We start from the raw sequence: 52,210 nt of genomic DNA on the forward strand, positions 1-52,210 counted from the left end.
CAGAATCACTAAGGTTGGAAAAGACCTGTAAGATCATCAAGTCCAACCTAAAAAAAAAAAAAACCACCACACAACAACAACAAACCACAACACACCAAAAACCAACCCACCCAACACCACACAGCACCATGCCCATCAAGCTACTTCCCACAATGCCATGTCCACACGTTCCTTGAACACCTCCAGTGATGGTGACTCCACCACCTCCCTGGGCAGCTTATTCCAGTGCCTCACCGCTCTCTCAGTAAAGAAATTTTTCCTAATATCCAGCCTGAACCTCCCCTGGCACAACTTGAGGCCATTTCCTCTTGTCCTATTCCTAGTTACATGGGAGAAGAGACCAACACCCACCTCACCACAACCCCCTTTCAGGTAGTTGAGCGATAAGGTCTCCCCTCAGCCTCCTCTTCTCCAGACTGAACACCCCCAGCTCCCTCAGCCACTCCTCAGCAGACTTGTGCTCCAGACCCCTCACCAGCTCCGTCACCCTTCTCTGGACAAGGGCGTGGATACTGACCTGTGGGAACAGCCCTCCCATCTCACCACCCCGACTGCAATGCCCGCTGTTACTTTAGGAGAGTTTTATGTAGTAGTGCCCAATCCACTGCCAAAAACAGGCCAACTTCCCAGGAATTGTATATGCACTAACCTGGCTTCATGGACAGGGCACAGCAGGTTTATTACTTGCTTCCTTCAGCAGATACATTCAGCCCCCAAAACCAGCACCTGTCCATGCAACAGCTCCATTTCCCCTTAAGGGTAAAGGCAAAAAATACTACAAAAGGACTGAGACAGGCTAAGCCAGCCCAAGCCCCGCAGCCAAACAGCAGAGGCAGAGCTGTAGCACCCTGCAAGCCCTCCACAGTACAGCTGGAAGTGCCCTTGAGACTTGTCTCTAATGAGGGTGAGACCCACATAAATACAGATGAGAAGCACCGAACACAGGGGCAGTGCTACCATCAATGACCACAGGCCTCCCCCAGCAGCAGCCTGGTTCCTTCTCCAACCTCCTCCCAGGGAGCTGCCTCCTTCCCACCCTCCTCCTCTACCCCTGAGCACATGGATGTGGTGCTTCCCCTTTGTTGTACTACTCTAATGAGCAGAAAGACTGAAAAAGAAAGGTATCACTAGAAGAGTTTCAGTCTACAGGTTTATTGCAGTCAGTTGCTTCAGCAGTACAAAGGGGAAAAGAGAAAGAGGCTCCCCCTTAAAAGCACCGTTGCATGGGGTAATTTTACCCTTGGTGCCATAAACTGCAGTGGGGCAGGGGGAAGGGAACCAAATAAATCCTCCCCCCAACAGCGTTTAGCAATGGCTTTTGGGTCATCCTAGTTTAACTGTGTTGCTTCCGCCTCCCTCTTCTGCAGCTTATAATGGACTATGATTGTAACAAAATATTAATTGCAGCAGCATCAGCAAGGAAAGTCACTTACCCTACTAAGCACCGATGCACTAACACATACAAACACGGGGAAAGAGAGCGAAGGGACCAGACAAGCACATCCTGCAGTACGCAGGAAGTCTTTGTGAAGTCACACACAGGGGCTTGTTATCATCCCCTCAATACCTGGACATCTTGTAAAGCAACCACGACCAAAGCTCAGCTGAAAAGCTGGGGCTGGGTGCTCACGCACAGCTGCGGTGCTCCACTCTAACAGTGAGGTATCAACCTGCTGCTGACAAATGAGCAGCCCCAGGAGAACTGTTCCTCACTGCGCTGTAAGACACAGCAGTACAGGCCAGAACAGACTGTAAGGAAGACTTCTCTGGCACTCCAGTTTCCTTACTAGCCTGATAATAGCCATGATCAGCTCCAAAGACAAATCAAACCGGCAAATACCTCGCACTAGTTTATCATATTTACATTGAACCCTCCGGTAACCTATCTGTATACAGGCAGCTGCAGTCCCGTTTCCCAAAGCAACAACCGACCGGGACAGCAGCGAGTCCCTTGGTTACACTCGACTGCCGAAGGAGACAATGGGATCAGGCAGGTCAGATAGGTGTTAAATGATTCCCCAGATGTACTGCTACATAAACATGACCTGCAATCTGTAAGAAAAGCCTTAATTTCCTAAACAGTATCTAAATGTATTCTCTTCTGCACCAGAGCTGCCAATTTATCCTACGCATCACAAAGAAGTAGTGCTATTTGGACAACCAGGACATAAAACGAGATTTCTAAAAAAGATTTACTTCAATAGTTTACATTCCAGAAGTATTCCAAATACCTTCAGGTGAGATGTTCACTGGTCCTTTAATCAACATGACAGACAGACCAGCGCTTAGACATGCCTTGTTCTTCCCATCTGTTAACGCCCCTTGTAGACATTTTTGTAACTCAAATCCTCACACGTACAAGCACCTCCAGGCAGGTTTTCAGCTTCACTGAGCTTTGAGGAGATGCAAATAAAAACACAAGGTACAGATCACCATAACATTCAAGACCGAACAGTAAGAACGACAGCTGCTACGGGAACTCTTCACTCGACTCGGTGCTCTGTAGGAGTGAAGTCCTGCAAGGGGCAGGCGCCTGCGGGACAGCCGGCTGCGGCACCACGCTCCCTCCGCCAGTGCCTGTAACAGCCTGCCTCCTGCTCTGCACCACCGTGGCACCCGACCTGCTTCAGCTACCCAAACGTTCACAGAAACAGCAGGGTTATCACAAACTATTTCTTCGTTAGAAATGCACAGTTTATTTCAATGCGCCAATAAAAAAAGCCCAACATTTCCAGATCACAGAACGTTAACACAACAAAAGAGTTTTGCATTAGTCTGCTAATAAGACTTTTAAAAGGTCCAGATTCATGCCAATTGTTAGTCAATAGAAACAGCCTTCCAGGACTAAGCCCTTACATTTATAAAGACACCACAAAATCCCTTATAATAATGTAAACAAAATAAATTTTCTTCTTAAACTTTAAACTTGAATCCGTTCTTTCAGGACTTGCACTCCTTCAAGGGCTTCCTGATGGCGAGTGACTGAAAGGGAAAGAAAAAGATTAAGAGCAACTCCTACAGCAAACCCAGCAGAAACTGCATGCTACCCCAGGCTTCCTCCGCCCAGGAGCCCTCTCCCTGCCTCAGAACACCCCTCCCCACCCTGTTTTCAATTCCAGCTCATGAAAAACGAGTAAAAAAGTGTTGTATTTTAGACCTTTATAAGTAACAACTGCTTTAAGCTTGTAAAGGGCAGGCAAAGTAAGAGACATCAGCTGTGACAGCTGGGTGAGACATCAAGCCTGCTCAGAAAGCGTCCCAGAGCCTGTGCTCCAGCTGTGGAGGAATTATCACTCTGCCATAACCTACACGGGTCCAGCACCTCGTGGCTAGCCCTAAACTATCTCAGGCTATGTAAATTCCAGCACATATTTCTCTGGTTGCATAGGAAAACTTGCTTCTTACTTCACAGTGACAGCAAAACTTGGCAGCTGTGCAACTGAGCAAGAGCCAGCTGCGAGGAGCCACCAGCAGCAACTTAATCCTACCACGTATTCATGGTTTGCTCCATACCTTACATTACTCACTTCTTCCCCAGATTCTAAATTCCTCAGGAACATCAGGATAGTTGATTCTCATTTGCCTACATTTTCTGTTGTCCTTTAAAATTTCACTGAAGTAGGTTACCTTAGAGTTATTATCATGAAGTTCTGACTACCATCTTTTCATAGCAGGAAGTGCCCATAACAATTCATCTTTTCATAGTTCACAAATTAAGACAAGTAAAAAACTTAAAGCTTTTATCCTTGCACAAGTCAACTTCTATCCTTGTACAAGTCAACTTCTACAGCAACCGCTCCTGACACTAGTTCTATGTAACTGTATGGCACGCTCTAGTTCTAAGATATTCCTACCTTCTCTTTGGAGATGGTGATCTGGACTTTGAGCGACTGTTAAAGAAAAAAAACACAAACCAAACCAATCAATGTGGTAAACCTGTATACACTCAGTAACCACTTTTGACCATTTAAAAACAGTAAGAACAGTTTGATGATGCTAAATACATTAGAAGACACCACCCTTAATGCTGCTGATAGCATGTATACCAAATTACTTTAAGCAAGAAGCTGCAGTTGAGAAGGAAAACTGCTGAAAGCCAGCACCCTCGGGAAAAGAGCAACACTCAGCTTCAAAGCAGCTATAAAATGATCCCAGTAATCCTGCAAAGCAGGAGCGGTGAATCAAGTACAGGAGAGTCAGGGAGACTGAGAACTACAGACAACTGAGAACAAAAGGAGGGAAAGATATGCCCCAAATCCTGTCAAAAATACTTTTTGTCACAATCATGGGTTAAACAAAAACCTGTATCCACAATCCTCTGGATGAATTGCCTACTGTCCCACAAAAATCAGCTATAAAAAAATGCATTAAAATAATGTATGAAAAATATTTAAGAATCAGCTATTAAAAAAACAACCAAACAATAACACAAAAAACCCCAAACCTCTTCCACATGCAACTGAAATACTGGTCCAAGCAGAGATTTTGAATCATGACAAAAAAAAATACTGAGTGCTACTTGTATTCATACGCTCACCTTTTAGCAGGTAAGCCAGATTTAGATCTACCATGGGACCCAGACCTACAACAGGAGAAAAATAAAGCTCAGCAAAGCAGCCAGTGGCATGCACATACAATGAAAGTTAGCTAAACCAGCAACAGCAAATTCATACTACATAGCGTCACAAACCAGAGAGGAGGGCCCTGGTGCTGCAGGCTTTTCCCGTGACATTTCAGGAGAATCCTTTAGCTCTTATTCCAGAGACCCCACTTATCAGAAGACAAGAGTACAAGCACAAGAAGCTCCCCAGCAAAGCTTCAGCTACCACTCTCAGAAAACAGAAGACCTTGTACCAGGCTCCCAGACTTCCTCCCCGCCTGCAAGTATCCCTTCCGTAAAGGGAAGAATAGTTTCAACTGTCATCATAGAAAAATCTTTTAATAGCACATCAAGAGCCTGGAATCAGCCAGAGGTAAGCATGTGCGCTGAAGAGCTGATGCATTCTTCAGATCAAGATCCCAGTGCCACTTTTATTCAAGTATATTATAACTTTTTCATCAGTTATCCCAATGAAATCAGCATTTCAGTTTTCTCTTCAGTACCTGGCTACTCGTGTGTGAACTATTCCCAGTTGATCTTATGAATTTACTCAGTGAGACTTTTCTCCCACATTTATCATGTTACTTTACCAACTCAAGTATTTGCTGTTACTTAGAAAATATTTGTCCTCCTAGAGCGTCACAATTCAGGCATGTGGTATTACTGAACATCAGAAAGCCCAGTGTTCACGATAATCAGTTGTTTAATAGACTTGACCAAAAAAAGAAACTTTTATTCTATTTCTGCTCAGAACTGTTTTTAAAGGGTAATCAAGATTCACCTTTCCCTGGCCTATTAACTTACAGAAATACTACACGGACACTGTTGGCCTAAGTTGAACGAAGAGTTACATGCCACTGCTTTGAAACCTTCCTGGTCACAATGCTGAGCCATCCTCTGTCACAGTTCCTGACACTATAACCAGTAATTTTGTTACTGTATCACAGTTGCACAGGAGGGAGTTGCTCACAACTACCCTGGACTTGCATTCTGTAGCATGGGCGTGACTTCCTTTGGTAAGAAATACAGTAAGGCAGCACACAAGAGCATCATCTTACTACAAGAACTACTGGCAAATCCTCCTTCCGAGAGGCACAGCAACAAAGCAGGACTGCAGATCAAAAGCTCTGGATGCAGCACCGGTTACGTACTAGTGTTTTGCTGCACTAACAGCGGACCAGCACTGGCTGGAGTTTTCACAATGCTTCCGTAACTCCAGTCCTGAACTACCGCTTCTCACCACTGCAATTGCAGACCTACGCAGAGTCATCACTCCTCAGAAATTTCAAGAGGAACATCAAGTCTTTCATGTTGGAACATGACTGTCCCAGAACTAGAAGTCCCCAAACAACAACATCAGCAGTATCCGGACTCTTCCGCAGTAGCAGCATGCAATTTGAGCCTGGCTAGTCATCTCCTGCATTACAGGCCTGTATGAGTAATAGGTCAGGACACCTCTAGCGATGATCATCATCATCCCCTTAAAAACTCAATGTGCAAGTTCTAAAGTAGCAGGCAGACCCCTAAAACACTCTTCTCCCCTGTTCTAATGCAAAACAAAAGACAGCTTCTTCCAACTGATCAGCTCTCGCGTCCATCATGTTTCTATCCTACTCTTTCACCTTTCTTCTTACTGAGACTTACCACAAAAGATAGAGGAAAATAATGCAGGAGCATTTACCCTATACCCCTTTTCCTCAGCTTCCATTTCAGCATGGAAAACATCCAGATCCACAAAACCAGGGCTACACGTCAGAGAAGTCCTTCAAAACACTACCTGGGGCATTAAGACTCATGACCCTGTTCATTCAGCCCTCCAAGCCTCTGAAGTCAAGCGTCCTACCCCATGTAATGTAGTTCTCAGCACTTCAGCAATTTCACTTGATCTAACTCTCAGAACTGAACTGACAAAGTTGAAAAGCTGTAAGCAAGAGTTCAGTCAATAGCGGCAACCTTCTCATCGCTTCCCCCCCCCCCGCCAGCATTTGGGATTTACAAAGAAACATGCCAAGAAAAACCTAAGGGCTCTTTCCTGCAGGACACAGGGTCAAGCATTCTCTACATGCGTAAGTTTTCAAAACTCCTCTCCACAGGCCTTAAATCATATATATGCTCTGTTTATAGCTACATATACATAGACTATATATACTACCCACAGACCAAAAAAACCTCAGGCTTATTACAAGAAATCGACCACTACTTTAGCCTGTGAAAAGGCATAAATCATTAAGTGCAAATATTGCTGTGCTGCACAATTTTCTAGCCCCTTCCACCCAAATTCCCCTGGGGAAGAAAAAACAAGAAAACCACAGAACTATTATCGGTTTGAATTAAAACAAATATCTTACCTGCTTCGAGGCCATACAACAGACCGGGACCTTGAGCGTGATCTGGACCTAGATCTAGGAAAAAAGCAGCGAAAGCTCAACTACTACTACATGATTCATACAGCTGAGATAGTATTCTTTGACTTTTACGATACTGACCTCAGAGAATTTTGTTGGAACTATTGGTTTTGCAGACGTAACTTTTATTATTAGAACGCAGTAGTACATTTGGCCAGTACTACCATCCACATAAGAAATCCCACCACCCTAGTTGACTAAGCATAATTACTCCCTGTACCCCTGAAGTAGGAAACCTTAACCATAGATCAAGGCTGTAACTTTGGTACAGTATAGAAACAGCAGTTCCAAAAATATATGCTTAAATTTTTAACTTCAAAGAAAGCGTTCAGATTAGCTTTCAGGGATGGTAACACCGTGAAGGTTCCTGCAAACACATGAACTGCACAATATAAACTTAATGTTAACTTCAACAGTTATGTTCCCTTCAACAATCTTGTGCGCTTAATAGAAAACACATACCTTGATCTCCTTAAAGAACCAGACCGAGATCTGCGGGGTGAAAATGATCTATACCTACGAGGAGAGATTGACCTGGACCTGCGGTAGGAAGCTGACCTTGATCTACAAAACAAAGGGAAAACCAACCAAACTTACTGCAAGGTACTTTTCACGAGGACTACAGAAAGGGGTGGAGCAGAGGGAGGAGTAAGAAAAAGAATGAAAACACAACAGCCAGAACTCTACCTCCTACCGCGACTCCGACTGCGTGAACGCGAATACCTTCTTCCTCGGGACCTTGAGCGGGATCTAGACCGGGACCTGGTTTTAGGTTAGAGAAAACAGGTATCAGGAAACAGCTGCAGCAATCACTGCACGTGAGGCCCTGCTGAAGTCAAAACTGATTTCAGACAACTAAAAAGAAAAAAAAAAAAACCAAACCAAACCAAACAACAAAAACACACCAATAGCATCTGTCAGTTGGAAAAATCTCTGGGCCTACTTGTCTTGAGCATTTTACTACCTAGAAAAATGTTAAAAGCTGAATTACATTGCAGAATTACATTAGAATAGAAAACACTGTAATGCGTATTTAAAATAAACCTTGCAAGTTTGCAGGTCGACCCTCTTTGGCCCAAGGTCTAGCAGATCTAGACGATCTAGAAGTATCTATAGCCGATCGCTGCATCTAGGTGTTCTCTTCAATCTAACGACGATCAAACTGACAGCCCAATGAGCCAGGGTGAGGCTTGATTGACGCAAGAAGATTTTTCTAGGTGGGAATGTGGTCAATCTGGTGTTCCTCTTTCTAAACCGGAGGGGGGCCCCAATTGAAAGCCAAATTTACTGTTACGGCGATCACCGTCTCAAATTTTCTGCCCTTAAAGAATAAGGTGAAGCTACGTGTAGATGGCTCGAGGGGATCTGGCCTCTTATGCTGATCACCTCAAGGTCTAGGAGGATCTTAAGTGTCGGATTTGCAAGGCGCCTCAGCATGAAATCTTAAGGCTCGTGACATTCTGAATCAAGGCGACTGACTCAAACGAAGAAACCTGAAAGGTTTTGACCAGGTTGATTATTAAGATATTAACATTTTATATGTATTAGCAAAATAAATTGTGATATATACCTGTTGACTTACAACATTAAGAGTTTAACTGGCGTAACATTCTGTTCTTTGCTAACAAGAGCTACACAAAAGTGAACTGGCGAAGCAACCCAGCCACTCTGGCCCCACACGTACCTGCTCCTCCTTCGGCGACTATAGCGGTGACAATCATAAGCATAGTGGCCTTTCTCACCACACTCATAGCATCTGTCGTTAGGGTCAAAGGGGCGCCGTGCAGGAGGCCTGTCGTAACGGGAGCGACGAGGCATCCCCGTTGACACTTCCACTCTAACCCTGGAGCCACATATTATCCTGCAAGATATGGTAAGTATTAATCACAGGAATACTTTTCTGCCCTGTGCTCGTTACACACAGAACGGATACTGATGATGGTGCGGGCAGAGGAGGTCAGAAACTGCAGTCAGAGCAGCCAAGGAGGCTTTAGGCATGCACATACTTCCCATCGAGGCCAAGCACGGCATCTTCAGCATCCCTCGGGTCTTCAAACTCCACGAAGGCGAACCCCGGCGGGTTCCTCGCGATCCACACGGTTCTCAGGGGCCCGTAGTAGCTGAAGGCTCTCTCCAGCTCGCCTTTGCCCGCGCCCGTGCCCAGGTTCCCCACGTACACCTTGGTCTCTGCCGGGAGGGACGCCATGTCAGGGCCGGCGCTCGGCCCCAGGCAGCGGCCGCAGCGCGCAGGCGCGGCGCGGGACACGAGGCCAAGCGCGCGGCGCGACCGCCGCCGTCGCGCCTCCCCCGGCGGGCGCCGCCATCTTTGACACCGCCTCCATTTTGGTGCGCTCCCACCGGCGCCGTGCTCGCCCTCCCCCCACCTTCGTCAGGGCTCGCTCTCTGCCGGGCCCGCAGCCACGGCCCCACGGCGGCCGCCTGGCCCCAGCGTCTCCCTCCTCGGCCTCTCAGCGCCATCTTGTCTCACAACCGGCTAGCCCGAAGCAACGGCCACCTTCTCCCATCCTCAGCGCGGCGCCAACGACACCGCCATCCCAACGGCAGCCCCCCCCTCGCTCCGCGCAGCCCCCGGCTCCCCATCCCTCCCTACCGTAACGCCCGTAGCGCGACATCTTCCCGACTACAGGCCGAGCCCGGCGCGCGACCCTTATACGGAGGGAGCCGCCGCTGCGACTGCGCGCCGCGCCCCGACCGCCGCACGGAGGGGGGGGGCGGGGCTGTGGTCGCTCGGCAACGCGGGGCGGGGCGGGACAATCCCGCTCCTCGCGCGCGAGGAGGTCTCGCGAGAACGGCGGCGGTCGAGTGCGCCTGCGCGGGGCCGAGTGAGGGGAAGAGGCGGGAGGCTCCACGTAGGGCCGCTCCGTTCCCGGGGGGTTTCCACGAGGAAGTCGGTCGCGTCCGCTGTGCCCGCGGGGCCCCCGCTGGGGCTCAGGTCGTCAGCGAGGCGCCCCCCGCCCGCCCCACACGGGAGCTCCCGCCTGGAGCGTGCCTGGCTGTGAGGAAGGCGCGGTGGCGCAGCGGGGAGGGGAGCGGCTCGTTCCGGTCACGGCCCCTCACCCCAGAGCGGTACCTCAGCTTCTGGCCCTGCCGAGGCTGGAGGGGAGGGAGCCTACGAGGCTCCTTACTCCCAGGCGGGAGGCATTGTTGAGCTGTTCTTAAATCTCCTGAGTGGAGCTTGACCTGAGGGGAGCCCTCACGCCAAATACATCCCAACCAGCCTTGGGTGCCCCAGGGTTCAGGCCCTCCCCTCACCCAGACAGCTGAAGCATTCGTGCGTTGGCACCTACCAACCTTTTCAGGGAGACAGGCTGGAGCATAGGTGCAGTAGAGGATTTTTAAGAAAAAAATCAGTGTGAACCTGACCGATACGAAGTAAATTTAAATAAACCACAGCAGGAATGAGGAAGGCCTTTTATTAACGTGGGTTAGACAGGCTTTGAGCGCACTAACGTGTTTTGGTGCTATCTCATAATAAGACAGAACAAATCAATACACTAAGAAATAAACGAGGGCTCTAAAAGGTCCTGACTGGATTAACAACCTCAGGAATAATCATGTAATGATTCTTGCATTGTGTGTTGCCGTAAGCTAGAAACAAAGCATTAAGAAACAGAAACTTAGTGAACCGCAAGAAATTCTAAAGAGCAAAGGTCTTCTAATCGCTGCTGCTCTAAAATAACAAATATAGATAGGAAGTGTTTTTAAAACCTGCAATTTGCCTGCTAACTTTCCCCAATAATTTTACAAACTTGGACGTGCATTACAATTCATGTTCTAAAACAGGAGAACAGTTGGGGGAAAAAGACAAAAAGAGCTTTCTGAACAATTTTTGCATGTAGTTTGGGAAGGCCAAGTTTCACAATTCTCTTTCTGAAAAAAATAAAATCTGGTAAGCAGTTCAAATAAACATGCCTACACCGCTAGATAAGGAATTGAATTAATTTTAAAGGCAGAGGAAAACACAGTTTATCATATATCATCTTTCACAATACTGTTACAAAAAATACTTCTTAAACTGATGTATCAGCTTAATACTGATACAGTAAACTGATATATTAGTTTAATACATCATCATTATCCAATGGCTTGCTTTTCATAAAAAAAATAGAGCACGGAAAATACTTCGTGCTTTTAGTTTATACTGGTTTTATCCCTTTCTTAACATATAAAAATCGGACAACAGTAGCTAAACCCAGCATTTTTGCAAATAGTGAATATTGATTCCCAGGACCGTTCCTAAAGTAGGGCGGGTAGACCCATTCCTAAAGACAACAGCTTTAAGCAGCAGACATCACTGTTGTTTTTCAAGATAGCCCTGTACCAAGCCTTGAACCCGAGACAGAATAATCTCATTGGAGCTGCTGCACTCTTCTGGGCCGTATGGTGGGTCAATAGTTAATACCCCCGCCACGCATAGCGTTCTTCCCGATTCACCTTGCTCTGTTACGGGGATGTGGTTTGTTTCTAGCCAAGTCTTCAAGTCGTTCTTCCTCTTTTCAAGTTCCTCTGGGCTGTAGGCTTTGCTTTCTTCAGGTGCAAATATGCAAGAAAGCCGTTGCTTCATTTCATCATCCCCTTCTTTCAGTATTTCGACCTCCTGGACAGCATGGCCCAAGACAACTGATATGGACACTTTTTCATTCTCCAGGAATGTCGCAAGGACAATACTGCCGAGGAAAGAAGGATGGATGAGTCGCTGTACTTAAGACTGAGAAACACAGGCCAAGATTCTTGGAGATGGGTGCTCATTAGCATCAGCATAACCCAGGTATTTAAGCAGTATCGAGTACCCAGCATTTCTCCTCAAAAAGCATGTTGCTATACCCTTAAAATACTATACCCTTACCTTTGTGGGTAACTTCTGGCCTTGAATTTGAAAATACTGTAGATACTATCAAGCAGAACATTACTTTTAAAAAAACAAAGCGTACATTAAAATCAGGGCTGGGAATCTAAATATTTTTCTGCAGCATTCCCAACCTTGCTGAAGAACCTTAAGTCTTCCAGCATTCAAAAACAATGATACCTTCACACATTCAGCACTTTGAACACTGAAGACAATGGTGGCAGCTAACAACATCAGAACATTTTAATGACAAATTATTAATATTTAATTATTGACTGTTACTAGAAGATTTTTTTTTTAAATGAGTGTTGCTAGTTTTTAACTGAAAACTGTAGCTTGGGTATTACAATGGGAACGCACCACAGCAGGTTCAGGCTCATGTTACAGCAGCCTGGTCTTTTCTCAAGGGCACTTACAGCCCAGAAGTCCCAAAATACAGGTAGGAAGGCAGCTTGTTGTATTTCTAGGATCTCTTCCCCATATATCAACGAAGAAACCATTTTCTTTCTCTTGTGGGAAGAAAAATTCCAGAATTTGATGCCAGCACTTTGCTAATCTACTGTTGCCACCATTAGTGGAAGTAATGACTTTTTGGGAAATGTGCAATGAAATACGTCTTGATTTTAGCCTGGGCCATCCCCGGAATCACTCACAGCTGCGCACACCTTTCCTACCAAAACAATAAGCAACTCCAAGAGAAGATTAGAGTATCGGAGCTACTCCAGAGTTGAAGCAACAACCAATTCTTCTGAAACACATCAGAAGCTGGATGTTTTAGTTTCTAGCCTCCATCTTGTGCTCATGTGGGACAAGCTCACAACCAAAAAGGTATGCAAGGAGCCAAATTTCTGCCTATTCGCTGGTGCATTCTGCCTTTCACACCCTGTTTTCAAGTTACTCACTTGAGACACTAGAGACCTGTGGTACCACTTTCTGTCCAACGCCCTTGTGGATTTTCCCTGCTTCCTCTCCAAAGCAGCCACTACACCCTCATGGGTGTCTGGCTGGAGGGGAAAGCTGGGCATCGATGTGAGAACTCTGGATAGAGGATAAGGATTTCAACACCTAAAGCATTAAAAACATTCCTGCTTTCTTTGTGAAGCAGGGCTTGGTATATTATTAAAAGCATTTGTGAACACGTGGATATCATTTGAAGTATTAACCTTAGGTCCACAATAAGGTCAGTGTGAATCCAGACATCCATTCCCCAAACCTATTAGTCCTTTGAATGAGATTAAAGTGGATTTAGGTGAACTGGCCTCATCAACTACAATATTGCTTTCTCTTAGGCCTTGCCAATTAAAAAACCAGGACACGCAGCCCCAACATAGAGGTTTTGCTCCAGATAAGTTTGCTTCAGTCTTGGGATCTTTTTTCTTCCTGAAAAACTTGTTTTCTCTTAGCTTTACTGAAACAAAAGCTTTGGTACTTACCTGGCAGAAACTGGATCAACTGTTAAGACCCATCCTTCATATTCATGCTTCTCAATTGCAGCAACTTTGACCATTTTGTTCACATATGTTTGCCAGTCTAGAGGGCTTTTCCTCTGCCAGTCACTCATATTTCCTACATCCAGAACCTAGAAAATAGCCAGAGCAATTAGCAAAAGTAATGAATCCTCTTGCTTTGCCCATCACATCAGAACTGAGTTTGCTTCCAGGTAAAGATCTTCCATTCACCTCAAGCACAGGTTGCTTTTTTTTAAAAGCAAACGTCCACACAAGTGGTTTGCATATCGCTGCAGTTCTGTAATTTCCCACCCCGTCCACTTGTTTTTAAAGGCACACAGTGAAGCCTCAAAAGTCACTGCTCTGCTAACCGAATGCTTTCCCGTTGCATTAAACGTTCCATTTATTGCTCTACCCTCTAACAAAACCTTCGGGATCCCTCTAGGGACGAAGTTTACCACCTTTGGTCTGTGTACCGGCACATCCCTTGTGTCCAATCCCTTCCACATGAGCCTCATCCACCCGGATCCCGTCTCCATCCCCATCCCCTACGGTAAGGCGAGCAGCAAGTGCCGTTCCACCCTTTTCCCCGTACCAGTTGCATTACCGGTGATGACAGCAAAGCCACCCGACTCAGCCCGGGGCCACACGAGGGTTTTGTCTCCCCCGCAGCGAAGGGGCCCGAAGAGAGACGGGGGCAGCGCAGTACGGGGGGACAAAGGCCCGGAGGAAGCTCCCTCCTTTGCTTCCCTCCCAGCTCCCTGGCTCTGCCCGCCCCTCCACGCCTGCCTGCTCCCAGCTGGAGCCGCAGGCGACGGGAGAGCAGGGGGGCAGGAGAAGGGAGCACCCCGGGGCCCCCCGCCCTTGCACCCGCATCCCCGCTCACCGACTCGGTGGCCACCAGCCGCTCGGTTCCCCGGTGGGGCCGCCGCTTCCTGCTGCCGCTGAACGCCGCCCCGCCACGGCTCAGCACCTCCTTAAGCAGGGGATGCGGGGCAATGCTCAGAGCGGGAGGGTTTTACAAGCACGGATGTGCATATAAGTTATATACAGTCTTATATACATAAGACCAGATTGCAAAAGAAGGAGGTGAGATACGTAGCACTTCGATCCGCCCGGCGTTCCGCCTCCCGAAATTTAAGTTGGGTTTGCTGCTGGTGCCCTGGGATTGCTGACTTGACCGCGCAAGATCACGGCTCAAGCCTCTTCGAGCAATCTGTGTGCGTATGTACTCCGTTAAAATAAGATATTTTTGCTCCCTGGTTTTGAGTTGTCTTTACAAGCTTTCCTGTGCAGCTGTGAAGGTGAGAAACTTCATTTCCCCCCCCCCCCAAAAGCTGCTCCATTTTAACAGTACTAATGAAAAGCTTCCTATGGATGAAGCAAACAAGCTGCCATCGTTTCAGTGATTTAAGCGAAAGCAAGCATGTGATGATTTTGTGAGCGTAGCAGAAAAAATACCAAGGGTATAAAAAAATGAGATCGTCTTGTTTTGCAGGGTTAAGGAGGTAATTTCCTTTTTTTTTTTGTGGCGTTTCAATTCGACTTCCACAGTGCTACGGGGATTATTTATGAATGTTTTACGCCACTGTATTCAGCTACTGTGTTCTTTCGGTTGATCGGAAAGCAGGGAATAGCAAATCTAATTGTTTTCACTGCAAAAGCAAGCAACGCGGTGGGAAATCTTAGCTTCCGTTCGAAAGACAAGTGGTGGAAAGGAATGTGGTTTGGTTTTATATATTTATATGCCTAACACATTTTAGTCATTTACGGACTAAATAGCTTCCTAACCGGTCCCCTTCTGGATCACAGACTGGAGGGCGGTTTGTTCCAAGTCCCTTTTGAGAAAATACGCTGAACATCCTCCGTTTTAATTCTTGCTAGGCTCAGTCCCTGCTGATTTTTTTTTTTTCTCCACTGTTGCCTGCGTAGTTATTTAATTCTTCTGAACCACGAAGCCCTGAAGTACTTTTTTATCCTGTCACCGTATCTTACAGACACAGGTCACTATTGCGGGCAGTTACTACAGCTCTGCCACCGGTAACCGTAGTCACGCTCACAACGAGGAGCGGCTCTCCCAACTCAAGCCCCGGTACTAGCGGCAGCGCCTGGCGCAGATCACGTCGTAAATAGGCAACTTGTGAGACAAACCCCTCTTCTCTGGTGAGAGCAGCCCTGCTGCTCTTGCTGCACCGCCCTCCCGAGCCCACAGCTCCCTTTCGGGGGGACCGGCGCAGGCCCGAAGCGCTTCCCGCCGCCGCGGCAGGCCCGGGGGAACGGAGCTCCTTAGGCCCTGCTGCCCTCCGCTCCAGAGGCAGCTTCCCTCCGCGCTCCCGCTCGCTCACCACGGGGCCCCGCCGCCGCCGGAAGCTCCCCCCGCCGGCGCGGCGGCAACCGGGCGACCCCCGAGGCCTCCCCGGGCGCAGGAGCCCACCCCGCGCCGCTCCCCGCCTCCGGCGCCATTCCGCCGCACCCCGCCGTTGCCGTGGCAACCGGCGCCCCGTTGCCGGCCCTGCCCCCTGGCGCGCGCCACCGCCCCGCGCGCATGCGCGCCTCCTCACGCCGCAGCCCCGCGCCGCCCGGGGGAGGAGGGAAGGGAGGGCAGGGGGCAGGCGCGTGCGGCGGCGCGTGCGCGCGGAGAGGCGGTTGGCGGAGCCGTTAGGATGTCGCGTTACGGCCGCTATGGAGGCGGTGAGTTCCCGGGGCGCCGTGAGCGGCGGGCGGCTGCGCGGAGGGGAGGGGGAGGGAGGCTCGCGGAAGGGGTGATTACCGCGGGGAGCGGAGCGGCCGGCGGCCCGTGAGGGGGAAGGGAGGCGAGGCGGCTGCTGCTGCTGCCGTTGTCGCCGCCGCCATTTTGCGTCAGCGGCCGTGGGGGAGGGGGTGCGCCCGCGCGTGCCGCTGCTCGTGGTGAAGGCGGGAGCGGGCCGCGCAAACAAGATGGCGGCGCCCGCCGGGGGGGGGCGGGCCGGGGGCGCCGCTTCCGCGCGTCCCGGGACCCCGCTGCCGCTCCAGCGCTGACACCGGCTTCGCTCCCGGCAGAGACCAAGGTGTACGTGGGGAACCTGGGCACGGGCGCGGGCAAAGGCGAGCTGGAGAGAGCCTTCAGCTACTACGGGCCCCTGAGAACCGTGTGGATCGCGAGGAACCCGCCGGGGTTCGCCTTCGTGGAGTTTGAAGACCCGAGGGATGCTGAAGATGCTGTCCGTGGACTCGATGGGAAGTACGTGTGCATTTCACATGTTTGCAGGAGCTATAGCCGGTTGTAAGACCTGAGAGAGAATCAGGGTTTTTTCTCTAGTTCCTCTCCTTTTTGTAGTTCGCCGTAAACAGTAACGATTAACTTAGAGCCGTCGTGGACTTGTTGCAGGGTGATATGTGGCTCCAGGGTTAGAGTGGAAGTGTCAACGGGGATGCCTCGTCGCTCCCGTTACGACAGGCCTCCTGCACGGCGCCCTTTTGACCCTAACGACAGATGCTATGAGTGTGGTGAGAAAGGCCACTATGCTTATGATTGTCACCGCTATAGTCGCCGAAGGAGGAGCAGGTACGTGTGGGGCCAGAGTGGCTGGGTTGCTTCGCCAGTTCACTTTTGTGTAGCTCTTGTTAGCAAAGAACAGAATGTTACGCCAGTTTTCTTTAAAGTTTAACGCTAGAATAAATGTATAGGTGTATATTACAATTTGTTGCTATTTCTATCAATTGTTAATATCTTAATAATCAACCTGGTCAAAACCTTTCAGGTTTCTTCGTTTGAGTCAGTCGCCTTGATTCAGAATGTCACGAGCCTTAAGATTTCATGCTGAGGCGCCTTGCAAATCCGACACTTAAGATCCTCCTAGACCTTGAGGTGATCAGCATAAGAGGCCAGATCCCCTCGAGCCATCTACACGTAGCTTCACCTTATTCTTTAAGGGCAGAAAATTTGAGACGGTGATCGCCGTAACAGTAAATTTGGCTTTCAATTGGGGCCCCCCTCCGGTTTAGAAAGAGGAACACCAGATTGACCACATTCCCACCTAGAAAAATCTTCTTGCGTCAATCAAGCCTCACCCTGGCTCATTGGGCTGTCAGTTTGATCGTCGTTAGATTGAAGAGAACACCTAGATGCAGCGATCGGCTATAGATACTTCTAGATCGTCTAGATCTGCTAGACCTTGGGCCAAAGAGGGTCGACCTGCAAACTTGCAAGGTTTATTTTAAATACGCATTACAGTGTTTTCTATTCTAATGTAATTCTGCAATGTAATTCAGCTTTTAACATTTTTCTAGGTAGTAAAATGCTCAAGACAAGTAGGCCCAGAGATTTTTCCAACTGACAGATGCTAGTTCTTTAGTTGTCTGAAATCAGTTTTGACTTCAGCAGGGCCTCACATGCAGTGATTGCTGCAGCTGTTTCCTGATACCTGTTTTCTCTAACCTAAAACCAGGTCCCGGTCTAGATCCCGCTCAAGGTCCCGAGGAAGAAGGTATTCGCGTTCACGCAGTCGGAGTCGTGGTAGGAGGTGTGCTTAAGTTTGTCTTTTATTCCTATTTGCTGCTTTTGCTTAGAAAAAGCTACACTTGTAAAACTCTTTCATTGACTTCTTTGCAGGTCCAGGTCAGCTTCCTATCGTAGGTCCCGGTCCGTTTCTCCTCGTAGGTCTAGGTCTGTGTCTCCCCGCCGGTCCCGATCGGGTTCCTTGAAGAGATCAAGGTAAGTAGTAGTAATTTTTAATAGGTTGTGTGCTTTGTTTTGTCGTTCTTTTTCGTTTTAGTTAAGGGATTCCAGAAGGTATTGGATAGCACACTTTGAAAGGTGTTGACTTTAGCATACTTTAAAAAGTTTCCAATAATCCTAGTTTAATTTAGAGGCATGGCAACACGGTTAGTTTTGAGACCTTACACAGCTGCGTATCCCATGAGGAATTTTGATGTCTAAAACTTGTAATGATCATGTGGGTTTTAAGTTCAACATGTAGACATTAATCTAACTAGTGCTGTAATTGTTATCACTTCTGGTTGATTTGACTTCTTTGATTTTGTTTAAATTTGTCTTAACTTTTTATTTCAGGTCTAGATCAAGATCCAGGTCTAGATCCAGATCTGTTACGTGGCCCCGAAGCAGGTAAGATCTCTTCCATGACTGCGGATACTTAGTAAAAGTTGCTTAAAAGTCCGTTTAGGCTTTCTAATAGCTGTTAACATTTTCAGAAGAAGCTGCGTTTTCTCTCCACTAACTTAGGGGTGTGTAGTTTTTAAAAGCAGTGCAGAAGATTGTTCTTTCTCTTTTTATTGTTCTACGTATCAGTGATACCCAGGACCCAGTACTGTTTTGATCAGGTTGCATTAACAGCTAACATAGCAAACAAATTTAGAATTAATCTGAAATTTTTTTTCTTTTTCTTTGTGTAGCACACACGAGATTGTGGAGTCTACCCATTATTTGTCAGAGAAATCAGGATGCCCTTCTAGTAGTGTATTAAAGCATTAATGCATATAGCCAGGCAAGCTGTGAAGGGCTTGCTAGTGCCGTGAGTGTTACAGGTGTTTCCAGGTCTGTTGAATAACAAAGTGGCAGCCTGCAGGAGCCGAATTAAATTCGAGATAAACACCTGTCAGAATTATTTTGTACCAACAAATGTGCCATAAGAGTGATCAAATTTTAAAGGAACACACGATGTCATTCGTGCTCTTAAGTTGTAGCTTAATCCTTCCATAGCAAGTGAATGCAGCTTGTGCTTTGTGCAGCCTTGTCCAGGCAGCGTGGCTGACATAGGTTGATTGGATGTCCTCGGTGAGCTGTCGTAGGAGAACAAGAGTAAATTGAAGTTCTGCTCTGAAGGAGATGGTACTGCTCTTGCCCCAGCCCATTCCTGGGCCTACCGTTCTGGTTTGATGGCTGCTCTTCGAAATAAATAATATAATACAGTCAACCGTAAAGAAACACGAAAAAAATAAAGGGAAGCTTTAGCTGGAGGGAGTAAGTGGAAAAGTCTACAGCTGAAGATGGGAGATTCAGTGCTGAAAGGTGGTGGTGGCATTTTCTGAGAGTGGAACAGCAAGCAATGACAGGGTTTTTTAGGGAATGGAGAGATGAAGACCAGAAGATGGCTTAGTTAAGAGCAGAAACTCACACAAACAGTCCAGAAGCTAGTAAAAAGAGAAGGGAAATTCCTTGAGGCAGTGGAGCAATGCCTTTCACTGATCAGGTACACTTTCTCTACCTGTTCCTAAAATATTTTGAATCTTAATACCAGTTGTTCCAACATGATTTAATCATGGCTCATCACTGTCCACTGTCAGTGATGAGCAGAAAATAGCTACAGTCAACAGGCTGTCAAAGAGAAAAACATCTTGATTTTACCACCGTTGTTTTCTTTTTTTAGTACCAGGATGGTTTTCTGCAGTGTAAAGGATGCTTTTAGTGAAATTTCTAGACTTTATTGTGTGACACCTTTCATTGTAAGTAGAGATTAAGTGACTGAGGGAAAGGAAATTACAGACGTGCAAGTACGGAGAAGTGGCAAAATATTGGTGCTTAACTCTAACGAAGTCACTGTTAAACTTCCGCATGAGGCAGTTGAAAGATGGTTTCTTTACAGAAGAACCAAAGGAGTGCACAACACCCAGAGACAGGCTCTTGATTCATGAGGAAGGCAGACTGAATAAGTATTACATGATGTTTGCTGGTTTGACAGCGTCAAAGCTTACATCTGGAAGTTGTTGTGGAAAGCCTTGGATGCGGAAAGTAGAACGCTCCCTTTGGGAACCTAAAAATTTCAGTTATTCTTTTAGGCGGTGTTAGTGTTCTTATGGTGCAGCAGTCTTACCTCAAAGACTGACATTTTTGACAGTCTTTTCACAAGGGTTAAGTTCAGGCACATTTAAAAAAAATATTTTGAGCAAGTGCATGCATAAGATGAAGTGCACTGAGGAGAAGGTATTTGTAGGAGCATGCTGCCTGCAGCCGGTTTCAACTGTAGTGGGAGGTATCACCCAAGCCTAATAAAACGTGCAAGTTGGCAGCATGGCTCTTTATTACCTTTATGAAAACACTGGTCAGGACTTGGGTTGTGCATGTATTCCTGCCACCTGCATCAGCAAACACCAGTCATCAGCCAGGGACCAAAGTACAGAACAACATGTGCAGCATCCATTTAGAAAGCTTTCTTCTGAAACTTAGCAGGAAAAGCCCTGGAAACTTGCAGGATTCTGTCTGTTCCACATGACAGTTCTTGTACATTCAGCGTGAATCTGGCTGTCTCAAATGTGGGAACACACGTGCTACCAGCTTCCCTGCTGAGCTGTGTTTTTTCTTCTTGTTGTAGGTCTAGGTCTCATGGCAGATCAAAGTCTGGCTCGCCGGCTAAGAGGTAAGCATACAGAGATAAAGCCTGCAGTAGTATCTAGAATTCAGAATTAGGTTTGCATGATTAACAGAGCCCGATCCTTTAGAAAAAAATGCCCCAAACATGGGTGCCTAGCTAACCTGTTTGTGATATGATTGGGATTATAAAATTTCCTCTGCAGCTATTTGGAATATGTTCCTTACCCATCTCTTTGTTTTTGTTAACTCTTTGTAGTTTCCAACATGGTACTGATTTTTTTTGTGTCTTTGTGCTTAGTTCTGTTAAATTTTTCTGTCCGTCAGATAAAGGGCTTCAGCTTTATTAATGCCGTTAATAAAACAGCGGGAGTCTGTGGTGATGTTTCTTTTCTCAAAGCCTCACCTCAATACTACCCCTTGTTCTCCTGTTTTCTCTGCTGAAGGCAGTTGCTTAAAATTAATCTCCATGCTAAATGAACCGAGAATCCCTATCAGAGTAAAAGTTGATTTTAAAACTTTGCTGTTTTAAAGAGCTTCTGGATAGATTCCCATAATAATGCCATTGCTGTCTAAGATGCTTATTTTTTTGAATGTAAAAGTTGTATTTGACCTTTAAGCTGCATTGATGATATTCTGTTTTGACAGTCGGTCAAAGTCCCGATCACCATCTCCAAAGAGAAGGTATGTTGATCTCCCTACTAATAACGTAGACTCCGTAGAGCTGGCATTTTAGTATCTGCAGCGATCTCTGCTGAGGAGTTTGACTGCTGCTTGTAGGAAAATACTGGAAAGGTATTTTGCTGAGATCTCTTCAACAGAAATCATGTTGTGATTGTTGTTTTACATACGGTTACATATGTGGTGGTAATTCCTCGGGATACTGGTTACGTAGCAGTGTTATGTCATGCTCTTGTCCGCTCCTGCGTTCAGTTCAGCTCACTGGCAGTGTTATTGCACAGAGACTTTCTGCTGGTGAGCTTAAAGCACAGAATAAATACGGGAATCGGCTTTGAGTCTCATTAAAAGCTGCAGTGAGAGTGGAGAAGATCTGGCAGAGCAGTCAGGAATGGAAGATCAAACCTGTTATTTTTATTGCTGTTACTCAGATTATTTTTTTTCTCAATAAGTTGGTAAATAATTATCTCTGTGTGTGTGTAGTGACAGAATCAGCAGCATTTCTTTCTCTAGTATGAATTCCTGAATAGCTTGTTTTTACAACTCTGGGGCTCAGGATCTGTGAGGAGGGGATATCTCCCAGTAAGAACAGCTGTAGAGCTGCCACGATGTGTCCCCTGCCTTGGTGATCTTTCTGCCCTGCAAGTTGTTTAGTTTGTTTTTTTCCCCCCCATACTTATAGAACTTCTCCACTTAGGTTTGCTTTATTGAAAAACATGGCCATGTGCAGTCTAACCTCACAAACAATCACAAGGGACTTGAATAGATGCTCATAAATGCTGAGTGATCACAGTGATAGGTTTTGACAAGCTGCTGTACCAGAACAGTGAAGTATCCTGTCCCCAGGAAGGTCCCTGTTAGATGACTTTACAATGATCACATTTAAATTGTGTTATAAAAATAACAGTAAAGAAAGAAATGCAAAAATGTGAAAGTAAAGGAAAAAAAAAAGTACCATCTCTAACATGAAACCATCACCCTGCTAATTTTGTCTGTAGCGATGGGTTGTTTTAGTAAAGAGCGGCGCTCGGGGTGTGTCGGGGCAGGCGGGGTGTCCTCCTGCTGCTCCTTCCTGTGTTTGTGAATGCCCGGTGACTGCTGCAGCGTTAACTGTGGGTTCTTTTCCTTTCAGTCGCTCACCATCAGGAAGCCCTCAAAGAAGCGCAAGTCCTGAACGAATGGATTAAAGTTATGAAGTTAATCTTTTAGGAAGAAAGTTATTTTGCTTACATTATTATAAGGGATTTTGTGGTGTCTTTGTAAATGTAAGAATGTAGATAGAAGAGTATATCAACTAAAATTTGGCATGATCTGGGTCTTCTGAGTTAGTCACACCAATAGACTAGCACAGGTCTCTTTTTATTGTATGAATTAACTTCCTGTGATACGAAAATGTGGGACTTTTTTATTGGCACATTGAAATAAAATGTGTATTTTTAACTAAAACTCCCCTGTAGTAACCTTGCTGCTTCTGTTGACATTTGGGTAATTTCAGCTGCATGCCATGTGCCGTGGGTGAGAAATGTCTGAAGTGGGAATGACTAATGCCGGCGTCTTCTCAGACGAGTCACTTTCCACATTTATTGTGGAATGGTCTTTGGTGGAAGGATCAGTTTCTGCTTTCTTTGAAATGGAATTTAAAATCCATCTCTGTCTGCAGATGGGTAAAAATTTGCACATGCCCTCTTTATTCCATTACGATACTTAGCGGGCGTTCATTTTTCTCCCTGATCTAATTATTCTGCAAAGCTTACTCTCTGGTGCTTAACTAGTTGTGATACCAGACGCCCAAAAACGTAAGGATGAGCTTTTAGTCAAAACACTGACATCTTTTAAACGAATGACATCTGCAGAAACCTCTAAACGTAATAGAAATCATTAATAACTTGACGATCGCTACGTCGGCTTGTTGCATTTTTTTAGTTCCTTAGGCTATTATTAACGCAAAGAAAACGCCTTAAAATGTCTGACGACATGTTTTCCTTTTCTGAGGGAAGACGTAAGGTCTTCTGACCTACTTCCTGAAGGACCTTTGGAAAATGTGTTTGAGAGGCAAAGGAAAGCTGCTACTGGTCTTCCTGCAGCTCGCTCAAACTTTCCTCCGTAAAGTGAAAGATTCTCACAGCTGAGCTCAGGAATTCTAACCTGCTTCACAGAAACTGGTATGGTTTTAAAGCGGCCCAGATCCTGGAGACGATTTTGTTGAATTAAGCTGATTTCTTACAGCAAATAAACACCTGCAGGGTTAATTATTTGCATATAGGTATGTCCAACTCTGTGTTTGTCCTCATTCTGTAGTCAAGAATTGCATGATCAGGCACTTTGTTGACACAGATCACAGCAAAAGACTGGCAACAGTGTTAGACTCCGAACAAACTGGTAGGTGGAGGGGAAAAAAGCAAACATTTTTTACCACGATGGGGTATCTAGCAGAAATGAAGGCCAGTTTCGGCAGTAAACAAGCACTGAGAGGGAAAGCGAGCCCTATTTGGGCTTCTTACGAAATCTGTCATGGCAGTTTGCTGCCGATGTGTAAACCACAGCAGAGCATCTTGAATGAAAAAAAAATCGACAAGATTAACTTCGGTCACGCCTTGGGTAACCCATGTTTTTCAGAAAAACAGATTTCCTGTTAACGATGACTTCATGGAGCTTTTTCAGTGTGAGAGTAAATAGTGCAGGTTCTGAGCACGCTGCAGCGCTGCCCGGCCTCCAGGCTGAGTCCCATCTGCGGTGGTGCTTGGGGTCTGCCGGGTGCAACGACCAGGATTCTGGCAGCATCCATTCACTTCCACAGTCGCTGCAGTGGGAGAGAGGGGGCTGACACAAATGTTGCCCTGCAGTGATTTAGCAGAAATGCCCAGAACCTGTGACTTGCGCCTGGAAGGTTTATCAGTTGTGCGTTGCCTGCCCGGTTTATAGCGTACCGGCGAGAGGCACACGTACGCCGCTGCTCTGGAATCTGATCAGCTTTTTTTCTCTTCCGTACTCTGAAGGCAAACCTACTCCACAATAAACCTGCAGACTAACGCGACAGCTGTACTGGTTCCTGTTTTTCAGTACCTGGAGTCACTGGAAGACGGAGCAGAGGAGCCGGGGTTTCTGCAGGGGACTGGGGTTCCTCTAAACCCGGGCTGAGCAGTGAAAACCTGGGCAAGGAGGCCTGTGCTGGTGGGGCCAGCCCTGCCTGCGGCCGCTCCGAAGGCTAGCCAGCACTTCCGAGGTGCAGAGAGGGAGCAGTGGCAAATCTGGTGTCCGCACTTCCATCCAGCTACGGCTGTGCTGCCTCCCTCAGCTCCGGTCGTCATCCCTGGAGCAGGCTGCGCAGCTCCACCTCTGGAGCATGGTAGGAATTCACCAAAAATTCCATACTGTGTGAGCTCTCGGAAAAGATGCTCAGACAGGGGTGTGTTTGTGTGACTGCTGCGTTGCCTGAGCTCGGATCAGCTGGGCTGCGCTCCCCGCGTGATCCCAGCCCTTACACGGTATGAACTGCAGCCGCCTGACATGCGACCGCTGTGCACGTCTGTGCGCTCAGGGCATCGCAGGAGAGTAGCGAGGCGCTCATTTGGGGGTCGGGGTGGCAGAACTGACCGTGACAAGGACAGGACAAGAGGAAATGGCCTCAAGTTGCGCCAGGGGAGGTTTAGACTGGATATCAGGAAAAATTTCTGTATGGAGAGAGCGGTGAAGCATTGGAAGAGGCTGCCCAGGGAGGTGGTGGAGTCACCATCCCTGGAGGTGTTCAAGGAACATGTGGACGTGGCACTGCGGGACATGGTTTAGTGGGCATGGGGGGGTTGGGTTGGTGGTTGGACTTGATGGTCTTACAGGTCTTTTCCAACCGTAGTGATTCTGTGACGGCTCTGCCACATTTGCGAGCCCAAGGGCCAGGCACTTCCACTGGGGGCAAGATCATTCCTGCAGCTCTGCAGCCGGGGAAGCACGCTGGAGTGCTGCGGGCCCTGGCCACAACCTGCCAGCGGGAGCTGGGGCTTGTGCGGTCCCTTCGGCAGCAGCGCAGCAGGAGAACGTGCGGGTCAGGCTGCGGAGCCTCGCACGGGGTGCCTGGCCCAAGGGCTGGCTCACCCTGCGTCCCCGGGGAGAGGGGTGCCGGCTCCCCAATATGATGGCACTGCCATCCCCCCGGCTTGTGCCAATTTTTTATGAAACCCCAGAAACGTGGAGGTTTTCATCAGATGAGCCCCCATTACAGGGTTTTGGGGATGATACATATTTCACATGGAAACACAACTTCAGGATTATGGGTTTCCTCCTGCAGTTGTATATTCAGGACTATAGATGGATGCACCCGCTTCGCTTCAGCAGCCAAGGCGTAGCGCCGAAGATGCTCTGGTTTCAAAACAGGAGTTAAACCGCACCGCCCTCTGCAAAGCTATTCTGTGTGACCGCTGCGTACCCGTGCCATCGCAATGCTGCTGGCGCAGAGCTGTGGGGCAGGTCGGGGACGGGCAGAGAGCAGCAGCCAGCGCAGCTCAGAGCGCTTTGCTGGGAGGAGTTGATATCAACGGACAACCACAGCTTTGTCAGCCCTCCCACGTGCTCCACGTGAACGTTACCAGATATTCCCCCGCTGTAGTTTGAGCTGCGACATGCCACGTCCCTAGACAAGGTGTTTTCAGTGCGTTTTTACTGCGAAACAAAACCTGACGCCCGGGGTGAGGCTGGACAGAGGGTGAGAGCTGTGCACAGACCAGATACAGCGGCAGAGGTGGCGACAGGAGTTAAAGCCAGCAGAAACCGTGGATGAAAACCACAGAGGAGGAAAAAAGTTCCCAAACGGGACGCATCATGTAGTTTGAAAGCGCCGTTCGGCACCTGGTGGGATTTCTGGCTAACCTGCTAGCGGCACGTACCCCTCTCGGTGGTAGGAGTCAGCATCCATCCCCTTCTCTTAAGCAGCGCTGAACACGAGCCACGTGGTGTGGTTGTATTCCTCCCCTGGCCGGAGCAGAGCGTTGGGGAAGTGGGGCTGGGGAGAGGCAGCAGCACGTCAGTGACCGTGGGTGCCCACAGCAGGACCAGACAGGGTCATGAGGGCACGGCCACATCCCCTCGGCCTTCCTGGGGCGCCGTCCCACGGCTCCCCTGGGTATTTCCAGCGGCAGCGTTTAACCACCCGTTAATCTCGGGCCGGCTGAGTGGGTGAGTCCTCCCCCCGGTTGAATTCAAGCCCCGTGGGGAGGACGTGGCGAGGCCACGGGGGGGTCTTCTGCTCTAGACCCCACGGCCGCTGCGCTGGCCGAGCCCTGCCTAACGCCGCAGGATGCTGCGACCTGTGCCTGCCTCAGTTCTGGTGTCTACAAAGCGTCCCATCGCCAAATGGGCTCCGTTTGTACATTTAACACCCCAGAGATGTGGGGAGGGGTGGTCCCCTCCCGCAGGACCCGAGCAGCTCCCAGGGGTGGGGGAATGGCTCACCTTATTGACGGCGTCGGGCCAGTTCTGGGTTTCCAAGCAGAAAGCTGCGTGCTTGGGGTACGCGACGGCACCTTTGCCCTTCAGCGAGCCGTCCAGGTTGTTCCCGGTGTAAAACTGGATGCCAGGCTGGGTGGTGTGAACCTCCATGGTCCTGCCGGTGGGCGGGTGGCGAGCCCTGGGGAGGTGCCGGTGGAGGATGCCGAAGGGCTGGCCGAATGCGCGCCCCGCGGCTCCAGGGGTGGGGGGACCCCTGCGGGGGTTCCAGCCTACCTGGCCACGAGGCGTCGAGCCTGCTCCCGCTGCAGGCAGAAGTTGTGGTCGAAGCCGTCCAAGCGAAACTTCTGCAAGTGCTTCCCCAACTGCACGGGCTGCCGGAGGTCGAAGCCGGTGCCCTGCACAGCGGCCACTTCCCCTGCGCAAGAAGAACAGCGTCAACCGCTTACCCACGCGCCAGCAAACAGCCGCGGCGCCGGCCCCGGCGCAGGGTCGACATCCCTCCTGAGCTGAGGGTTTGAGGCCATTTGTGATCCTTGTCTCGTTGCGGTGTCCCGCTTCGAGCAAGCTTGCCTTGCGGTGGCTGCGACTCCGGCTGGGACATCACCGCCTTGTCTCCCAGCAGAGCTGACAGCTCCCGGGGACGCTGCCGGGACAAAGCAAAGCCGAGGAGCCGGAAAACAAGAGTGGGCTTGTATATGTAACTGTACAAGGTAATTAATACAAACCCAAAACTTACTAGCTATTAATGTTTGTATAGGCATAAGATTTATATACATACACTGTCTCTCTCTCTCTAAATAAGTGAATCCTCCCAGATCTCTGACAAACCCCTGGGAGATGGCCGCGAAGGTGGCCCACCTGCCGGGATGCTGAATGTGGGCTGTATACCGGGACCAATCCCCTCCCGCCTCAGGGCATTGTTTCAGGAAAAAAAAAGGTTTAAAACCATAAAAGCAGCATTTTCTCGCAAGTCTTTATTTTTTTTAAGGCCTGACGCGGGGATGCAGCATCCTGCGATAAAGCTCTTGCAGTGAGAACAACCCTAAGACGTACTAAACGCGGTGCAAAACAGGGGCATCCCAACGCAAAGGCAAGGGGGTTTGCATGGGGACCGTGAGAGAGGAAGGGCAGGGGAGGGGATTTTTCCCTAAAGTCACATTTTTCTACCCCTCTCTAAAGGGAGAGGTTTCCAAGGGTCAGCAGGCAGCTGCCAGGGTCGGGGATGGCGGCACGCAAACATCCCGGCGCCGCTGCCGGCCCCGTGCCCTGCGTTCTGCTCGCCGCAGTCACGCGCCCAGCTCAGCGGCGGCTCTGCGCCGGTTCTGCTCTGCAAACTTTGAGAAACATCAGTCTCCACCTGACAAACAGCACATTTCTGTGGCTTCTGATCCTATCTGAAAGGAGCGCATTTACTGAATTCAGCCGCGCGGCAGAAAAACACCTTGAAAAAAAAAAAATCAACCATTTTGATTTAGGCACTTATATAAAGTACAGCAACCATTGCACGCGAGGGCTCTGTCTTCAAGAGTTGCACGTAACTCGCCTTCACCCCAGGGCTAAAACTATACACAGTTTTATCAGCTTCAAACCTACATTTACCCAAAACACCAAGAGGGAACTGCAAAAAGCAGCAAGCCGGATGCAATTCAGATGCGAACCAGCTCCGTGGTGAAAGCAGTGGGGAGAAGGGCGGTGGGTTGGGTACGGCCTTAAGTTCTTCCCTGGCTTGAGCCCAGGCGTGACACGCTGAGCCGAGCAAAAGCCGCCTGGACTGGAGACCCACTCCTCCAGCTGCAAGCCGATGCATGCACGCGCGGCGGTTTTGGTTCACCAACGCAGACGTAACTCTGGTTTTAGCAGACGCTTGAGCTAAAACGCTTTCTCGCTTTCTTTTTTTTTTTTTTTTTGCTTTTTAAAGCCTCTCTTCCTCTCCCTCCTGAAGTCAGAAGGTGCGCTCAGCAAAGCAGCCCTGCAAAGGCGGCGGGGGAACGAGCCCTGCCATTTCCAGCACAGCCAACGCTTACCAGAAACCGCCCCGCGGGGCTCACACAGCCCTCGGGCACGCATCCCGCCCCGCACCCGGTTCTCTTCCGTTGACGCTAGCTGCGCTCAGGAGCACGACCTTCCCGGCATTTGTGTCCCAGACTGGTTGCTTGGTGTTTCTGTCGCTACTCGGTCCTCCGGAGACCGCCGGCACAGCACGGCACCCTCGCCTGCCGCGGCTCAGCGCCTGCGCTCCGACGGCCTCCGTTCCTCTAAGCCGGCCGGGCTGGATGACAACCCATCGTTTAGGAGCAAAGCTGGAAGTCCGCTTTTTTGATTATTTCAATCTATTTTACATTTTTCAAAAATTAAGCCAAACGCAGCTCTTTTTTTTTTTTTTTAAATAATATTTTGCACTCTTAAAAACAATAAAACTCGGTATCGGATCCATTTTTGCAATCGGATCACCGCCACTCGGCGCAGTCACTGGCGCTACGCGAGAAGCGGGTGTTGGAGCAGCGCGGTGGGAGCGCTGGAGTCAAGCACCCGAAGCAACGGTGAGACCGTTGCGGAGTGCATGTGGTCCGTGCTGGCTCTCCTGCGGCTACGGGGAACGTGTTCCCTCTCCCGGCTTGTTCAGATTATTTAATTTAGCGGCTCGATCATTTATGGGGAGGAACAGAGTGAAAGAGGAGGGGAAGAAAACTAGAAAGCCCTGTTCTCGACTTTTTACGCCCTAAATCAAGACCGGGTGCAAGAGGCTGCCAGCTCGCTCCTCCGCGCTGAGGCTGGAGACAGCAGCAACACTACTTTTGTTTAATTAACCTGCTTAGCGTGCAAAACGTACCGTTTTCCTTAACTGGCTTTCCTCTTCTAGCCATGCAGGACATTAAAAACAGGATAAAAAAGTGTTGGGTTTGTGTCTTCAGCCTCCCAGCCAGCAGCGCCAGCTCGCCCGTCCCGATGAGGGGACTGATGGCTCAGCTCTTGTAGGGAAGGACGATGCTGAGCTCCCGAGCACCAGAGATCCCAGCAGCTCTAGAGCTCAGCGGTGGATCTGGGAGATCGGGAAGTCTGACCATGTGCTGGCGCACCACCGCGTTTCTCGACAGCAGCCCTGTGCCCGGGGCGGGCGGCGTGCATCTCCCGCATCTTACTGAGGCTTAAGAAACAAATTCTCCTGCTTTCTGTGGACTTTGAGCACGGGCTGATCTTATGGAAATAAGATCTGTGGAAGTAAGACCTTGACATCACGTGGGAAATCCCAGTAGAGAAGTACGATAAAGCCGAACACCGCTGGAAGAAGCAAAGCGGGCAAACCCCAGGGCAATCCCGGCTCTCCCAGTGCTGAGTGACCCTCTCTGGTGGCCCCGCTGGCCCTGGGAACAACGGACTGGTCTGCAGGGAAATGCTGGCCAAAGAGGTCTGGAGGGACACGCTTTGGTCCCGCGTCGTAGGCAGCTTGTCTCCTGGATGGGCCCCTTGGACCCACGGCGCCGCCTCGTATCCCACTCGCCACTGGCCCCGTTTCCTCCTGCTTCTGCCTGCGCCCCCCGGACGGACCCTGACCCACCCCCTCTCCAGGTCTGGGGCTGGTGATGGACCCCGTTACCAGCACCCGGCTCTGCTCAGGTGCTGTGGGACTGTGCCCATGGGTCCTGCTGTGCCTGGGGTCCCCCGGGTCCTGCCGTGTCCCCCCCTTGCCGGGCAGCGCTGTTCCCCGACACCCCCCAAACACTCATCAGTCAAACCGTCTCCAGCACGCGCCGCGGGTGTCGCGTCACCCACCGGTGGGGATCTTGGTGTCATCCACGGGCAGGTAGGAATCCGCTTCGATAGAAATCTCGTGGTCGTAGATATCCCGCGAGCCCTGCAGGAGGATGGGAAATACCGGGATTCCCGCTACGGTCCATCCACCATTCGCGCAGCCCTGGGAAGTGACCCCCCGTGGTGGTGCTACAGCCGATCTGGGAGTGCCTAAGGGACCTCCTGTCCGTCATCCCACCTCAACCCCCGGCCCAGGACAAAGGCACCAGCACAGGCAAATGCTGGAGCTGTAAATCCCGCAGGGCTGAGCCCATCGGCCTGACCGTGTACCTCCCCAAGCACCACCACCCCGCAGATGGAGTAGCCAAAACACGCCGGTCGCTGAGCACGCAGCGGCGGGCAAAAGGGGTAGGGAGCAAGCGTGGGGAAACGCAACCCATCCTCCTGGCTCATCTCCTGCAGCGCGGGGGGGTTGCGCTCCTCTTCCTCTCCCGCAGCCTCAGGGATGCTGGAAGGGAAGCTGCTGGGCTGGAAGGGGAGCAGGATCAAAGCTGAGCTTGCACGTCACCGTCTAATCCAAAGGTCTCCCGTTGCTCTGGAAACACGCCTGAGTTGCGTGCTGTAGGGGTTGATATTACCGTACCGCTGGGAGGACAAACGGAGGGTAAACTACCAACCGCGCAGCCATGATTAGGGCAGCAGCCCGAGGAGACCCCCTGCACGGAGGGGCTGGGATGTCCCTCACTAACACTTTTACGGGTCTTTGTCTCACGTCCAAGTGTGTCTGCACTGTCCCATCCTATTCCTCTGCCTAGCAACATTTTATTTCCCAGATCCTTGTCCTCCAAACCCGGTTACAAACAGGGTGAGACTAAAATGCAGCTGCAATACAGTGCCCGTCTACTTGGCAGGACCCTGGACGGGCGTGTGGGAGCCCTCCGCACCCTGCTACTGCCCTGCGCTGCAACCTCGGCCACCTCACAGCCCTTTTCCGTGATGTTTCTCCTCCCCATTTTGACCTGGGTATTTCGGCGCTGCGCTGACTCTGGCTGGCACTACCGGCCCTGATCTCAGCTGCACCATCCACGCAAGGGTTCGGTCCGTTGTCTCCGGAGCGCGGCAGAAGACAGCTAAGAAATGCCAGTCCATCACTAGGGCATGCCAGTTCTGCACCTCCTCTGTAATCTTCCTGAGGGACCAAGAGAGGCTGAAACTCCCCAGTTACGCACAAAAGGAGAGTTAATATTCGTGATGGGATGTCTCTGTTCACGACGCACTGAGATAACGCGTCTTCAGTTGAGGTCTATGTCCTGTCCCAGCTCGTAGGCTGCATGCAGCCCGTGATGCATAGAGACAACTCCCATCGCTGTGTCCCCAGAAGCATTCTGCGTCCCCAGACCAGCGTGCTGGTCCCAATGCTCCCACGGGAAGCCCAAGGATCATCCCATGGGGCCCCAGGCTTTCTTCCCTTGCGCAGCGTCCCTCCACGGGGTTCATCTCCCCATGCTTACCTGTCCTGCGAGGTTGAAGTACGCATGGTTTGTCAGGTTGATGGGTGTCGTCTTGCTGGTCTGGGCTCGATAGTTGATGGCCAGCTCCCCGCCGCTGAGCGTGTAGGTCACCCAGACTTTCAGGTCACCGGGGTAGCCTTCCTCACCATCGGGGCTGAGCCGGAAGAAGCAGATGCCGTTGGGGAGGACCTGGGGGCTCCAGAGAACCTGCAAGGAGCGTGCCATTGGTGGGACCGTCATGGGAAACGCGGTGCCCTTCTCTCCTGCCCCAGGCTGGGCTGAACCCAGGGACAAAAGGTACTCAAGGAACGATGCGCTGAAACAAAGGGTTTTTTCAATCATCTTTCCTGCTCTTACTCCTAGAAGGAAAAAAAAACCAAACCCAAACAACCTTTTTCTCCTTATGAAGGACTAAAAACCAATATCCCCTTGTTGAAAAAGGAAAAGGGAAGTGGGAGAAAACACAAGCACCCGCCTGCTCTTGGTCAGCCAGCGCCAGCAGCAGGGAACAAGTTTTCCAATGAGCAGCCGAACAGAGAAGGCAGTTTGCTCTGGTGGGGGTCTGTCCCAGCCTGTGTTACTCCACACCTAAGAGGGTCCAGCTGTGCTGCAGCTGGACTTATTCCCCCTGCCATGGATCTCCTGGTGTCCAACATCACCTCAACAAGCTGCCGCCCTTCCCTCAGCTAACTCGGGGCTGGCTTCTAGGACAACGTAAATACACGCTGGGAGCTCTGCTTAGGGGCTGGGGCTGGGTTAAAACGCACCAAAGGTGTTGCCGGATACGTCAGTGCTGATCCGGACAACTGGGACCTCTCCGTTTCTCGCCCCGGCCGGAGACCAGGGCTCTGCTTGGAGCCGAACCTGCTGGCGGGCGAAGCAAGCCGGCACACCGTAAATTTAGCCGCCCAGACAGCCTGTTTGACCGTGGCCACGGACCTGATGCTAAGCAGATGTCGCAGGCCCTTGCAGGACAGACAGGCGACAAGAGGCGAGGCGCCCAGTCTCCGGAGCTTTGCATCTACCTAAGGACCAGTTACCATCTCACCGAAGAGGACGGATCTAGGGACAGGGGCCAGATAACACTTTCGAGTGTTATCGACCCCTTTCATGTCCCACGCAGAGATCGCAAACTCGGTGCGCTTGTCAAAAGGCAACGTTTTCACCAAACACGGGAACTGAGGTGCCAAACGTGATAACCAGGCTGCAGAGCAGGTCCTCCCGCGCCCAGTGCCGTTTGACCGCAGCTCCCACTGCTGTGGGACGCTGTGGTTCCATACACGAGTTTCTAGTTAAGTTCTTCAAAGAAGAAGCTATCAAAGGCCAGTAAGCATACAGATATCACTATTTTTTAAAGCTAAGAGGGTTATTTTCTAAAGTCCCCCGGTCCCCAGCAGCGTGGTCAGGTATTGCCGCCACGTAAGCGTGGCTGCAAGCTTCCTTGTCATCAGACCACGCGCTGACCACCGAGGTCTGCAAGATCAGGAAAAAACGACAAGACGGCCGAGACAGTCACAGCCGAGAGCCAACGCGTCTCGGTTTCGTTAGGGCTGAGCGCGGGTCTCTGCACAGTGACCGTCACCTGGCTGGAGGGGTCCTGAGCAGGTACCCGAGGGTGTCCCGTGGGGCAGAGGACACAAAGCCTTGGCTGGGAGGTGTCGCTGCCTTGTCCCCACCAAGTTGACACCAAGCAAGGGGATGAGGCAGGAGAAGGGACCATGACCCCAATCTGGAGAAGACAGCCTGGAAGCCCCGGCTGCGAAGGAGTGCGTGGTTTCAGCTCCAGCTCACAGAGGGTGAAGGCGTATAAAGAAAATACAAACCAAACTGTCCTCTTTGGGGGTACAACAGCCAAGTCCCCCCAGCACCCCCTTTCTTCCACGGCTGCTGAGGAGCGTTTGATCCCGAGCTGATGCCAGTTCGCACTGCGCTGCCCAAAAGTGAGCTTTTTTTTTCCAGACGCTCTGACTTTTGCCCCACCAGCCCGGATGTCCTTTCACGAAACAAAACGTTAACCCTAGGAAAGCAGCTGCACCCGCACATTCGCACGCGTTCCTCTGGGAAAGGGCGGATCAGCTACTTGCTGGTTCCAAGTGCGTTTGACACGACAAAGCCCAAGGCTTCAGGAAAGCAGAGACTTCTATGGTTGGACTCGATGATCTTACAGGTCTTTTCCAACCTTAGGGATTCTTGTGTGATTCTGAGCCTGCTATGCAGTCAGCAGGGTTATCAGCAAGGCTTTCAAGAGAGGAGATGCTCCGCTGCTCTTACACTCATAGCGCACGGATTGTATCTGGACTTCAGCAGCAGCTCTTGGGAGAAGATAGGAAGGGCTGAGTGTCCTGGGGGCCAGGGAAAGGTTATTTTATCTTGGGCGATCACAGGGAAGGGCTGGGGAGGGGACACCGTGATGCTGGGGCGTTTTGTAGTCACCCACTGCTGTGAACCAGAGCGGGAGCCCGAGGTACGCTCTCACCGGGATGAAAGCGGCAGCGAAGGGGGTAACGCAATAACCGCACTGAACCCGCAGCACCACCCTGCTCTCCCCGTACGTGGGAGTGCTGTCAAAAGCAAGCGGCAATGATATCCAGCGCCTGCAAACCCAGGACCTTCTGACTCTGGGAGGAGCTATAGGCAGGCAACAGCCTTGAAACCGCAGGCGCAAATGAGTCTGCGTGGATCACCGCTTCCCAGGAAACTTTCTTTGGGCACTGGGACAGCCACAGCACCCACTCCAGGGCGGTGCAACTGGTGCCTCGGCAGCCTCCATCCCGCGTGAGGTGGGTCCTCACCGCCACGTCCCAACCCAGGCTCTGCGGGAGCAGCACCTCGCCCCAGGACAATCCCACCAGAACTGGGATCCTGAGGTCTCAGGAACGCAGAAGAAGCACAGCCACCCTCTGCATGGCATCCCCAGATGACATAAGTGAGCCCTGCTAAGACCCCCTGGCAAAGACGAGCCGACCCAGCGGCTCGCAGGGTCTCGCTTCGCCCTGTTCCTGCGTTGACAGCACTTTTTGGGCACTGCTTCAACTCAGTCACCACCAGAAAACCCTACAGGGTCAGCAGCGAAGACACCACGTCCTCTTGCAACAACCCCACAGGCTGTGTGCTGGAGGACACCGGGACCCGCCAGCCTGATTTTCACCTTGTCAAATCCCCTGGCTCCTCCGTGCAGGCTGTTGGGGCCGTTGTTGAGGAACAGCCGATACTCCTTCCCATCCACGGCGAACCTCCCCTTCGCAATCCTGTTGGCCACACGCCCCACGACGGCGCCGAAGAAGGGGTGCTTCCTCGTGTAACCTGGCCGGAAGAATAGCGCGCGGTTAGACGGAAGGACTGGGACAGGATGGGTGCTCTCCCGGTGCGCTTACGGACTCGGAGGGGTCTCTCTCTGCTTCCCCCAGCACTAAATAGGTGACTGCACTCCCAGTGTTTCGCAGGGGACACAGCTCGTTCGTCATGCACATCTTTCATTAAAACAGCCTGACGGGATCTTGTATTATTTGCGGATTTGCAGAAAAGGGCGTCTGTTGCTGCTGGACAAAGCGTGACACAGAGCTGCCCCGTTAGAGGGGAACACGGCAACATGGAGCCACCACTGTCCCCACTCCCCGTCCACCACCGACCCCGGGACAGGCAGCAGGAGTTGTATTTATTCAGCCCGCAATTTGGAGGGGACCCTTAGAAGCAGATCATGCAGTGTGGCAATAAACCAGAAAACGCTCTTTAAATCGCGATTCGGGTTTGTTTTGCTTTTTTTTTTTTTAAAGAAACAGATTTACACCCACCTTCCAAAGTGTCAAAGCCTAGGACAACATCTGAAAACTCCCCGTCCATGCCTTGCGTCTCCAAAGCAGCGATTATGCACCCTAAGGAGAGGATCTCCACTTTCACGCTGTCTGACTTTAAGATGAACTTTTCCACCACTCCTCCTCCTTCCTCCTGGGGCAGCCGCCCGAACACCTCTCTCTTCACTTCTGCCATTGCTCCCCAAAACCGGGTCCCTGGCACCGGCGGCGGGAGCTGCGGCCAGGGAAGGACGCTCAGGAGGAAGCAATGGTGGTCGGAAGCGGAGCAAACACAGTTCAGGAGAGCGGTCATAAAAATCACATGATTGCCTTCCAGCGCTGGGAGGAGTTACGTTGTGCATCGGCTACTAGCCGGCACGCCGGCAAGGAGAAGCGCAGCCGCGGAGGGATGCGGTGGAGCGCGGAGAGGCGCCGAGGGTTTTCACCTAAGGGCAGCGGCCCTCCGGGTCCGGCCGGCTGGAGGTGGCGGAGGAGAGAGGGAAGGATGCCGAAACGAGGGAACAAGGCTGCGCCTGCTTGGGTTTACGCTGCCGGAGCCAGGCGGTGAGGCTGCCAGCTCGCCCGTTCGGGCTTTTGGAGGATAGAGCATCACCACCACCGGCTCTTCTCCCCCACCCTCATTACGCTGCCACGGCTCTCAGGGCCCTTGCGAAGTACGGCGGGACAAAATGCTGTTTTCTCCCTTTACACCCCCGCCTTAGCCCCTCCGCAGGAGGCACAGGGCAGGTCCCGCGCCTGCTGACGGAGCTGTAGGTCAGGCTCAGGGCATTTGCTGGCTGACTGTTACTCTCAAAGTCACATTCACCTGGCCCTGACCCAGACTCAATTAAAAATCATCATCTTTTGAAATACCGACTTCTCCTTCTGTCTCAGGTCTTCGCGGGCGATTTCAGCCCGCGGGAAAACCCTAGCAGCATTTAAACAATGTGCGTGCACATTTTTGGTATCTCTTAGCAAGGCCCAAGTGCCAGGAGAAAGACCTTCGCTACAATTCGATAGTTACATTTTTATGAGGCCCCATTTTCAGAATTTGTTCAAAGAACCAAGAATTCCGAGAACTGCCACCAAAAAACCCCGGTCAATCAACCAGCGGTTGCTAAATATTCATTTCCAACGCAGCGATCACCTTTAGACAAGACGAACTACGGATTCCAAGCCGACCCAAAAAACAAACGCTCCCACCCGGGGCTGAGCTGCGGCGGTTCCGAAACCTGCGCTGCTTTGTTAACGCCGGCCTTGGCTTTGCAGTCGAACGCCAGCGGCTGTTCCTGTGTCTCCTTCCGCACCTTCACAACTAGTGCTTTCTCTCTGAAAGCAACATCGCAAGTAAACCTGCTTTTTACTGCTCATCGATACCACCTCCGGTTTGAAAGGGGCCAGGGAGAAGCACAAACTTTGTTTGGCGTGGGGAAGGCTCTGGGCAGATGGCAGAGGGGGCAGCCGCGCTTATAACCGATTCATGAAGAGTTTTCACGTGCAAAGCACCCCCAGAAGCTCACTCCTCAGCACCTTGGCTCCCTCAACATCTCTCGCTTACAGAATCACAGAATCACTACGGTTGGAAAAGACCTGTAAGATCATCAAGTCCAACCATCAACCCAACCCCACCATGCCCACTAAACCATGTCCCACAGTGCCACGTCCACATGTTCCTTGAACACCTCCAGGGATGGTGACTCCACCACCTCCCTGGGCAGCCTCTTCCAATGCTTCACCACTCTCTCTGTAAAGAAATTTTTCCTGATATCCAATCTAAACCTCCCCTGGCGCAACTTGAGGCCATTTCCTCTTGTCCTGTCGCCAGTCCCTTGGGAGAAGGTGCTCCTCCAGACATAGGAATCATTTCTGCTTCACAAAGACAGGTTTTCATTACGACGTGGTTTTTTAACATGACAGGAGCTGCCGTTTTGATTTACTTCTCTGACTCACACCCGAGAAGGTCCCGATCCAGCTCTTTGCTTGATACAACAGCCGTGCACGCTCTTTCATTTCCTCACATACCTTCACAGATGCAAGATCACTCAAGCCCCAGCGATGTCTAAACCATGCAGGTGCAAAAGCAATACCACAGACAAATCTGTTCATGAACCACCCGCCCAATTTTCAAGCTGACCGATAAACCAGAAAAGAAACCAGCTTGCCCAAGGATGAATCTTGCACGAAACGGTAAGGGCAGTGGAGCGATCTCAGCTTCAGGATATGAGCAAGGTATTTCAAGAGTCCCACTTCGTTGCCTAGAGGACAACCCCAAACCCAAAATGTTTGTGATGAAGCAGGATTTATCCGCTCTATCACAGCCAGCCACCCTGCAGGTATACCAGAGGCATGTCATGAAGGCAGGTCGCGTGCTGCCCCGAAGCCTGGCCCCGGCTCCTCTAAACCAGGCAAGAGATTTCCGTTTAGTAGGAAAGGCCAACTGGGAAGTCAGCCTGTGAGGGAACGCTCCTGTCTTTCCCCCACCGAAAAGCTAATAAAAAGGCACACTGTGAAAAAGAAGAGTCTGAGGGTTGGTTTTTTTTTTGAGAGGGAGCCATTTAATGTATTGTCAACTACTGTCAGAAAATAACCTTTTTTATGAGAAAATTACAGAGGAGAATTTATTTCCCTGAGATCGGCAGCTTGGAAATTCCAGGTGCCCGCGGGGCAGCTGCCGTTACGCAAGGCAGAAGCGAGGCATCGGATTTTACACACGCTTGGGCTATTTTCTTAGGGATACTTTGTTTTTGTGCTTTTTTCAGATATTTTTCTTTAATCCAAAACAAAGTGACTTTGTTTAAAAGGTTACAGTCCACCAAAACTCTCTGTCGTGCAGTACCTGCTATCACAAGATCCTTTTTCGGTTGGCACTTCTGTAATGTATTACATCACTACGCTTCTTTCCTTAATTTTGTCTTTATTTTAAACCCAGCTATGATTTTCAGTTTATTCCGGACCCAGAGAAAGACTTCAGGACTCAACTGATGAAAAGAAACCTTAAAATTGCGAAGGGACGTGATCATTCCTGGAGGTGTTCAAGGAACGTGTGGACGTGGCACTGCAGGACATGGTTTAATGGACATGGTGGCGTTGGGTTGATGGTTGGACTTGATGGTCTTACAGGTCTTTTCCAACCTTAGTGATTCTGCGATTCTGTGATTCTGTGATCACTTACAGGATCCAACTCTGTTCTGAGTTACCCATCTCCGCAGCCCCCGTTTTCCGCAGAGCTGCCTTGTGTAATGGAGCAGGAGTGCGACGTCAATGCCGCTCGCCGTCCTTGAGATAGGTGACGTGTCTCTGTCTGCCCCGGGGGGAATCTTTGGACAGTGCTCCTGGGCCAGGTCGCTTGGACCAGGTCTCTCCTTCTGGGGAACCTAAGTTATTTGTCTCAGCACCGTGAAGCGGTGCAGCTTTGAACGCAGAGCCCAGAAATGATCAAGCCGTTATTCCACCGGCGGCATTTTGATTTGAAGGTGTCAGAGACACTCCAACTGCTGTGGTACTTAAGCAATGGCCAATGATTAGTTTGCTGTCGCCCAAGAAGCTTCATTATTCACTGATAGCAGCAGTAACGTACCAAGCACTGCAGTGGAGATGGGCTCTGTTGGGGCTGGTTGCTGCACAGACACAGAAAATAAGGCAGACGGCACTTGTTACACCCTCCAGCACTACAAAGCTGGAATTAAATCCCTTTTTTCCAGCAAACTTGGTGTAAGCCCGAGGGGACGAGCTGCCACTAAAGCCTGCAGGGAGTTTGCATCAGTAGGCAGAACAAAAGGGGAGACATTGCCCCCAACATTTTATTGTCTGTTTATTGAACGTATCTTCAGCTCTGCTGGGTACTTCCCAGCACAGAGGCTTAAAATGGAGCCTGCGCTTTTTTTTTGGCTTCATCTCTTCAGGGGCAAAGATACTGAGCCATTGATTAGGTTATTTTAGGATCATGGCACGGTACGATTGCTTGCTGTTATTCTGGCAGTCATTCATCAGGAGCCACTTAGGCACGTTTTATAAAGCTCTTCAGAAAACACAGCTACCCGAGAACACTTTACACAGCACGTTTCAGATGTGCCTTTGTGCGCAAGTTGTTTGTGTCGCAGCAGCAGCCAAAGAGCCATTCGGAAGTGTTGGTTGCTATAGTAATTACTTTCCTCGGGAGCTAAAATAATAGCTTACAGCTCCTGCAGCTCGCTGTTGTGTAGGCTGCCTTGAACCAGAGACGCTTCCATTTTATTTTGGAGGGGGCTGGGGGACTATACTCGACCGTACGCTGAGAGACGGACTTGCCTTTCTATGCTCGTGCGGCTAATTTTGAATCGAACCTTTGCAGAGGATGTGTCACAGGTCTAAAGGTTCAAAAATAAAAGCGGCGTATGAAATGGTAGGACAGCCTTGCAGCTGAGGTTTCTGATGGGGGTGACGGTTTGGATTTGGTTTCCATTTCTGTCACTGAAAACTGGTAAGAAAGGGACTGAGGGTCATGCAGAGACTTTTTCAGAGCTGAGGGCCCTACAAAGCAACGGGTGGGGGGCTCACGGGGGTTTCAAAAGCACCGTAAGCAAGTCAAGCAGGAACGTGACAAAGGGGACAGCTCAGCATCATTCAACATTTTTTTTCACCGGGGACGGCACTGGTGAAGTAGCTGCTGTATGGACCTGCAGCTCGGGAGAGGGTAAGGGGTCTGACTGCGGACAAAACAGGCTTTCAGAGCAAGCCCACAGCTGGCACATCTGCAGGCACAGAACGTTTCTGAGTGACATTTGAAATCGCAGTCCTGTGGGCTGTGGGACTGCTGCTCGAAAGGGCACCGTGCAGCAGCGCTTCCCAGCAGTAGGACAAGCCCCGTGCTCATGGTTCTGCATGGTCACGAAAAGGAGGCACCGAACGGGAAGGTCCGTCCGTCGTTTTGGGTTCCTAGCCTGAGGAGCCTTGCAGCCGGGCGGGCTGGCACGGCGTGCCACGGCGTGGTACTTCTGGTGTCTTGCCAAGGAAGCAGAAGAGAGGCAGGGGCAAGTGGTATAAGAAGCGATCAGACCGATTACCCTCCTGCATCGAGGAGCAGCTGCAGGGCCGCGGCAGCTCAGATTCACGACTCGCAGGGGTTGACCTACATAGCGTCCCAGCACCAGCAACAAGTCCCAGTTTGGTTTTGCAGACGGAGACCAGCAAAAGGGGAGGAGGAGGATATAAAAAAGGGTTCGGAGAAGGGGGCAGGAGGAGCTGGGATGAAAGGAGACTGAAAACAAACAGGGAAAGCGTTTTGCCTCACGGTGCTGTCCTAGAAAATTCGCTCTCAGATGTGTACACGGCTGCATCGGCAACTGGCAGGGAGATGCCAAAGGGAGATAAAAGAACTGCATCATCTGCTAAAGGCTGCGAATGCAAACAGTTCCTGTTTGAGTAACAGCAACGCAGAAAGATGCAGGGAGGGAGGGTGTGCGGGGAAACCACAGGACAAAACTGGGCCTTCGGATGCGAGGGGGGTGCGCTGGGCTTGCAGGCAGCAGGTGATAAGAACTTAGTTCACACATGTAGATGTGTAGATTCTCCCCCCCCTCCAGAGGCAGCCAGAGCAAAACTCTGTAGGTTTTGCGCCTACAGAGCTTTGCTGCTGATGTGTAATGCTTTACCAACAGTTAACGCAGCCTAGCAGGGAGTTCTATGAGCATCCCCCTTCTCCCCAGGATAAAGCACCCTTCGGCATGCCCGCATGTTTCTATACGAAGCTTGTATCTAATGTCACCGGTACAACTAAAGCCGGGTGACTTTTTCGTGGAGGGATAGCCCTGGAAAGCCAAGGGTGATGCTGACCTTGCGGCGAACGGCAATCCAGGAGTGCTCCGACAACCGAGCCACGGTCCCTGCGCTTCCACCGATGCCCCGAAGCGCCGTGGAGGCAGGGAGAGCCTGTGCATGCGGGGCGTGGGGGGCTCAGCCTGCCCCCCTGTCCCTCCAGCCCGGGGCAGGCACCGCGCACCCAGCCCACGGCTGACACCGGGCTGGTGGGAAGTCAAGAGGAGATGGTTTTGGGGTTCCCAGGCCCCCTTCTCCGCACAGTGTGGATGTAGCCAGCATTACTTGCGTAGTGCCTCTAAGGATAATGCCTAAAGATCACGGAAACCCCAGGGTAAGACAGGATGATAGACTTCGTCAAGGCAACCCCTGAAAAAAATGATATTGGAAATCTGGAAATGCTTCATTGCAAGGACTCACGGCTCTTTATTTTCTTTTTTTTTCTTTTTTTTTTTTAATTATTAGAGAGCCAAACTTTTAATTCGCAACAGTCCGAATGTGCAGGCTTTGGCTACGAGAACATTGAAAGTGTCTGTTCTGTATTAAACTTGTTGTGATGTTTCAATGTTTTTCTCTGCAAATTTCCTAGGGCCTTTTTATAAAGCTCTGGGGCTAAATTTTCTGCTATTGTATCAGAAAACTTGGCTGCATTTTTAGCCCGGGTGGATTGTGGTGTACCAAAAACTTAAAATTGTCACTGAAGCACTCCAGTAGAAACAGTATTTAAGATGCAAAATCCTAAATGCAAGGGGAAAAAAAAGTATTTATCTGGCAAGAAACTTTAAGAAACAAAAATTGAAAGAAATATGAAGATAAAATTTCACAATCAATCCAATGTATTACCTGATTCTATAGATTATCAGCTGTCTTTGAGACATACAACCTGTATTCACTGTGGCCAACGCCTGCAGTTTCAGCAGAGTAAGAAAAGTTGTTTCTTTACCCAAAACAGAATCAGGTGTGGGAGAATCTCGGCTTTCCTTAGACAGGCAATCTGCAGCCATCATGGGGACTTAAAATCATAATTAAAAACATGATCCAAGTATGAGATACAGTCTCAAGTTACCACAAGGAGAACAAAACGATTCAGACTGTTTTAACTACAGAAAAATTACTTCTGATTTTTAAGCCATGGTTTGAAGGGAACAGGACAGGGCTAATTAATGACTTTTGATTTCTGGGCTGGGCAGTACTGGTCTAAAGAATGATTAGTGAGAGTATTTCTGGACGGCTAGATTTTTCTTCGGGTTAATTTGGGAGTAAATTTTGTTATTAATTATTTGGTATTTGACATTTGTAACGAGCCGCTAATGGCTCAGAACATGCACTTTAGGAAGTCTTGTTATATTAAACGTAAAAGTTGCAGCTATAGTAAAAACTCGGGGGAGGCTGCAAAAAACTGCTTGCTGGCATAAATATGATTTCTTCTCAGCAGCAACTCTTCTTCAGCACAGATGTCGTAAGATGAAAAAAAAATCTTGAAAGTTTGCTCAGACATGTCATTAAAATGACTTATCTTACATTAATGAATGGTAGGTAGCCTGTCTAAATGTGTGGCTCAGCTGGACAATGCATGAATGCTCCTGTGAAGTGGAGTGTGAAAAGATGAAGTGTGTCACCCAAGAAAATGTATCAAGGACACCCTAAGGACATGCTTCATCAAGTGCGACTTCCTAGCCAAGTCACCGGAGCTCTTAAAGAGTCAGCAACGATGCTCCACAGACCTTATTTGTGTAAACAGCGTTTCCTCAGGCAGGGAGAGTGTGCCAGCCGAAGGAGTAGGCGTGGAGTAGCTCAGGTGGTGAACTGTATTGCAGTCGCATAAAAGAAAGCTGACCGCATGCAGATACCTACCATGCGTTCACGGAGCCCGATTCCTCCGCCCCCACCACAACGTTGTCATCTTTGGCTGCCAGCAGCAGCAGCCATTTAATTGACACAGGTTTAGATGCTGTCAGTTAGGGCGAAGTGAAAGTGGCATTTATTTCTTTTTTCCTTTTCTTCCTTGTGAAAGCAACTGAAGCAATACTTGGGAACCTACCCCCTTTGTTGCAGTCAAAATCCTTGTGCTAGTGCCCGGTGCGGAGAGTCTGGGAAGATGGCAAAAGTTACGCTATAGGGAAATCACAAAGGATTTACATCAAGGCTATTGCAACTAACTAGGTGAAATGGTACAAAACATTTTATTTGGCTTTAGCCAGCAGAATGTTCTTTGTGACAGGCAAAAATAAGTGGAGACAACATTTTAATGGTAATCCATAAAACTAATCCTCATCTACCACATACAGCACAAGGACATTAGTAAGCAGAACTGCTTTGAGCTTACAAAGTGTTTGTGCTGTACAATGTACGTTAAACCACTCTGGGAGCCCAAGCAAAGATATCTGGAAGACGTTGGTTTGTGCTCTGGGGAGGTAGCATCTCCAGCCAGCACGAGGGTGGGGAAACCTCTGCACTGCACCCAGCCTCTTCACGTAGACATTCTTGCTCACCACTCCGTTCAAAATCCATCACCAATTTGCATTCCTGCCACAGCAAGCAAAGTAGTCAGAGGCGCTGCTCCGTCCTGGTTGGAAAGAGACATAGGAGATCAAGATTAGAAATAAAATACAATAGCTTGTAGGAAAGCACCTGGCTCTCAGACATTCTCTCACTTAGACACTGAGCCTTTTGCTCCAGTTAAGTTTTTACCATCAAAGAGCAAGATGCAAACCACAGAACATCAATTAAATTTCTATTTTAGAAATGCATATCCTTTCTGGTAGCTCTTCTTCACAGGTGCTTACCAAATGGTGATTCTGGGAAACAGCCCCTGCTTCACAAATTGATCATGGCTCACTTTTAGGAACTGTTGCCTAACATAAATCCAGAATTGTGACCCATTCCTCCTTGGGGGATGCAATGCTCAGGAACAAAAAACGTTTCCAAAATCCGTCTTTAAAATGGAGCAGCTGTTTTGAGAGAGGGAGGACAGTCCTGGTGTCTGGATAACTGTGCCCACACACAGCAGTTCAGGTTGTAAGCAAGAGTCAGAGCTGGCGAAGGGCATGAATTGTGTCCACGGAACGGGAAAGCTGTCTACCTCCTCAGCAGGAAAAGCTGCCCCCGGATTATTTTGTGTGAGCAGCCCTAAGAGCATTACACTGACAGGTAGCCAGGGCCTCTTACCCTGGCAGGCCGTGTTGGTCAGCCCTCTTTTCTCTCTGCACGCTGGGACTGCAGGGGTTTCTTTCAGAGCACTTTGCTATGCACAGGGCACAGCCGATGTGCACGCAAATGAACTGTCGGTACACTGCAAAGTCCTTGATTTAATGGGACCAGGGATGTGCGTAGCAGCTGCAGAACTGACTTTAGGCATAGGCAAAGGTAGTTTTCTAGGGCAGCAAGGCAGGCATGGCTCTGCTGCCCATTTCACCTGCACCAGAGCCCTGGAGAGATAAGCTCGCCCTGCTGCCAAGAGGGAGTGTGGAATGGCTGCTTTGAGATGCAAACAAAGCATCTCTGTGTGGTACCTCTGTGTGGCACTGGAGTTGTCCACCTCTTCTGGACTTGCCGACAAATCAGCAACCTGCCAGCAAAAGGAAGAAATTTCAGAAGTGCAGTTATTTTATGCTACAGCCCAGAAGCAGCAAACCCAGCCCTGGATGGGGATGTGAAAGTGCCATTGCAGTGTCGTGAAGAACAAGTGGTGTCTAGTATTTACGCAGAGAAAGGTGATCTGAACCAGAGAGAGGAAGTACTGACTAGACAGATGTGTTATGCTGTCCATCCAAGAAAGAATGCTGGTAACCAAACAAACGATAAAGGTAAAAAACCAAATGCCCCCACCTCCACCCCCCCGGGGGCCCCGCAGCTGGGTAAGAGCTGTGACACCGGGACTTTTATCTCTGCTGTGGCTGCACTGGCACAGACAAGTGTAGCGGCTCTGGTCTGGTGGTGTACCTCTGCTGTAGTCAGGTCTGAAAAATACCACAGGACGACCCATCAGGTTGCCTTTTTATCCTTTTAACAGAGAGAAAACACACATGCTGTAGATGACAAAGAAAAAGAATTAAGCATGCAAAGTCAAAAACATACATAATGAAAAACGCCAAGATGAAAGTTGCAAACGCAGGCTGGTTTTGTTCCCTCATGCCTAACTTGTGATAAGGACTTGAATTTTACAGCCATTGATTCATTTGCTCATGGGGCTTCAGCCTCACTTGGAAAGGCTGTGCCCAGGTAGCAAGCAAGTGCTCAGTCTTTGCTTTCCTCCCGCTCCTGGAGGGAGCCCCGGCCATGCCCAGAGCATGCTCCTCAGCTCTTCCGCCGGTAAAAGAATGACTTGTTTTCTTCTGAGTAATTTTCACTACTGTAGGGAAGTGCGTCACTGCCATGTAAGATGAGTAGGTGCCGTAGTCTGCTGCAGAGGTAGAGGACTGATCTGTAGACAGCTTTTGGCCTGATGTATTCTTAATACTTTCCAAGGGACCATTTGAAATGCTGAAGGCCTGATTCCACAGATAATGCAAATTTATTTCGCATTCAGTTCTGAAAATTAATTCTGAGGTTGTCAGCTCGGGTGCAAGAAAGTGTGGAAAAAACAGCGAGTGATTGTAAGCAACTGGTTTAAGTGACTTGCCTAGTATTACAGCGGTCTGAGGAGAAAGCAAGCAGTGTCATCGCTTTTAAACTCTGTGCGTGTGTGTGCACATGCGTGTCTGTGCACACTGACTCTGTAAATACAGAAAAGCAGTGGTAGTAAACTCAAACACTTGAAAATTTTGTGTCAGGTCATATAAAAGAAAACCTGAGATTCGCTTGTGAGATTTTATGGACCGGGTACTTGAACTGACTACAGTTGGGTTACCCCTGGCATGGGAGCATTTAAGGATCATGTTTTTCAGTTGCAGTCAAAGGAATTAAAATATTTTTTCAGAAGTACTGACTAGACAGAGGTAAACTTCTCTAAGTTTACTTAGACAATGAAACTTGGAGTTACTTGGAGTCTGATGCTTTAAGAAACAATAAATATCACAATACTTGTGATCCTTCTGAAAGTGCTGGTAATAGTGCAAGGCTTGGCGATTCTGCTATGTACGGCAATGATTTTAAGTCCTTACAGGTCAGTGGATCTGACTCTATAACAGCTGTCTATTGACCTAAGCGCACACCAGTTTAGGTATTCAAACCAGTGTCAAACGTGCTGAGCAGTCATAGTTTCTCTTAACAATAAGTGTATTGCATGCTTAGTAATTCTGGTTTTTGGCTTCAGAAGTCTTGTAATGAGGACCCAAATGTAGGGGTCTGTAAACTGCTGGCAGTGTGAAAAGAGTACCAAGTAGCAAGGAGTTGCAAGTGCTGTCCAGCCTAGAGGAGAGCATGGATAAAGCTAAATCAAAATAATAAAAAATAAAAACTGAGAAAAATTTTCCGGTTCAGTTTGTCCAGGTATGTTGGTGTTTTCACCATCCCTCTGCAGCTGAGGTAGTGGTAACTTCCAGCAGGAGGGTGGTCAGAGTGCTAATTTCTTAAGCTGTTGAGACTAAATTCAAAAAAGGAACAAAAAACCTGCACGTTTGTACCTCTGCTGTGGATAATGAACACCAATGTAACCTTCCTTCACATTGCTACGTGCCAGACTTCACATCCAACCTGCATGCTACGCGCCACATGTAACTTCGTGATTCCACTGTCGGTGGGCTCCTGAGTTTTTGGTAAAAGAGGATGAGTCGAAATGGTTAATGTGGGAAAGCCACACTAAGCAGAGCTGTTGGAAGGGAGGCCTTAAGCCTTCAACATGCAAACTCCAGCAATGCAAAACTTCCCAAGGGCTGTCGCCCTCCCCTCCAAGTCAAGACCCCATCCTTGGTCAGAACAGCTGGGCTTTGGCTGAGCAAGAACCGCAGAATGAAACCCTGCAGCAGCAGAGCCTCCCTCGCCACCAACGTATGCTTCCGTGAGTCACTGAGGCACCTTTACTGGTAGGGCTCAGGAGGCTGTGCTCCCATCCTATCCTGCCAGCATCCCCCTGCGCCGTGCCTTCTGCATCGTACCGTGGCAGAGACGCTGTGCAGAGCTCTCCATTTATATTGATCTAGCCCTGCGGTGAAATTACTTTTCCTTCAAAATGGCATTTTCTTGGTTTCAGTCCTTGACTGAGGCTTCTGCAGTTGTGTGCCCTCAGCTGCAACAGTTTGTGTCAGCAGCAGACACAACACACCAGCGGGGGAGAACTGCAGCTAACAGCCCTCGTGTTGACGTGGTGAGAGATGTGCTGATGTTTTCCCCACAAGCTGCGTGTCTACTTACAACTCTCCTCAAGCTCCAGGAAGGTGCCTGGCGTTGGTTTCCATCAAACGTGCATGTGAAAACATGCAACCTGGGGGTGAGACATAATGACATCAGAGAACTGATCACTACAGGAGAACCTTTATGGAAGCAAAAAGTATAAAGCGGGGGCGGGGGGGGGGAAGACTAGGCAAGAGCCAGCTTAAGGCTATTAAACAGAAAGGTGTGGAAGCGGCTTCTGACTCAGAAGATCCTTAAACTCCTGACGGCTGGAAACTGGAAAGTATACCTGGGAACGCTCACTCCGTGCATTCCACTTTTAACCTGTTGCTATATGTACCCACTGCTGGCAGCTCTCCACTATAGGATGCTTCCGTACCTTTGGTCCGACCCATTTTCATGTCACCTCTCGTTGACTCAAGCAAAAAGGGTAGACCAGGTCTTAGTGTAAATCAATCCTAACACTCAGCACAGTAATGTGTGCTGGCTAAAGCACTAGTTTCACCTCACATTTGAAAGTCGTACCCAGACCATTTTTAGGTAACATGTTCTTGTTAACATCCCACTATGAATGTCATTACTGGATCAACTCATGCTAATTATTTTTCCCTTACAGCCAAGCAAACTAAAACATCTTCCTATTTTTATTCTAGCCGTTACTTGCATTCCCATTATTTGCATTCCCATGGTATCTAAATACACTGTTCTTAGCACTGGAAGTGTAATGTGTTAGCACGGTAAGAAACATTCCTCGCTACAATGAGCTAATAGCTTAACGCAATATAAATTGCAGTAAAGGATGTAAGAAACACAAGGCAGGAAAGGAAGAGGAGAGAAAATTGTACCGGCAACAACATGTACTTCCAAACTATGTGCATAATTAGGTGGTTTAAATTTCTACCGGTTTGGGGGATTTTTCTTCATGTCATTGTTCTGCTCTTTATGTAATTATGTGGTTGTACTTGACTGCGCAGTGGTAAGTAAGTAACACTAATTGCTTTTCTTATTGGAGGGTAGTGGACTGAAACCATGATGTCTGTTTATCAGCTCCAGGTAATAAAAACTGTATGAAAAGAACTGTTTCAGGCAGTATTAGCACCTTTCATCCCTCTCTCTCATTTATACAAAAGAAGCAGGTCTGACAAGCAACATAACAGTGAGATCCTTCTGCTGAGTCAGATGCTCAGTTTCAAACTTACATAACTGGGATGTATTTCCATATTCCCTCCCTCCTTTCGTATGCACGAAGCACTGACAGAAAGAATGACTGCTCCAAGGCTGCTCACAGTAGCTTAGTGAGGAAGCCTCAATGTCACAACTTAAATATGAAAAATATCTTAACATCTCCACTGTGGAATAATTAAATACCGCATTAAGTCAGCAGCAGGGTCTGCTACCAAGTGGCACTGGAGCCCATATGCTGCACAGAAGCATGCTGAAACTTCTCTATTTCTTGGAACACTCAGTAAATAAGAATTTGGTCAACCAGTAAGTCATTTCCTCATTTTCAGAAAAGTAATTTTTTAAAATTACATGGGGGGAAAAAATGAATTATTGCAGAAAAATCTCATTATTGCAGAAAATCTCATTATTGCAGCATTTCAATGCCATTTTCTGATTATAACTCTGGTATGTTCTGTGATTTCTCAGGCTGTTATTTTTTGCAACGGTATGGTGTAAATGTCTGCTAAAATCCCAGAGCTCTAGCACATAAAACTAGTTTACTAGAAACTTCATCTGGCAAGTAAGCATTTATGTCCATAGCAGAAATATCGGTAGTATATTTAGAAGTAAGTCAAGTGCCAAGAAAAGTAACTTTAATGTTGACAGATGGCATGTTCCTCATTGACTATTTGAACCTACAACAGATGTATGTACAGCTTCAGCCCTGTGGACTGTACGTTCTCAAAGCTGTAATGAATTTTTGTTAAAAATGAAAAATAGGTACAAGTATAAGAAATATTGAAAGAAAAAAGTAAATTAAGAAACAAAGACCAAAGAGAAAACAAGAAGGTGGGAAACACAGCGAGTTAAGTTAAATCAAATGTGTATGTTTGTAGGTACGATGATTAGATAAGCTACCTGAGAGATGCAGATTCAAATCACATCAGGCAGAATGGGAAGCTGAACTTCCTCCCATTTTTTGGAGGAGTGCCTTTACCACTGGGTTTCAGGGTAACAGAAAACATTTAAACAGCAAACCATTTGCTTTCTTTTCTAGTTTACAAGTACCATTTCAGGTTGAACAACATGTTTTGTTTGATACAAGTGTGGGGTTTGGGGTTTTTTTCCCCCTCACCAAAACAAGAAGAATAACATTTATTTTGGCTGTCTTCTGAATGACTTCCCTCCCTCTTATTTGGCTGCTCAACTGAAAAAGCAATTACTCGCACAATCCTATACCCATTCTCCATTGACCTACTTTCAGCAGGGTTCCACTCCACATCCATCTGGGTTTGGCAGCCACAGCAGCAGAAACTAATTCAGCTAGAAAGTCATGTAAGCCAATGGTATAATAACATTGAAAGTCTTATTTCTGTGCCTCCATCCATGAGGAAGCCTTCTTCTGGACAAACTGGTGAGATACAGATTGGGTAGGTGGTCTGCGGGATGGGTAGAAAATTGGCTAACAGGCTGCACTCAGAGGGTGGCGATCAGTATTTTTTACTCAGGCTGGCAGCTTGTCTCAGGTGGGGTCCCCACGCCGTTCATCTTCACAAATGATCTGGATGATGGCATTGAAAGCACCTTCACCAAGTTTGCCGATGACGCTAAACTGTGTGGTGAGGTGGACATATGAGAACTATCATAGGGAGAGACCTGGACCGGCTGGAAGAGTGGGCTGGGAAGAACAGTATGAAGTTTAACAGAGACAAGTGCAGTCCTGCACATGGGACAACATAAACAGAGCCCAGTACAGGCTGGGATCTGTGTGGCTGGGGAGCAGCCTTGCTGAAAGGGACCCGGGGGGTCCTGGTGGTCACCAAGCGGAGCAAGAATCAGCAGTGCGCTGCTGCAGTCACAAAGGCAAATCAGATCCTGGGCTGCATCTTACAGGGGTATTACTAGCAGGGATAGAGATGTGAGCATCCCACTCTATTCAGTGCTTGTCTGACCGCACCTGGAGTACTGTGTCCAGTTCTGGTCCCCACATTTCAAGAAAAACATGGACAGACTGGAGAGGGTCCAAAGGAGGGCCACGAAGATGATCAAAGGGCAGGGCACCCTGCCCTATGAGGAAAGACTGAAGGAGTTAGGTCTTATCTCCCTGGAGGAGAAAAGTCACAAGGGGGGCCTCATTACAGTATTCCAGTACTTACGGAGTGGCTACAGAGAGGATGGAGGCTCTCTCTTCACAAGGAGCCACATGGAGAAGACACAGGGGCAACATGCATTTTTTTACAGTGAGAACAAGCAATCACCGGAACCCAGGGACACGCTAGAGTCCCCATCGCGGGAGGTTTTCAAGATGCAACTGGACAGGGCGCTGGATAATACTCATCTAGGCTCTCTCCCACGGAAGGTTGGCCCAGATGATATTTCCAGCTCCCTTCCAGCCTGGGCTGTTCGATAGCTCCATGATTCTGTGCAGAGAGGCATGGACTCCAAGGGCCACCTTCAGAAACACCTCCCTGAAGAAGGAACCCTGAGCAAACCCACACACCGGTTGCATTGCCAGCAAACAGACCTGCACTCAACGCAGTCCTACGAGCACCGTTAGAAACGGTAGTGCCGGTAACAGAGCCCGGAGGGGACACGGGGAACTGCCCAGGCAGCTCTCCAGGCTCATCGAGCTTGTAGGGAGCATGTTTAGCGCGGTATTGCTTGTCACCCGATGAAGCCCGGACCCCGCCGGCCTGCGTGAAGAAGCACCCGAGCCCCCCCTCCCCAGGCCGGGGGCTAAGGGCCGGGTGTGGAGCTACCGGCTGGGCTTGAGGAAGCGCCTCAGGAGCGGCCTCGTGGCTCCCCGAGGGCTCGGTGACCTTGGCAACTCACGGCTGCAACACGGCGCTCCCGGGCGCTCCCAGCCGGGGGAACGGGACGCACCGGCCGCGCCGCCGGCCAGGCCGCTCCTCCAGGCCCGCAGCGCCGGGGCCCGCGCCTCGGCGCCCCCCCCGCCGCTTTTGTCAGCCGGCGGCGCCGGGAAGGAGACAAAGGCGGTGGGGGCTGCGGGGGGGGGGGGGAGGCGGCGGGCGAGGAAAAGGCTCCCAGGGCGGGAGCGCCGGGCCCGGCCCTCAGGGGCCCTCGGCGCCGCCTCCCGCGGGCGCGCGCCCCCGCACGCCGTCGCGCCCCCCGCCCTCCCCGAGCCCTCAGACAGCGAGGGAGGGGAGGGAGGGGGCGGTGCCGAGACAGCC

The 52,210-nt window shown here is 49.6% G+C and overlaps 4 protein-coding genes across 14 annotated transcripts; 1 reads left to right on the forward strand and 3 right to left on the reverse strand.

The window, feature by feature from the left end:
- Window positions 1-2,261: 2,261 nt before the first annotated feature.
- Window positions 2,262-9,696, reverse strand: LOC104251165 (serine/arginine-rich splicing factor 7). 6 transcript variants are annotated; one of them, XM_059828463.1, is made up of 10 exons: window positions 9,617-9,696; window positions 9,515-9,520; window positions 9,012-9,192; window positions 8,690-8,866; window positions 7,693-7,767; window positions 7,468-7,569; window positions 6,949-7,002; window positions 4,538-4,582; window positions 3,855-3,890; window positions 2,262-2,982 (listed from the first exon to the last, which is right to left on the reverse strand). In XM_059828463.1, exons 1-10 carry the CDS (start codon window positions 9,636-9,638, stop codon window positions 2,958-2,960), a joined length of 723 nt encoding a protein of 240 aa, XP_059684446.1. In that variant the 5' UTR covers window positions 9,639-9,696; the 3' UTR covers window positions 2,262-2,957. The 6 variants fall into 6 exon arrangements, with proteins under 6 accessions (XP_059684446.1, XP_059684449.1, XP_059684445.1 ...); XM_059828466.1 differs by lacking the exon at window positions 4,538-4,582 and adding an exon at window positions 7,383-7,387 and having other exon boundaries at window positions 7,464-7,569; XM_059828462.1 differs by lacking the exon at window positions 9,515-9,520.
- Window positions 9,697-10,425: 729 nt separating this feature from the next.
- Window positions 10,426-14,252, reverse strand: GEMIN6 (gem nuclear organelle associated protein 6). Of its 3 annotated transcripts, none has more exons than XM_059828590.1 (3): window positions 14,207-14,252; window positions 13,306-13,451; window positions 10,426-11,693 (listed from the first exon to the last, which is right to left on the reverse strand). In XM_059828590.1, the coding sequence occupies exons 2-3, from the start codon at window positions 13,431-13,433 to the stop codon at window positions 11,318-11,320; spliced, it is 504 nt and encodes a 167-aa protein (XP_059684573.1). In that variant the 5' UTR covers window positions 13,434-13,451; window positions 14,207-14,252; the 3' UTR covers window positions 10,426-11,317. The 3 variants fall into 3 exon arrangements, with proteins under 3 accessions (XP_059684573.1, XP_059684571.1, XP_059684572.1); XM_059828588.1 differs by lacking the exon at window positions 14,207-14,252 and adding an exon at window positions 13,916-13,938; XM_059828589.1 differs by lacking the exon at window positions 14,207-14,252 and adding an exon at window positions 13,782-13,787.
- Window positions 14,253-15,976: 1,724 nt separating this feature from the next.
- Window positions 15,977-22,741, forward strand: SRSF7 (serine and arginine rich splicing factor 7). 4 transcript variants are annotated; one of them, XM_059828458.1, is made up of 9 exons: window positions 15,977-16,011; window positions 16,360-16,540; window positions 16,688-16,864; window positions 17,748-17,822; window positions 17,912-18,013; window positions 18,371-18,424; window positions 20,628-20,672; window positions 21,272-21,307; window positions 22,434-22,741. In XM_059828458.1, exons 1-9 carry the CDS (start codon window positions 15,984-15,986, stop codon window positions 22,486-22,488), a joined length of 753 nt encoding a protein of 250 aa, XP_059684441.1. In that variant the 5' UTR covers window positions 15,977-15,983; the 3' UTR covers window positions 22,489-22,741. The 4 variants fall into 4 exon arrangements, with proteins under 4 accessions (XP_059684441.1, XP_059684443.1, XP_059684442.1 ...); XM_059828460.1 differs by lacking the exon at window positions 20,628-20,672 and having other exon boundaries at window positions 17,912-18,014; window positions 18,363-18,424; XM_059828459.1 differs by lacking the exon at window positions 20,628-20,672.
- A 3,452-nt stretch (window positions 22,742-26,193) lies between these two features.
- GALM (galactose mutarotase) lies at window positions 26,194-35,988 on the reverse strand. Its single transcript, XM_059828597.1, has 7 exons — window positions 35,793-35,988; window positions 35,150-35,304; window positions 32,002-32,208; window positions 30,512-30,593; window positions 27,014-27,155; window positions 26,744-26,918; window positions 26,194-26,294 (listed from the first exon to the last, which is right to left on the reverse strand). The coding sequence occupies exons 1-7, from the start codon at window positions 35,986-35,988 to the stop codon at window positions 26,217-26,219; spliced, it is 1,035 nt and encodes a 344-aa protein (XP_059684580.1). The 3' UTR covers window positions 26,194-26,216.
- Window positions 35,989-52,210: the final 16,222 nt, after the last annotated feature.

The sequence above is a fragment of the Gavia stellata genome, chromosome 23 (assembly GCF_030936135.1).
Source record: "Gavia stellata isolate bGavSte3 chromosome 23, bGavSte3.hap2, whole genome shotgun sequence".
Classification (NCBI taxonomy): Eukaryota; Metazoa; Chordata; class Aves; order Gaviiformes; family Gaviidae; genus Gavia; species Gavia stellata.

What these genes read in the sequence shown, in the direction of transcription:
- LOC104251165 (XM_059828463.1), bottom strand. Translation starts at nt 9,638, where the DNA reads ATGTCGCGCTACGGGCGTTACG. An exon ending in GTGCTTGGCCTCGATGGGAA is followed by an intron (nt 8,867 to 9,011) that starts GTATGTGCATGC and finishes CATATCTTGCAG; the next exon opens with GATAATATGTGGCTCCAGGG. An exon ending in GGTTCTTTAAGGAGATCAAG is followed by an intron (nt 7,003 to 7,467) that starts GTATGTGTTTTC and finishes CTTTTTTCCTAG; the next exon opens with ATCTAGGTCCAGATCACGCT.
- GEMIN6 (XM_059828588.1), bottom strand. An exon ending in GTTGATCCAGTTTCTGCCAG is followed by an intron (nt 11,694 to 13,305) that starts GTAAGTACCAAA and finishes TTTCCTCGGCAG; the next exon opens with TATTGTCCTTGCGACATTCC.
- SRSF7 (XM_059828458.1), top strand. Translation starts at nt 15,984, where the DNA reads ATGTCGCGTTACGGCCGCTATGGAGGCG. An exon ending in AGTCGCCGAAGGAGGAGCAG is followed by an intron (nt 16,865 to 17,747) that starts GTACGTGTGGGG and finishes ACCTAAAACCAG; the next exon opens with GTCCCGGTCTAGATCCCGCT. An exon ending in GTTACGTGGCCCCGAAGCAG is followed by an intron (nt 18,425 to 20,627) that starts GTAAGATCTCTT and finishes TTCTTGTTGTAG; the next exon opens with GTCTAGGTCTCATGGCAGAT.
- GALM (XM_059828597.1), bottom strand. Translation starts at nt 35,988, where the DNA reads ATGGCAGAAGTGAAGAGAGAGGTGTTCGGGCGGCTGCCCCAGGAGGAA. An exon ending in AGGCTTTGACACTTTGGAAG is followed by an intron (nt 35,305 to 35,792) that starts GTGGGTGTAAAT and finishes TCTTCCGGCCAG; the next exon opens with GTTACACGAGGAAGCACCCC. An exon ending in GCTCGACGCCTCGTGGCCAG is followed by an intron (nt 26,919 to 27,013) that starts GTAGGCTGGAAC and finishes GCACCTCCCCAG; the next exon opens with GGCTCGCCACCCGCCCACCG.